Consider the following 72,089-nt stretch of genomic DNA (forward strand, 5'->3'; position numbering starts at 1 on the left):
TCTTTTCTGCTTTATTTATTTTCTTAATTTATTTCTGAGTAGTTTTTTTGTGACCCTCTCTACTCTGATACTCCGAAATGATAATACCATTGCAAGTTTCAACATTTTCAGAGTTCATTTTGTAGTGATTTTTAATTTCACGGTCATTTAGCTCTCTAAACAATTAGGTAAATGACCGAAAAACAATAAATGATGTCAGAACATGTTGGAAATTGATGACGTCGCTTTGAATATTGCATACTGAACACAAAAGAAGTCCGGAGTTCAAATAAGTTTAAAAAACATTGAAGTGCCCGTGTAACAAATGAGTTCTCGTCCGAAACCCTGATACTCCGAAAGAGTTTGTCCAGTTTGTATACGAAGTGCATCCAGTTTTTGCCGTGACCCTCTCTACTCTTTCGCACATGCTAAGCGGGTGAAATGATGATACCATGCCAAGTTTCAACATTTTCAGAATTCATTTTGTAGTGATTTTCAATTTCACGGTCATTTAGCTCTCTAAACAATTAGGTAAATGACCGAAAACAACAAATGATGTCAGAACATGTTGGAAATTAATGACGTCGCTTTGAATGCTGCATACTAAACACAAAAGAAGTCCGGAGTTCAAATAAGTTTAAAAAACACTGAAGTGCCCGTGTAACAGATGAGTTCTCGTCCGAAACCCTGATACTCCGAAAGAGTTTGTCCAGTTTGTACACGAAGTGCATCCAGTTTTTGCCGTGACCCTCTCTACTCTTTCGCACATGCTATGCGGGTGAAATGATGATACCATGCCAAGTTTCAACATTTTCAGAATTCATTTTGTAGTGATTTTCAATTTCACGGTCATTTAGCTCTCTAAACAATTAGGTAAATGACCGAAAAACAACAAATGATGTCAGAACATGTTAGAAATTGATGACGTTGCTTTGAATGCTGCATACTGAATACAAAAGAAGTCCGGAGTTCAAATAAGTTTAAAAAACACTGAAGTGCCCGTGTAACAGATGAGTTCTCGTCCGAAACCCTAATACTCCGAAAGAGTTTGTCCAGTTTGTACACGAAGTGCGTCCAGTTTTTGCCGTGACCCTCTCTACTCTTTCGCACATGCTATGTGGGTGAAATGATGATACCATGCCAAGTTTCAACATTTTCAGAATTCATTTTGTAGTGATTTTCAATTTCACGGTCATTTAGCTCTCTAAACAATTAGGTAAATGACCGAAAAACAACAAATGATGTCAGAACATGTTGAAAATTGATGACGTCGCTTTGAATGCTGCATACTGAACACAAAAGAAGTCTGGAGTTCAAATAAGTTTAAAAAACATTGAAGTGCCCGTGTAACAGATGAGTTCTCATCCGAAACCCTGATACTCCGAAAGAGTTTGTCCAGTTTGTACACGAAGTGCGTCCAGTTTTTGCCGTGACCCTCTCTACTCTTTCGCACATACTATGCGGGTGAAATGATGATACCATGTCAAGTTTCAACATTTTCAGAATTCATTTTGTAGTGATTTTCAATTTCACGGTCATTTAGCTCTCTAAACAATTAGGTAAATGACCGAAAAACAACAAATGATGTCAGAACATGTTGAAAATTGATGACGTCGCTTTGAATGCTGCATACTGAACACAAAGGAAGTCTGGAGTTCAAATAAGTTTAAAAAACATTGAAGTGCCCGTGTAACAGATGAGTTCTCGTCCGAAACCGTGATACTCCGAAAGAGTTTGTCCAGTTTGTACACGAAGTGCGTCCAGTTTTTGCCGTGACCCTCTCTACTCTTTCGCACATGCTATGCGGGTGAAATGATGATACCATGCCAAGTTTCAACATTTTCAGAATTCATTTTGTAGTGATTTTCAATTTCACGGTCATTTAGCTCTCTAAACAATTAGGTAAATGACCTAAAACAACAAATGATGTCAGAACATGTTGGAAATTGATGACGTCGCTTTGAATGCTGCATACTGAACACAAAAGAAGTCCGGAGTTCAAATAAGTTATTAAAAATAAAAAAGAGGTGCAATGCTGGTTAATTTGCTTCAAGCCTTTCAGAATAGTGTAGACTGCACTGCACATAACTAAGTGCAATCTATGCTATTCCGAAAGGGTTGAAGCTAATCAACGTGCAGGTGAGCATTGCGCCTCTTCGTCATTGTCTCTGCACTCACGGCTTATAAACCATTCATACTGCCTCTCTCTTGGCGAGGTGGGACTAAAAATCAGCTTACTAAGAAACTCTAGTATCGGTTCATGGCATGAACCGGTACTAAAGGTCTTCGTGGGGGCCCCAGCCTGACCACAGCCGCACTGGCCACATTAGTACCGGTTCGTGGCATGAACCGGTACTAAAGGTTGCCCATGAACCGGTACTAATGATGCCCGCCCGCCTAGCCGTTGGAACCGGCACTAATGGTCACATTAGTGCCGGCTCAAATTCAAACCGGCACTAATGTGCTTCACATTTGATCCTTTTTCTACTAGTGTATCTAGTACTAAAATACATCTAGATACATATTTATTTATTTATTTTGATGACAAGTATTTCCGGACGGAGGAAGTACTAATAATATATAATAACATGAACTGATAAACCACAGAATTGACAACACTGTTTGTCCCCTTGGAGATACTACTTGAGTATCTTCAAAGAAAACACACATGAAAATAAAAGAAGTCATCTAAAACTACTAATTAACATATCACATCATGCATTTGGCAAGTTCTCGGTAGCAGAGACGGACGCATCATGGATACGGCATGTCGTCCGTAGCATAGGAGGCCCTGGGCTCCTGGATGCTGCCGAGCCTGGCTCTAAGAGGGCGCCAAGGGCACTCCGGTGGAATGCGGATCCCGTTCGCGTCCTTGCCGAGGCCCATGCCGAGCTTGTGTCCCATGGCAGCCATCATCTCGACCGCAACCTTGCCGCGCTCGAGAAACCCTGGGGACAGCCCCGCGCCCGGATCTGTAACCACGATAGACGCTAGACGGGAGCGCGCGGCCATCGCAAGCTCGTACTCCCTGTCCCGTCCGGTGATCCCCTGCCTGTGCAACATGCCGGCGGAGAAGAACCGGGCGTGCTCGGTCAAGCAGGCCTCGTGGCTGGAAGAGACGGGGTCGGAGGACGCGCCGCAGATGGCGCGGTCGCGGGTGTCGGGGGCGCGCCTGCGGCCGCTCTGGTGGTGGTCTCCCTCCATCGCGCATCGGTTTAGGGTTTGCGTTTTAGTTCAATTTGAAGATGGGAGAAGGGATGAAGCCGCAAAGAGATAGGAAATTATTTATTTTTTCCGTATTTACATTTTTTAAACAAAAAAATCCAACAACAACAACAACAATAACAAAGCCTTTAGTCCCAAACAAGTTGGGGTAGGCTAGAGGTGAAACCCATAAGATCTCGCAACCAACTCATGGCTCTGGCACATGGATAGCAAGCTTCCACGCACCCCTGTCCATAGCTAACTCTTTGGTGATACTCCAATCCTTCAGGTCTCTCTTAACAGACTTCTCCCATGTCAAATTCGGTCTACCCCACCCTCTCTTGACATTCTCCGCACGCTTTAGCCGTCCACTATGCACCGGAGCTTATGGAGGCCTGCGCTGAATATGCCCAAACCATCTCAGATGATGTTGGACAAGCTTCTCTTCAATTGGTGCTACCCCAACTCTATCTCGTATATCATCATTCCGGACTCGATCCTTCCTCGTGTGGCCACACATCCATCTCAACATACGCATCTCCACCACACCTAACTGTTGAACATGTCACCTTTTAGTCGGCCAACACTCAGCGCCATACAACATTGCGGGTCGAACCGCCGTCCTGTAGAACTTGCCTTTTAGCTTTTGTGGCACTCTCTTGTCACAGAGAATGCCAGAAGCTTGGCGCCACTTCATCCATCCGGCTTTGATTCGATGGTTCACACCTTCATCAATACCCCCATCCTCCTGCAGCATTGACCCCAAATACTGAAAGGTGTCCTTCTGAGGTACCACCTGGCCATCAAGGCTAACCTCCTCCTCACACCTAGTAGTACTGAAACCGCACATCATGTACTCGGTTTTAGTTCTACTAAGCCTAAACCCTTTCGATTCCAAGGTTTGTCTCCATAACTCTAACTTCCTATTTAACCCCGTCCGACTATCGTCAACTAGCACCACATCATCTGCAAAGAGCATACACCATGGGATATCTCCTTGTATATCCCTTGTGACCTCATCCATCACCAATGCAAAAAAGATAAGGGCTCAAAGCTGACCCCTGATGCAGTCCTATCTTAATCGGGAAGTCATCAGTGTCGACATCACTTGTTCGAACACTTATCACAACATTATCGTACATGTCCTTGATGAGGGTAATGTACTTTGCTGGGACTTTGTGTTTCTCCAAGGCCCACCACATGACATTCCGCGATATCTTATCATAGGCCTTATCCAAGTCAATGAACACCATATGCAAGTCCTTCTTTTGCTCCCTATATCTCTCCATAAGTTGTCGTACCAAGAAAATGGCTTCCATGGTCGACCTCCCAGGTATGAAACCAAACTGATTTTTGGTCATGCTTGTCATTCTTCTTAAGCGGTGCTCAATGACTCTCTCCCATAGCTTCATTGTATGGCTCATCAGCTTAATTCCACGGTAATTAGTACAACTCTGAACATCCCCCTTGTTCTTGAAGATTGGTACTAATATACTCCGTCTCCATTCTTCTGGCATCTTGTTTGCCCGAAAAATAAGGTTGAAAAGCTTGGTTAGCCATACTATCGCTATGTCCCCGAGACCTTTCCACACCTCAATGGGGATACAATCAGGGCCCGTCGCCTTGCCTCCTTTCATCCTTTTTAAAGCCTCCTTGACCTCAGACTTCTGGATTCGCCGCACAAAAACGCATGTTGGTCTCATCAAAGGAGTCGTCCAGTTCAATGGTAGAACTCTCATTCTCCCCATTGAACAGCTTGTCGAAGTACTCCAGCCATCTATGCTTAATCTCCTCGTCCTTCACCAAGAGTTGGCCTGATCCGTCCTTGATGCATTTGACTTGGCCAATATCCCTCGTCTTCCTCTCTCGGATCTTGGCCATCTTATAGATGTCCCTTTCACCTTCCTTCGTGCCTAACCGTTGGTAGAGGTCCTCATATGCCCGACCCCTTGCTTCACCAACAGCTCGCTTTGCGGCCTTCTTTGCCATCTTGTACTTCTCTATGTTGTCTGCACTCCTATCCATGTACAGGCGTTTGAAGCAATCTTTATTCTCTTTAATCACCTTCTGGACATCATCATTCCACCACCAGGTATCCTTATCTTCGCTTTTCCTTCCCCTGGACACTCCAAGCTCCTCCGAGGCCACCTTACGAATGCAAGTCGCCATCTTCGTCCACACATTGTTCGCATCTTCTCCTTCCTCCCAAGGGCCCTCCTTAATGACCCTCTCCTTGAACGCTAGAGCTACCTCCCCCTTGAGCTTCCACCACTTCGTTCTAGCGACTTTGGCACGCTTATCCCGTTGGACACGAATCCGAAAGCGGAAGTCAGCAACCACCAACTTATGCTGGGGTACAACACTCTCTCCAGGTATCACCTTACAGTCTAGGCACGCACGCCTATCTTCTCTTCTCGAGAGGATGAAATCAATCTGGCTAGAGTGTTGGCCACTACTAAAAGTCACCAGATGTGATTCTCTCTTTCTAAATAGGGTGTTAGCTACAATCATGTTGTAGGCTAGAGCGAAGCTTAAGACATCTTCTCCTTCTTGATTCCTGATGCCATAGCCAAAGCCCCCATGCGCCCCTTCAAAACCTGTGTTAGATGTACCCACGTGGCCATTGAGGTCTCCTCCTATGAAGAGCTTCTCACCAATTGGTACACTCCTAACCATGTCTTCCAGGCCTTCCCATAACTCCCTCTTGGTGTTCTCATTGTGGCCTACTTGCGGGGCATACGCGCTGATAGCATTGAGAACCAAGTCCTCAACTACCAGCTTGACCAGGATAATCTGGTCCCCACGTCTCTTGACGTCTACCACTCCATACTTGAGGCTCTTGTTGATCAAGATGCCTACGCCATAGGACGACTCGGTGGAGGGACGTGGCATATGACGATAGCTAGATTCCAACTCCCACTAAGCTATATCAGAAGCAAAATTGTGGTAATGTTGTTACATCAACTCTTGATATCCAGATTTTTAAGAAAAAATTATAGTCTGCAAATTGCATATCATCTATATCTATATCTATATCTATACCAATATAAAAAAACCCAAATGGGCAGATCCAAACCATCTTGACCATCAAATCATGTTATCTAGCGGTTCAAATCGCTCCAATATTGAGCACCAAACACGTTTAACGCTCTAATTACCGACCACTGCCATTGGTTATGAACATGTTTTGACTCAACGCTATCCCTTGAAATCTGCGATGTAATTAATATTCTACCATTCCCGCGAAAAAGTAATTGATATCTTACCAAATACCAACATGCAACAGATATATCTTACCTAATATAACATGCAACTAATATCCTACCTAATATAAACATGCATTGCACATACATTATTACTAGTATCTTTGTAGAGGAAGAAGTAAGATGGTTTACAAGAAAGTTGTTGTCAAAGGAAAACAAAATACACATACTCTACTCCAAATACAAAGCAAACTGCTCACACGACGATGCCACTTCGGTTCCTCTAGCCATGCCCCAAAGATGAAATTCAGCAATGATCTGTATACTAGTCTCTTTCACATCTCTAAGTTGGCTAACATTATGTTGTTTCCACAAACTCCGGCAAGCAAGCATAACAAGAGAATGAAAACAAGCTCTCAACAGCTCATTTCTGTAGGCTGCTCACTTTCAGAGACATGGACTGCCCCTCGGCCCCTTATATTTGGGATCGAATTATACCCAAAAGACACCGTGTCTTTCTATGGCTGACCATCAGGGACAGACACAATACTCGGGATAACATGTTAAGAAAGCAATGGACAAGGATTGTAAAACACAACGGATGCGATCTATGTCCAGCAACCAAAACCATGCATCATATCTTGCTCAGATGCAAACTTGCCCAAGTTGTTTGGACCAAGGCCGGCCTCCTAGATTTGGCAAACTCCACTGAAACTGTTGCAGATTTTCTGGCCTCTGGGGTAGCGAGGGAAGCATATGGCGCGCTCTGGCATGTCTTCTTTGCAGCTGGTGCAGTGGCGCTTTGGCATGCCAGAAATGCACAAGTCTTTCATAATGTTTGTTGGACGGCCGGAAAGGTTCTTACTGAGATCGCTCAGCTACTCATGCTCTGGAGGCTGAGAGCACCAGGAGGAAATGCAAGGTTTTTTTTTTAACTTCTTAGGCTAATGTAATGTTGCAACAGTAGCTACACATAAGTCCTCCAGCCTATGTTTCTCCTTTCCCCTTCTCTTGCTTTCCTTTTCTTCAGGCTTGGCGCTGGCCTGCTGCATACTCCGTGCGGCGCTCACATCGTCTTCATGTAAAATGACTTTGGTCTATTAGGCTACGGCCTGTTTTGAATGCATAAGGTATAACAAGATCTACCTTTTCTTTCAAAAAAACAAGAGAATGTAAACCCTACGTTTGGCTTTTGGCAACTACGTTGCACGGATACTTGGATACGTATCGGAAACGCGATACGGGGATACGCCCGATACGTCAATTTTCTAAAAACATGGATACAGGGATATGTTTATATATAGATATTACATATATTAATTATTTAAAATATGGAAAAAAAGTAAGGAGCTTCTAGGTCAAAGCATGACTCAATATGATTACCCCCTTTCTTTTGGTACACTTGATCCACTTCCATTAATTGGTAGTGAGGTTTCCCTAAGTTTTCTGTTCCAATCAGTGCATCGACTCTCTCTTGCTCACCTTTCAATTGAACTAGAACATTAAGAGACATGTTTTGACATGAACTGACACTCATGTTGGGAATCTTCAAAAGGTGCGCCTTTACTACTGACGAGATTTCACGTCAACCGAGGGATTTCAGGTATACAATACGTATCACGGAAGTATCCTAGGAGTATCAAACATTATTTTCTTTTCTTTAAACCAAAAAATCGAGGGATACTTACGGGATACGTATCGAGACGTATCGGGGCAGTATCCGGCTGGATACGCGCGCTTTCTGAAGTATCCGCGCAATGTAGTTTGGCAATAGGGTCATGGACTTAGTCCAACAAGAATCAAGGTTGTCCATCCGGAGTAGAGATGGCCACCAGAAGCAGCGCCTGCAATTCATGAAGACATTTGATGACATACTCCCTCCGATCGAAAATACTTGTCCTAGAAATGGATATCTAGGACAAGTATTTTCGAACGGAGGGAGTACCTGTCTAGAGAAGATGTACTGCATCAAATATACTCCCTTCGTTCCTAAATATAAGTCTTTTTAGAGATTTCAACAAGACTTATATTTGGGAACAAAGGGAGTAGTCAGTAGTGTCTCATCTTGATCATATATAGGTAACATTCGTTCACCAGCCCCCTCCTCAAATCCAGATCTAACGTCCATATGCGATATTACAGTGGCTAACCATAAAAAAACCTTGCAATTAAGAGGCGCCCAACTTTTCCATGGAGCCTTTGTGCACGAGAATCTAAGAGCTCCTTCTCACAACATTCGATGGGTAGACAATGACGTGTATATTAAGGCCTTGCTCCAATTTCAGATTGCCTCATTGTCGAAGTTATGTTGAAACCGAACTACGACAACCGCTTCCCAAAGGTGCACATATTGCACCAGCCCAGCCATAGACAAACCTCCAGCAATGTCAGTCACCCATCGATTCAAATTCATCGGGTCAAATACCATCAACAGACCTTGCCAAGGTTTAGAGGAATCTATACGCCGCAACCACTCCCAACGGAACCTAAGCGCCACCGCCTGCTTCTGTAAATCAAACACTTCCAATCCACCGAAGCACTTAGGCATGCAAACATTCTGCCAGGTGACTAGGCACTAACCTCCATGGATTTTCTCGGATCCCTCCAAAACGAATGCTCTATGACTTTTATCTACAGCCTCAAGTGCCCACTTGGGGGCATCCAAGACCAACAGGTGATGCATAGGTCGAGCAGAGATGACTAACTTAACCAAGATAAGCCTCCCACCTCAAGCATTTCTGCTATCCCAGAAGCTGCTTGATGACCTTGCCAATAATCAACTGCCATTCATCTTTAGTAAAGCTGGCCAAGTGCCAACTGAAGCCCAAGATTTTTGCAAAGCTAGCAATTCTCCAAGGCGGAGCAGCTTCCACACCGTCCCTTTCCTCGTGTGTATTCCTAATCATAATAGCAAAGGATTTTGCATAGTTTATGTGTAATCCCGAGGCCTCCCGAAGACACTAAATACCTCCCTGACAAAGCATAAGTCTTGGACAAATGGCTTAACGAATAACAATCATCATTAGCATAAATAGACATTATCTGCAGCCGTGAGACTCCCGCGATGAACTGAGGACATCCACCTTTTCAGCATTGATAATGAAGGAGGTTAGCACATCCATGACGATTGCAAACAATAGAGGTGATAATGGATCCTTGGGGAAGCCCTCTCACATGAGAAAACAAATTCTTCGGTCGCACCGTAAGTGGAAAAACGATTCGATTTTTCAGACCAAAAATCCACGCCTCCTTCGTTGTTTTATAGGGGCGCAACGAGTAGAGATGAGAGAACAATGAGTATCAGAGTGGTTGGCCGATCGCTCTTTTAGCGGCGAGACCAGGGTTTGATCCCCAACTTCCACAATTTTTATCTTATTTCTCACGCTATGCGTTCATGGGCCGGCCCATGTGCGGGGCTTCACTCCCCTGTTTATTTTCATTTTACTTTTTTGTCATTCCTTTTCTCATTCTGTTTCTTTCTTTTTTAAAGTAATTCCAGATTTTAATATTCTAAAAGTTGCGAGTTTGATAAAAAATCATAAAATATATGTGAATTCAAAAATGTTTAGAAAATCATAAAAAGTTTTTAGATTCAAAAAATGTTGGTGGTTTTGCAAAACTGTTCGCAAAATTATAAAAATATCACAATTTGTAAAAAATGGTCAGGAAATAAAATCAAGTTCATGATTTTGAAAAAATGATCATGTATTCAAAACATATTCGGGAATCTGAAAAGAAAATTCCATGAAATTTTAGAAAATGTTCACAATAATAATAATATGTTTTTAAATTTTCTTCCCCAATTTTAAAAAAATCATCGATTAAAAAAATTGTTGAGTCAAAAAATGTTAATGAATACGAAACCGGTTCATACATTCAAAAAAATTGTAAACAGAACTAATGTTCATGATTTTTTTGAGAAAATCAAAATTTCAAAAAAATGTTTGTCGATTGGAAAAACTGTTCACTGATTCAAAAGTATTTTATGTCTAGGATTTGATTAGTTATTCAAAAGTCTTTATATGTCTTGGCATTGGGAGTAGTTCGTGGTCAATGAGACAAGTGTGGCATGCACCGGCAAACTCATAGCCTTGGGATTTACCATGTCGAGTGCATTGTGATCACGTGAACATCGCGACCATCATCGGCTAGGGTGAGAAACAAAATGGTAACATGGTGAACCACTATGTTAAAATAGAGTACGCTTATATATCAGGATATTGAGTCATACTTATTTGGTTAGCCATAATTTTTTGTCTCCCATTGCAGCGCACGGGCATATTTGCTAGTTCATCTTGAAGACCCTACATTCTCTCGAGTGATTGCAGTTTGATTTAGACACAAATAAACAAAGTATTCATCTTGAAAACCCTACATTCTCTCGAGTGATTGTAGTTTGATTTAGGCACAAATAAACAAAGAACGGTATCGATGGAGAACTCCAGAGTGTGGCGACCTTGATGAACCAAATATTTAGGCAATATTATACACATCTCAATTTTACATGTCTATGAGCAAAAAACATCTTTTCAATCACCTAGATGCACCTTAAAGCTTTTCGTTGGCATGCTTCTATCTTACCCAGTAATTTGCACGGATGAAAGTGAAAACTCACACTTTGATGATTATGCCACTCTGAACTAAAATAACATCATCGTTCCTGGCATGTCATGTGGATATGAGTTACCAATCGAAGTGAAAACTAAGCTAATCACTGCCACTTTAATAACCGTGCTAATGCAAAATTGATGGTTGCGGACGCTCGCATGCTTCGCGGGGCCGTCCGCCTGCATGCCTAACACCAAGTGACTAGAGAGGAAGATATGACTCAACCCACCATTCCACCTAGTGTGCTTAAACCCCCTCTGTACCATTGCAAGCGAAGCCCTAGGCTCCTCTTTTTTATCGAAAGTGCCCCTCTTATATGGCAAACCCAATTCGTTCTTATTAATGGTGGCAAAGCTCACTTGACCAACAATATAGGGTAGAATGACCTTTCTTGCAACTAACTTCGATGGGCCACCTGACTCTCTCCATATCCTTTCTAGACCCAGGGTCGATGAGTTCCATTTTTATACGGATGTGATTGCTCTACGCAAAAAGGAAAATATGTTAACTATGCCAGTTCATAAAAAATCAGTGGGGAGCAAATGCAAGAGGTGGGGCAAATGAAACATGATAAAGTATTCTAGAAATAAGAAATACTCCCTCCATTCACTATTGTAAGATGTTTTGGATATTTCAATATGGACTAGACACAAAGTGAAATAAGTAAACAAACACACAAAAACATGTCTACATACATCCAATTTAGAAAAAAGTCAGAACATTTTATAATAGTGAACGGAGTACAAGATAAATTCTGAAACTAAAAATTAGATTCAAGTCTTTAGTAGAAATCTTCTCCATAGTATCAATCAATGTGACACCCGAACAAATACACCTGCACAAGTTTGATTAGTTTCAGGACTCATGCTTTTATTAGTATTATTAGTATGGGCATGTGGTATAAACTGTATATTAATAGTATAGTACAGTAATGGAGATAAAAGCACCGAGTTTAGTGAACCCAAATGTTCCTGACCATTCAAGTAGATAACGAGTTTATAAAGCCTCTTCAACTTGATACCATTTGCTACGGTGAATATATTTTTTCTTAAATAAAGGAGCTAGTAAATTTAGTTTTTCTATTATTTGAGATTTCACTTACTTTTATGGCCATGTTTGGATCAATGGGTTAGAGCTAGTTTGGGCTCAACTAGCCCTAAAGTATCCAAACATGAGGGATAGTTTGAGCTAGTTGCATCTAACCCATCCAAAAAAAAACTATCCCACCCAAGAGGTGCTAATAGGAGCTTGTTCTCCTGTGCATTTATTGTCAATCTAACCCTATCGTCCAAACACCTCTTTGGCTAGAATTAGTTCAGGGTTAGTCATGAGCTAGAAACAAACTCTAACCTCTAGCTAAGTTAAAGTATCCAAACAGGGCCTATATACATTAGCATTAGCAATCACATATATAGTTCTGCAAGAATATAGTCTACCCAATAAGTAACTCAGGCTTGATTTCCAGCAGTGACACCTAATCAGTGCCGGCATAAGTTCTTTATCCTTCTGATGATACAACACAGTCTAGCAAGAGAACAGAAAAACTTCAACACGGAGTCTACAACAATTTCTTCACGCCACAAACTATTCCTCGTCCGAACTCTCATACGCTAAACCAAGTAAGCTTACAGCTGCATTCTGCGACTTGGCCTCCGCTGGATCACCTGGTTTTGACAGAGGTTGCACAAAGATGACAGACCCTTGAGACAGTTCATTTTCACCTTCATGCGTAGACATTTTCCTCATAGAATCTTCTTGTTCCTGCTTAGGTCTATCACCCTCTGCTGTTTGTCGAGGGCTGCTGACTTTTGCTCGCTTTGGTTTGATCTCGACAATCTTCTTCAAGAGATCACGTTGCCTGCCCATAACAAGGTATGTGCCAAATCAGAAGGCAAAAGTATCATTGATGGAAACAGAGTCTTTGTCGCGCACGGCTTACCTTATATCACTTTTGGGTCTAGGCTCGACCCGAAGAGCCGCGGGAATAGGAGGTGCAGAATCAGCTAGAACTGCTGCTTGGTAATGCCAGAGTTAAAGAAATCAAACAAACAAACTGACAGAGTTATCGAAATGTGGAACGCTGCAAGCTGCGATAAGATGTGAAACTACCCCTAGGCATGTGAATATTGTGCTGCAACTGCATGACCAATGACAAGAAAATCAAATAATAGATGTGGAAAATAGCATGCATGCATAGCAAGAACGCTTGGGTTATACTAAATATTATCTTGTAAAAGGTGTGGGAGATGCTATAATGTATCATGCAAGAGAGGATATCTTAAAGGCAGCAAATGCCCGCTTCTCTGTACGACGGAGGAGACGCTCTGCATCTTCCTCAGCCTCCATTTGCTCTTTAAGGTAAAGCAAATCATCACTGTCCAATGCTGAACAACATCGAAGTAAACAAGGTTAACAAGGAGCCAGCATGAATTCTTCATTAAAGAAGCATGGAATACCTCCTCGCCCATGAAGGTAGCCTCCCCGCTCACCAGCAACATCCTGCATCTGTTGGCATCAACCGCCCAGTAGAAAGCCAAAATCCCTGTCAGGGCATGTTATCAGAACATCGTAAATCAATGCCTATTGCAGGCATACTGAGTAATGGGATCAATTTTTCAAGAAGAGCGAGTAATCTCATGGCCACAAGCCCACAACTGCCAGCAAGTTAAATGCTGTCCCGAACACAACACTGATAAGAGGAGATAATGTATGCTACCTAAACCTAAGACAGCCTTGATCTTTTTCCTGATCACGTTGAATGATTTCTCACAATCCAAAGTAAATTCCCTGAATTTAAGCTCATTGGTACAAACATATCAAAGGCCTTCTGCACTTATCTATATCTGTACAAGCACAATACCATGTCAAAACTCAAACAGACCTCTTTCTTTCCATGACCCTCATTTCAAAGTATCCAATATTCGAATGTGAGAATCGATAATGTAACTTAGATTTTGATAGCTAAACTAATTTCCTAAAAATAAGATACCTACCAGGACAATGCTACTAAGTAATTATAACTCAATTTATTCACAATTTAATCAGAATTATTTTTGCAAGAGCATTCCGGTTAACCTTTGCTACCATGCGCTGGAAGGTGACATCCTCATCGTCGATCTTGTCCTTCCCCTTCCCATACTTTCTATCTGCATATGCATAACCCCAAAGGTGATGATTTGATTTAAGAAAATGTCCAATAAACCAAAAAGGAGAAGAACCACTTGTCCACACTGGGACTGGAGAATGATGAAATCACTAACCTTTAGGGTCGCTGAGGTTAGTGTACTCACGAACCTCACGTCCAGACATGTGTGAGAGCTCGGCTGGCCCTATTTATATTCAGATCCAACATTAGGTACGATTTTTCGAACCGAGAAGTGTAAAAGTTTGAACAGAGTTTTTTGAAAAAACAATAATTCATATAGGAAAAACAATAAAGAACCCTTCAAAGAGAAATAGTATGACTCAACTGGGTCAACCAATTGGTAGTTTCACTCAAGAAATGAATTGGTAGTTGAGCTCTTACCGTCTCAAACTACCGTCCAAACACAAATGGTGTTAACTTGCCATGGCCGGCAGTTTCTAAATTAGCAATCATGTGACTTTGTTGTCAGAAAGTACTTTTTCTACAAGACAACTTGACATCTCACTACATGGCAATTGAATGTGCTATACTGTACAACATTTGCAATCTGGACACGTGACAGATAATTTCTAACAACTATTTAAGATGGACCCAGTATCCAGTATTGGATCCATCTCCTATGCTCATTCTCTGAGCTCTTACAGTAAAGCACATTCAAATGAGCTATGTTTTTAAAGCGTCCCTAAGGCGACGCCTAGGCGACGCCTAGGCGTCGAAGCGCTCCCCCTCCGCTTTGGAAAATCGACCGCTTTGGGCGCCTAGGCGTCCAAAGCGCCCGCCTAGGCGTCGCCTAGGCGCCAAAGCGCCCCCCCCTCCCTAAGGCGGTAAGGCGTCGCCTTAAAAACATAGCAAATGAGCATAGGAGATGGATCCAATATTCACTCCTGATACAGTGATTTCAGCTCATAAAAAGCAGAATAATTTGGCAGGAGATAATATATGCAAGTGTTTGAGGAATTTGTTGCAGCTGTGGGCGAGCCTGGGACATGTGATCAAGATGCAGTTTCAGGTGTGGCTGACATGACAGATGCAATGCAAGGTGCAAACAGGAGATAGTGCTGCAGCAAAATCAGCATCAAGGTTGATGAAGGAATCCCCAAATTGAAGCAGTCATGCAGAGGCAGACTTGATGTGAGGCTTGGGGTTTGGGGAGGGTACCCTTAACTCAAAATTCATCCGATAAGCAAGTAAATGGGCCAACGATTTGAGTAGTCCTATCCTAAAGAAATACGATGCTTTGCCCTCTCGGTCATCAATTAGAGACAAAAAAGGAGAAATAACTAGCAGCTCAATCAGATCTGAGGCTTGCTCTTCCCTAGCTCTAGCCTCTAGGTCATCAATCTGTTAACTAAGCATGTAATACTACTGCCACCAATGTAGCACAATGATTTTCTTCAGACCTTTTTTGTTTCAAATAACTTGCTTCTACTTGCTGGGTGCCACCCTGCCAACTCCCAATGATGACAAGCAGGGCACTCCAATTTAATAACCAATTGTAATGCGTGAGCTGGAGGAGCCAATGGATATTCAACCCTAGCTGCTAAGGCAAATTGGGTCGGTAGATAATACATGAGATAATGAGAGGACGAAATAACAGAGTCAATACGCAATATATACGCAATAACAGGCTACTCTTAAGTCTTAACCCTAGGTTGGGCAGGGGCAGTGGACGCGCGCGCATCCACACGCGAAGGGAGGGCGACGGCCGACGGAGAAACCGAGGAAGGCGAGGCCTACCTCAATCTGATGCGGTGCGTCGGAGAGAGGTGGGCGTTGCGGCGGCGGAGGAGTCCAACTTGCGGCGGACCGGGCAGAGCGTGTCGCCGTGTCGCTCGGGAGGAAGAGGGACGCCGCTGACCGCTTGGCACGGAGAGAGAGGGAGGAGAGGAAAATAAAAGATGCTCCTAGGAAAATTACTTCCAAACGGATCGAGAGCCCAACAGCCCCTAAGGTTGGAAATCGGCCCGCAACGCTGATCGTTTCCTCTGGACGGCCCATTAGCTCTCGGCCATTCCTACGTTTTTTTCACCGGTTCGCCTCGTTGACTCGTACGGATCGTTTCCTCTAGATAGCGGCGGCGGCGCCCCCTCCCCATCCGGCGTTTCTCTCCCTTCCCCTAAAAACTCCGTCGATCCCTCCGGCGAAGTCCTCTCCCGCTTTCCTACATCCGGTCTCCTCTGACCACCCTTGTGCTGGACATCCTACTCCAAAAAAAAAGGCGGTCAGATGCGCCCCTGCTTCGCATGAAGCAATCCAGTACTCCGAATGCCCCTCTGCCAACGGTGCTGCTGACCACGGCGCTTTGTAACGCCCCATTCCAATTTGGTTGCAGGATTTGAAAAAATAGTCACTCCATCACCAGGTATGTACTTACTACAGAAAATATATAGTCAACTTCTCCATCACCAGCTTCAGCAATGTTTTGGTTTTATTTCTTTCATCCTATGTTCGCTTTCGCTAAAATTGGGCGTTCACTTATTTGCGCCGCTCCAAATGGGCTGTTGCAACTTCCAAGGAATTCAAACTTGGTCCTGTTCTCTCCTCCAGCGCACCAGCTTCTCTAGGAACTCTTTCACCTGAGAACAATTAAAATTATTTAGCATTCAATTTGTTGGATACAGCTAAAAAGATTGCATGCATACTCGTGAGCCTAGATTCATTACCTCACTGGGGTTCTTTAGAGAGTACTCAGCTGCAGTCCTCTTGCGCCACTTGCAGACGCGGATCCCAAATCCACCCTCCTCAGAAAGCACCTGAATGCAACAAAGTAGATTTTTTTTCTTCTTCCAAATGAAGCTTTAAATCCATTAGGTCTCACTGTTCAGATGATGTTCTGAAGTTTTTTACCTTAAAAGCGTCTTCATCGGTCTTATCATCACCAATATAGATTGGTAAGATCCGAGAGCTGTCCCAGCTATGTTTGTTGGTGAGCTGCTGGAGGAGATACTTGACGGCGTCTCCCTTGTCGAATTTCGCCCCTGGACGAACCTCTCGAACCTATAGAAAATGTTATAACATTCAAACCTGATTAAATATTCAAAGAAACTGAATAAATACACAACATTTAGGACTAAGGTAATACAAAACTACAAGTATAGGGATTTTAACTAATACCCGCCAGTCTAGGACTAAGTATAGTAACAAAAAAGCACACAACTGCTCCAATTGGCCACTTAATGATAAACATGACGTGTGGGTCCTGGGAGTCACAGAAAAATGATTTTTTTTTAAATCTGTATAGTTCTTCTAAGATTAAGCCAACTTGACTGATTTTTTTTTAAAAAATTCAAAAATACCTTTAAAAGCCAGTAATTCAGTCCATCTTGTATAATCAACCTGGGAAATTTTTTGCCCATTTTGCCCAACCGTTTAAAGTTTATACAGTTTGGTAAGACTCGACCAAACTTGTTTCAAACATTCAAAGTTTTCAAAATTATCGAAAAAAATTCCAGTAACTCAATACATCTTTAATGATAAATTTGGGAATGTTTCGGCCTATTTTGCTTAGTCGTTTTTAAATCTGTAAAATTTTCATAAGATTGGCCAATTTTGGTTACGCAAAATCCTTAAAAAAATCCAGTAATTCTATGCATCTCCAATGATAAATGTGGCAAATTTGCAGCCCGTTTTGCCTAGCCGTTTTAAAGGCCGGACAGTTCGAGATTCAGCCAAATTTCATTCAAAAAACAAATTGTTCAAAATGGTCTGGAAAATTTCATTTAATTCAATACATATTCAATAATCAATCTGGAAACGTTTTAGCCCTTTGGCAAGCTGTTTTAGAGTTTGGACAATTTTTGCAAGATTCAGCCAAATTTGTTTCAAAATGTCAAAGTTTTCAAATAAATCAGGAAAAATTCCATAAAGTCAATACATATTCAGTGATTAGTCTGGGAAAATTTCAGCCCTTGTTTCCTAGCTGTTCTAATTGTTGGACAATTTTTTGTAAGATTCACCCAATTTGGTTCGAAATTTTGAAGTCCTAAAAAGTCTGGAAAAATTCCAGTGGTTGGAGTTATTTTCTCTCATAATTTTGGGAAATTTAGAGCCCATTTTCCCCATCTGTTTTAAAGTTTAGGCGGTTTTGTAAGATCCGGCCAAGTTTTGTTTAAAAATTCAAGTTTGCAAAGAAATCTGGAAAAAGTTCAACCAGTTGGAGTTATTTCTCTCATCATTCTGGGAAATCTTCAGCACATTTACAAAAGCCATTTATGGCAGAATAAAAATCCAAGTTTGAATATTGTGTGTATGCAAGTCCATCTTAATCAACTATTTTGGTCAAGTGTTGCACTACATTCATGTAGAACACACATGCATAGAGCGAGATTACAAATAGTCAACATAACCTAGGACAAGTTTTTCTAGTTGAATACACCAAATAATTCAACATAACCTAGGACAAGTTTTTTAGCCAAAATACACCAAATAGTTCGGCATAATACGGGACAAGCTCCTCAGGGAAGAGAAGTGGGGGCAGTTGTCGGTACATGTCGTCTTCTCCGACGCTAGCGCGGTAGCCCCTACGGTCTCTAGTGCACGGGAACGTGCCTATGCCTGAGTGGTGGAGGGATCGAGAGGGGATAGACATCGGGGGTTGGGCCGGTTAGGAGGTCGGGGAGAATGTTGGTATCAAGGAGCTCTAATATGCGCTTTGTTTGAGTTGGAGACCAGGTTCGACTCATATCGTGTCGGCTCAAGCCGAGATTTGGAGGCTGAGGCAAAAAAAAACTAGCCAAGCCAAATTTGAATCTATGAATGATGGGGACCCGGCCAACTCTGCTTATCTGGTCTCAACATAGTTGGTCCCAAGCCCGGGTAAAGGAGGAGGGTTGTGATAGGCTTGGTGAGCTAACGTCAAAACTCAACCACTCTTATGGAGATGAAACCCAGAAGAAAACCGTTGGGGCGTAACCCTCTTAGCAACATGACGTATTGGAACTCGGGTGTTGTGTTAAATGGACAAGGATCAGGTCGTCACCCCCTTGGTCGCGCGCTGAATCTTGATGTGGATACGATGAGAGTGAGGATCGGGTCGTCACGTCCTTAGTGGCGCGCTACATCAACGTCCGGATTTAGTGAAAAATGAGCAAGGGTCTTCACATTTGTATCGACGAGTGTGAACGGTAAGGAAGCTAGCCGAGCCTAGTAGGATTCACATAGGTAGCTGGAACGTTGGGTCATTGACGGGTAAGCTACGGGAGTTGGTCAACAAGAGCCTCGAGTATGGAGTGGTAGACGTCAAGAGGCAACAGGACCGGGGTATCCTGGTCAAGCTGGTCATTGTGGACTTGGTTCTCAATGTTATCAACGAATATGCCCCGCAAGTAGGCCACAATGAGAACACCAAGGAGTTCTGGGAAGGCCTGGAGGACATGGTTAGGAGTGTACCTATTGGCGAGAAGCTCTTCATAGGAGGAGACCTCAATGGCCATGTGGGTACATCTAACACAGGTTTTGAAGGGGTGCATGAGGGCTTTGGTTATGATAGCAGGAATGAAGGAGAGGATGTCTTAAGCTTCGGTTTAGCCTATGACATGATTGTTACTAACACCCTCTTTAGAAAGAGAATCCTAGCCAGTGCTTTTTAGTAGTGGTTAGCCAGATTGATTTCGTCCTCTCAAGAAGAGAAGACAGTCGTGCTTGCCCAGATTGTAAAGTGATGCCTGGAGAGTGTTGTCTCTCAACATAAGCTTGTGGTGGCTGATTTCCACTTTCGTATTCATGTCCAGCGAGAATCGTGCCAAAGTCGCTAGAATGAAGTGGTGAAGCTCAAGGAGGAGGTAGCTCAGGCTTTCAAGGAGAGGTTACTAAGGAGGGCCCTTGGGAGGAAGGAGATGATGCAAACAATATGTGGATGAAGATGGCGACTTGTGTTCGGGAGGTGGCTTTAGAGCAGTTTGGGTTACCAAGGGAAGTAGAAATGAAGCTAAAGATACCTAGTAGTGGAACGATGATGTCCAAAAGGCTATTAAGGAGAAGAAAGACTATTTCATACGCCTACACTTGGATAGGAGGTAGACAATATATAGAAGTCCAAGGTAACAAATAAGTCTGCAAAGCGAGCTATGAGTGAAGTAGGGGGTTGGATGTATGAGGACCTCTACTAACGTTTAAACACGAAGGAAGGCGAAAGGGACACCTATAAGTTGGCGAAGATCCGGGAGAAGAAGACGAGGGATGTCAACCAAGTCAAATTCATCAAGATGGGTGCAGATCGGCTTCTGGTGCAGGACAAGGAGATCAAGCATAGATAGCGAGAGTACTTCGACAAGATGTTCAATGGGGAGAATGAGAGCTCTACCATTGAGCTGGATGACTCCTTTGTTAGGACCAATGGGTGTTTTGTGTGATGAATCTAGGAATTTGAGGTCAGGGGCCTGATTGTATCCCCATTGAGGTGTCGAGGGGCCTTGGAGACATAGTGACAGTATGAGTAAATAAGCTTTTCAACCTCATTTTTCGGTCAAACAAGATGCTCGAAACATTATGCGGGGTATATTAGTACCAATGTTCATGAACAATTGGGTGTTCAGAGGTGTACTAATTACCATGGAATTAAGCTGATGAGCCATACAATGAAGCTATGGGAGAGAGTCATTGAGCACCGCTTAAGAAGAATGATAAGCGTGACTAAAAATCAGTTTGGTTTCATGCCTCCAAAGTCGGCCATGGCAGCCATTTTCTTAGTACAACAACTTATTGAGCTATACATGGAGCAAAAGGAGGATTTGCATATGGTGTTCATTGACTTGGAGAAGGTCTATGATAAGATACCTCAAAATGTCATGTGGTAGGGCTTGGAGAAACACGAATTCCCAATAAAGTACATTGCCCTCATCAAGGACATGTACAATAATGTTGTGATTAGTGTACAAACAAGTTATGGAGAAACTGATGACTTTCCAATAAAATAGGGCTGCACCAAGGGTCAGCTTTGAGCCCTTGCCTTTTTTTTCTTTGGTGATGGATGAGGCCACAACGGATTACATGGAGATATCCCATGGTGTATGCTCTTTGCGGATGATGTGGTACTAGTCGGAGGGGGGCTAATACAAAGTCAGAGCTGTGAAGACAGACTTTGGAATCGAAGGTTTTAGGCTTAGTAGAACTAAAACTAAGTACATGAGGTGTGGTTTTCATACTATTAGGCATGGGGAGGAGGTTAACCTTGATGGGCATATGGTATCTCAAAAGGATACCTTTCGATGTTTCGGGTCAATACTGCAGAAGGATGGTGATATCGATGAAGATGTCCGCCATCGAATCAAAGTTGGATGGATGAAGTGGTGCCAAGCTTCTGGCGTCCTCTGTGATAAGAGAGTGCCACAAAAGCTAAAAGGCAGGTTCTATATGACGACGATTCGTCATGCGATGTTGTATGGCGTTGAATGTTGGCTAACCAAAAGGCGACATGTCCAACAGTTAGGTATTGCAAAGATGCACGAGATCTTATGGGTTTCAACTCTAGCCACTCCAACTTGTTTGGGACTAAAAGGCTTTGTTGTTGTACTTTTTTAAGTGGCTGGTGAGAGAAATAGTGTGACTACCATCACTACTTTGTCCTAGACTTGTGGGTATCTTTTTCTTGAAAAAAGAAGACTTGTGGGTATCAGTTAAAATTCCCTAGAGTTGTGGTTTTGTGTTAGATCAGCCCCAAATATTGTGTATTTGTGCGATTTCCTCTAACTCCACTTACCTTTTTACCGTTGGTCACCTTGAGATCAGGAAATTCTTCTGTCACAGTTCTCATCACGATGTTCTTAAGTAAGTCCTTATCCTGCCAAAAAGGGAGGCCAAACGTGAGATGGATTTTCTCAATATAGCGAGGCAACAATGTTAAAACTTGAGTTTCAGTTTTACCTTTTCCCTGCGAACTTCCCGGTAGTGCACAGAAACGCAGAACTTATTGTTTTCCACACTGGCACCTTTGATCTCTCTGACAGCCTCTTTCAGACGCTCTGTGGCCTATTGTGCATGCAGTGTATTAGTATTTTCATAATTCAATCAACTTGAATAACCAATATGCAAACTAATAACTGATTGTAGTATATATACCTCAGCTATTACCGGTAAATACTCGCTGTTAGGTTGGAAGGGATCTGTTCCGTCATTCTGCAGTAGAACATTTACAAAAATTAGGAGCGTTAAAGACAAGCAAAGTATGATTTTTGTAATAAGCATTATAATAAGTATGGGAGTTAATTACATATGCAGTACAACAACTTATAGCGAACTAACAAAATCATACACAGACTAACCCCCCCCCCCCACCCCACCCCCAGAAAAACGGTACAGTAATTTATCTGTCCGACTGACAAATGAAACCCATACATAGATAGAACACCAGGGCCCAGGCCACGCACACATGGCAGTTAACAGCTATAGACAGTACACCATTAGGATTAACGGAAATTGCATCAAAATGTGCTGTTTGTTAAGTTTGTGTACCATTTTTATGGGTTTTTTAGTTTATGTATGGTTCTGTTAGTTCGCTGCAAGTTCTTGTACTACTGGTATAATTAACTCGTATGGCTGAATGTATCTATGAGCAGAGTCTGGGGTAATAGAAGCTTCCCTTATAAAAAAGAACTACATTTCGGTATTGAAAGAGTAGACAGTGACTTACCAGTTGGATGTCCTGCCCATGGCTCCCTGCATAGTGCAGTTCGTCGAGCTGTATGAACCCTTTTGCCTGAACATGATAGCAAAGCATGTCGAGTCAATGTTTAGAGATGTATAGAACCCCAAACTAAATTGTAGATTCATTACTGCCCTAGTACCTTGTCACAGCTCCTTCCGGTGACGATTGAAGTCGAGAAAGTCATCGCAAGTTCTCTAACAGCATTACGCGTCTGGAGATTTCAAATTGGGGATGAAGGTGATTCAGACATCTTAACTAGTAGCATGTAAATATTGGTCAAGCTCATTAGGCTTACCTGCTCGGACATAAAGGCCCTTTCAGGCTTTTTCACAATTGGCGTTAAAGTACCGTCGTAGTCCAAAAACATCACAATTGTCTTTCCTTGGACGTTGGCTGTGATATCATCAAAGAACTTGATTGCAGAAGGGCGTTTAGCCTGCAAAAATAAAACATTAGAAAATTCTTTACATATGTCAGTCAACAAATAATTCAAAATTTTGAGATTGAATATTATGCGATTATTAGAACATATGTCCAACACCATTAAATTGTGTTGTGAGTATTGATACAGAAATAGCAACAGCAGAAACTTATGTTCGAAAATCAGTGGATGGAACAGCATGTTTTATTCAGCGTGTGGAGGAATCCTGGTGTCAGCCGTACTAAAGAGCAAGGCAGTGTAGCAAACTAGCAATACTTACTGAAAAAGGTAAAAAGGTACAATATAAACTGAAACATATAGCAAAAGTCTTTCGAATTTGAAATCATTGATTGAAAGGTGTAATGTCGTGATTTTATTCATGGAAGCTCTAGAGGAGTACAGAAAGCCAAATGGGCCCCCAATTAGAGTGCGTTGGCGCTCAAGACCCAAAGATCCACGTCCCTCTTGCAGCAACCTATAATAGGTTTTGATCTGTCAAGATTGATCGAAAGATTTCACGGGCTTGAATCCCTGACTCTACCTTCCACCCGAGATGAAATAAATCAAATTGTTAAAAAGAGGCCATTGGACAAGGCCCTAGGCTCAAATGCTTTTAATGGGATGTTCATAAAGAAATGTTAAGAGTATTATATTTGAAGATATATTCAGACTATGTGATGATTTCTACTTGGGCAAAGCCAAAATGGAGAATTTCAATGGATCCTTCATACTCTGGCCCCATAAAACAATCTTTGGAGAATGTTCATGACTATAGGCCTATCTCTTTAACCAATTTGTGTATTAAGTTTCTAATGAAGATATTGGCAGATACACTCCAAGGGAAATCTTAAACTGTTCACATACCAATCAATATGACTTCATTAGGGAAAGAACAACCAAGATTGCTTGGCTTGGACTTATATCAAATGCCAAAAATCAGGAAGATTGAATGGAATATTGAAGTTAGATTTTGAGAAGGCATTTGACACAATTGAACATTTTGTGATACTTGCAATTCTGAAACAGAAGGGCTTTTACAAAAGATGTTTGCAATGGGTGGAACTAGTTTTGTCATCAGGGATGCCATCAATACTATTGAATGGAGTTTCAGGGAAGCAATTTGTGTGCAAGCTTGGAGTGAGACAGAGCGACTCTCTATCTCTATTATTTGTTTAGGCGCAGATCTACTGCTAACTATGGTGAATGAGGCTTATAGGAGTGTCAGGCTTTCTCTTCCAATACCTGAACTTGCTAATCAAGATTTTCAGATGATGACATATTGCTTGTTTCGCTGGCATCTAAAGGTCAGCTTTTGCACCTCAAGTCTCTGCTCCAAACATTTGCTTCCTCAACCGGTAACTAACCCAAATCATCAATGATGTCTATTAATGTGCTGGAGGAATTAGCAGGCTCCTTTGGCTGTCGCATTGGCACTACTAGACCCAAAGTGGAGGAATTTTCATGACTCATGATAGAGTAGAGCATCATCTCGCCGCTAGTGCTTCATTTTTGTTCTGTGGGGTGCACTTGCAGTCGATTAACTTAGCATCGTCATCAATCAACATACTAGATCTGCAGTGTGCATCCCTCTAGTAGTGCTTGAAATCATTGGTAGAACTAGATGGCACTGTCTTTGGAATGACTAGAAGAGTGGTCTTGCAGCATGGTCAAGCAACATAATTGGAGAATATTTGAGCATGAGAGACCTACATTTTCTACATGGAGGCGAGGTTTCAAGAATGATGTCCCTTCTTATGCACAGGATTAAAACTAGGAATGAGGATGTGCTCACAATTTTCCCTAGATACCTTCTAGTTTTCTGTTTTTTTACTAGTTAGCCTCCAGTTTTCTGATTCTTAGCCTATAATTACCTAGTTTGTGTTTATTTAGACTATGTTTTTAAAAGCATTGTGAGGGTTTCCCTTACAGTTTCCCCTCCAAAAACACTATCTGAACATAACGATACTATTCGAATATAGCATTTATTCGCGAACAGATTTCCATGTAATCTCTTTATTTGGTAAGTGACATATTCCCATAAATAGAAAACATATTGAATCTTTAAGCAAAGTAAAATACATCAGACAAACAACACATTTTTCCCAATGGGTGTTCAGCTTCAGACATGGTTTTTGTGCAGTTTGGCTCAAAAGTCTTTGTGGTTCATAAACTGGAAGTTATCTTTAAGTTATCGTTTTCTTGCATTTTTTGGTCTATATTTTACAAAATTGAGGCTTTGTTTCTAATGGACTAATGTTTAGCATTATCTTACATGGATAGGGCCTCCAGTTTTCGAATAACTTGGTGCATGCTGTGATGTAACAAGTGCTTTGCCTATTTGCGGCTAAATTGAGGTAAGACTAGAGAATACTTTAATGCATGTGATTTGAGTTCCTACTAGTAATGCGTATTGCACGCCATCCACCTCTTTGGCGACCTCCCTGTGGCAAACCTCCTATGGCGTAATTCCGCAAACATTGTACATTGCGCGTCTTCCTGCCATTCTGCAGACCTACAAAGGAGGGGGCATAAGATATCTCTCACTACCGCCCATTAGCCTCAGTCATGCCATTGTGAAGATCATAGCCAAGGTGCCTGCCATTTGTCTCAGGCTGCTCATGAACAGCCCTGTTTCCAACACCCAATGTGCTTTCATCAAGAAGAGGAGCATCCATGAGAACTTCATGTACGTTAGGAACCTTGCATGTAGGCTCCAAAGGAATAAAACATCTTCCGTCCTTTTCAAGCTCGACATCCACAAAGTCTTTGACTCTGTGTGATGGGAGTACATGTTCGACCTCCTCTAATGGAGGGGCTTCCTGAGTAGATTTCATGACCGGATTAACGCCCTGCTTTGCACCTCGTCCTCGACAGTCCTGAATCGGTTTGTTGGCCCTCCCATCAAGCATCGTCGGGGGCTAAGGCAAGGTGACTTGCTGTCCCCGCTAATTTTTGTCCTCACCATCAACCCCTTGTAGCAGATTCTTGATGTGGCCATTGGGCATGTACTCCTTCACAAGATTCGGGGTCAGGGCACTATCTTTCATACCTCCCTTTATACGAAGGCACGGTTGTGTTTGTCGCCCCAATCAAAGAGGACATTCAAAATCTTGCGACCATTTTGCATTCCTTTGGGGAGGTCACGAGTTTGCCACTATTTACAGAAGAACTACGCCGTTCCTATTTGGTGTGGACACCTCAACCTTGATGATACCCTATAGAGTTTGCCCACCATGAGAACTTCCTCCCCGATAAAGTACCTTGGCCTCCAGCTCTTGGTTTGGCAACTCGAGAGGGTGGATTTTGAGCACCGAGAACAAGATTGTGGTAAAGCTCCCCCCTTCACAGTGGAAGAATATTACTATGGTTGGCCGAACTGTATTTGTTAAACGTCCTTTCCTCGCTAGCTGTGTACTACCCCACCCCTCGTTATCCCTTAAGTGTTCTCAATATTGTCAAGAAGTTAGAAGGGGTGTTTCTTGGTCGGGAATGAACAAAGATGCGAGAGGGAAATCCAAGGGAAACTGTTTGCCGCCCCACCCACCTTGGTGGCCCTGGTGTGCTCCACCTTGAAAATTTTCGCTAGAACGCGTCGGTTTACATCGCCATGGTTTGAGTGGAAGAATTCGAGAACCCATGAGCTGATATGGACCTTTTTATGCCTCAACCACAATCACCATTGGTAATGGTGAGGAGACCTTTTGGGACTCAATATGGCTACATGGAAGAAAACTGAAAGACATCGTGCCCCTCATCTCTGCGGCCTCCAAAAGGAAGAAGAGTGTGAAACAAGCCCTACACAAGCATGCATGGATTATGAAGATTAAAATGAGTAACGAGATATCCATGGCACAGATATTGGAGTTTGTAGACCTTTGGGATCTCCTAAAACAACAACAACAACAAAGCTTTTAGTCCCAAACAAGTTGGGGTAGGCTAGAGGTGAAACCCATAAGATCTCGCAACCAACTCATGGTTCTGGCACATGAATAGCAAGGTTCCACGCACCCCTGTCCATGGCTAGTTCTCTGGTGATACTCCGGTCCTTCAGATCCCTCTTTACGGACTCCTCCCATGTCAAGTTCGATCTACCCTGACCTCTGTTGACATTATCGGCACACTTTAGCCGTCTGCTATGCACTGGCGCTTCTGGAGGCCTGCGCTGAATATACCCAAACCATCTCAGACGATGTTGGACATGCTTCTCTTCAATCGGCGCTACCCCAACTCTATCTCGTATATCATAATTCCGTACTCGGTCCTGCCTTGTGTGGCCACACGTCCATCTTAGCATGCGCATCTCCGCCACACCTAACTGTTTTTTCTCGAATACGCACGAGTGTGCGTACTTTACTATAAAGGAGTGGGGTAAAAGAGACATGTCACCTTTTAGTCGGCCAACACTCAACGCCATATAACATAGCTGGTCGAACCGCCGTCCTATAGAACTTGTCTTTTAGCTTTTGTGGCACTCTCTTGTCACAGAGAATGCCAGAAGCTTGGTGCCACTTCATCCATCCGGCTTTGATTCGATGATTCACATCTTCATCGATATCCCCATCCTTCTGTAGCATAGACCCCAGATATCTAAAGATGTCCTTCTGAGGCACCACCTGCCCATCAAGGCTAACCCCCTCCTCCTCGTGCCTAGTAGTACTGAAACCGCACCTCATGTACTCGGTTTTAGTTCTACTAAGTCTAAACCTTTGGATTCCAAGGTTTGTCTCCATAGCTCTAGCTTCCTGTTGACCCCCGTCCGACTATCATCGACTAGCACCACATCATCCGCAAAGAGCATACATCATGGGATATCTCCTTGTATATACCTTGTGACCTCATCCATCACCAGAGCGAAAAGATAAGGGCTCAAAGCTGACCCCTGGTGCAGTCCTATTTTAATCGGGAAGTCATCAGTGTCGCCATCACTTGTCACAACATTATCATACACGTCCTTGATGAGGGTAATGTGGGACTTTGTGTTTCTCCAAGGCCCATCACATGACATTCCACGGTATCTTATCACAGGCCTTCTCCAAGTCAATGAACACCATATGCAGGTCCTTCTTTTGCTCCCTGTATCTCTCCATGAGTTGTCGTACCAAGAAAATGGCTTCCATGGTCGACCTCCCATGCATGAAACCAAACTGATTTCCGACCACGCTTGTCATACTTCTTAAGCGGTGCTCAATGACCCTCTCCCATAGTTTCATTGTATGGCTCATCATCTTAATTCCACGGTAATTAGTACAACTCTGAACATCCCCTTTGTTCTTGAAGATCGGTACTAATATACTCCGTCTCCATCCTTCTGGCATCTTGTTTGCCCAAAAAATGAGGTTGAAAAGCTTAGTTAGCCATACTATACCTATGTCTCCGAGGTCTCTCCACACCTCAATGGGGATACAATCAGGGCCCATCGCCTTGCCTACTTTCATCCTTTTTAAAGCCTCCTTGACCTATGGATCCTGGATTCGCCGCACAAAACGCCTGCTGGTATCATCAAAGGAGTCGTCTAGTTCAATAGTAGAGATCTCATTCTCCCCATTGAATAGCTTGTTGAAGTACTCCCACCATCTATGTTTAATCTCATCGTCCTTCACTAGGAGCTCGTCTACTCCGTCCTTGATACATTTGACTTGGTCAACATTCCTCGTCTTCCTCTCTTGGATCTTGGCCGTCTGATAGATGTCTCTTTCGCCTTCCTTCGTGTCTAACCGCTGGTAGAGGTCCTCATACGCCCGACCCCTTTGCTTCACTCACAACTCACTTTGCGGCTTTCTTTGAGTTCACCCAAATAGCGATGCCAAGGATGCCATAAGATGGAAGATTTTGGACAGCAGCGGCATTGGCATACAGAGTACAATTCTTGTGAGCTACTCTTAACTTTGATGAACACAACTGTTTGGAAGTCATGGGCTCCCCCAAAGGTCGAATCCTTTGCATGGCTTGCTATCCAAAATAGGGTGTGTACTGCAGACCGACTTGAGAAGTGAGGTTGGCCAAATTGTAGGCTTTGGCCCTTTTGCATAAGGGCACAAGAATTGGCCACTCATCTCTTCTTCAAATGTTGTTTCATATTGAGAGTGTGGACGATGATTAAGGATTGGCTTGGCTTGGAGGCCCTTGACTTGTCTCGATGGGCGTATGTTTGTGAATTGGGTCTTATGGAATGAGAGAAATGCTTGGATCTGTCGAAACAAATCCACGCCACTACTATACATTTTGGTGCTCATCAAGAGTAAAGCCAGGCTTTGGGACATGGCATGTCCTAAACATCTGAGAAACATCATGCTGTGAGAGTAACGCCTTTTCTAGTTCAGATGTGTTCTTTCTTTTGCAGCATCTCTGTAGTTCCCTTCTTAATTAATGGATGAGGCAAATCTTTTGCATCTGTTTTGAAAAATACAAATACCAGCTGGGTTGTTAAGAATTAAGATGAAACCATACCGGCAATCTCCACCAAAGTAGAAGTAGGACCAATAATATTATCAGTGAGCCCGCAACACAACCCACCACAATTCAAACCTGCTTCTTCCCTGCATATATATACTTCACCCATTAGTCAAAGAAAAGTTATATATAACAGAAAAGAATAGTTGGTTATATATATATATGGGGCCAACTCACCGTTTTTTCCTGCGGGGGTGGCTAACCCGCCCTTACCAATGTCAAAGAAGGGGCGTGGCTCCAACCTGTAGCTGCACATCACTGCAGATCTCCACTCGCTCTCATACCCAAGAAGAAGAGGTACATCCGCCAAGTTCTCTAAACAGTCAGTACAGTTGGCAGCTGACATGTTTGGCAAACACTCCGCAAGGCCATATAGGCTGTATGTGCAAGCATCTCCAGTTAACTTTTTTTGCCCCGTGGCAAACCTGTGAGGGGAATCAGCTGCCATCTTCACCAAATATATGATCAATCCATTGACAGCCTTGTTGAATACATTGCTGCACTGGGCAGGCACCTGAGAACCATTGACCTTACTGACACCTTTGTTCCAGGTCGAGTGAGATAGAATGTCCTGGTCGCTGAAAGCTAGGGTACAAAGTTCGTAGAACATGTACACCCTCTTCCTCGATGGGCATACGACCCGTGCATCCTGGAAGGCTTCATTGAGACATGCCTTGCATGTAGATGCATCTGTACCAGGACGACAACGCCCCAGGCCATATACCCTGCCCCCCCAGGATCCGAGAACCTTTTTGTCAAACAGATCTGGGGAGGAGGACACCGCATCGGGCAGCCCTGCAGACAGCTGCTCCAAGCTCTTCTGGTAGCTTCTGGGCACTGTGTAGTTCCCATCACAATCATGTGCCCAGTAACCAGGACTTGCTAGTGAGACTCCAGTGAGAACAACAAAAGCAAGGGCAGCCACTGCTGGTATCTTCATGCCTGCGCAGTAAAGAAAATGTCGGTTAACTTGCAATTTCATTCAGAACGATTCTACATGAACATGTTAAACAAACATTCTGCAAATTGAGTTGGTCCTGCGAACCAAATTAAATTAGGTAGAACATCTAGAAGAACATCTAAAAAATCCAGAACTTTGTTTTTGTGTTTAGGATAACACAAAATGTAGATTATCTTTAGTAAAGCATTGATCTGAATGTGTGAATAGGGGAACCATTCAGTGAAACAGGGCCACATTGTAACTCTACTGAGTTGGTTCTTTTACATTATTACATAGCATGCAGCTTAATAAAATTAATGTTTACATGTTTTTTCTTCCACTGGATTAATAAAAAATATGGTGGTTGGATATGCAGGGACGAGGCTGTGGAGCATGGGGAAGCCGCTGCACTTGACGGAGCGAGGGGAAATGCGGTCGTACAGTATTCAGTATGCTGTATCTGAATGTCGAGGGAGTTACCATGTGGCGCTGTTTTTCTGAATGGTTTTTGGGTGAGCGTGCATGTTATCCCTGTAACACCGGAAGCCCAGGCAGCAAGGCATGTTCTACTGTTCTGAAGGATTCAAGATTTGACAGGGTTATCTTAGCTTCAGACTGTCTTTATTTGGCTAACAAGCTGAACTCTTCCTTGCTGGACAGAACGTCTGCTGGATACATGATGCCGGCGTTGTGTGGGTTGACGAGGCCCTGGAACCGTTCCGTCCTCTCGGTTGTACTGAACAAGTTTTTTTTAAGATGGATAAACAAGTTTGGCAAAACGGTGACTCTTTAGGAAAATATATAATTCTACTGAGTTGAGTTAATTCAGTCAAGTTTTTTTTTTGGTTTTTTTTTGGTAAAAAAGACTGCCTGGTTTGTTGTGGGGCAGGACTCCTAGATTGCTGGACAGGTAGCGTTGTTTCGCTGAAGAAGCAGGTCCCTAATGGAGACAGGATTTTTGGCTTTAGGGCTCCATGAAGCCTGAATTTTAAAAAATAAAAATCAAAAATCGAATTTTAAAGAGTAAAAGAAATCTGAAAATAAATGCACAGGTACTTAGAGATGTATACTACATGTGTGTAAAATTGCATTATAAAATACGTTTTGATGTGAGCTGTACAAAAAATCAAAATCATGTATTTTTATAGTGAAAATACATGATTTTGTTATTTTTCTGTAGCTTGCATAAAAATGTATTTCACAATATAACTTTACACACAAGTAGTATACATTCATAGGTATGTGCGTATTTCTTCAGATTTTTTTGAAACCAAAGTCAGTTTTTTCAAAAAAAAATAAAAAAAGGCTCCATGGAGCTTGGGAGCCAAACACAATTTCTGGTCCCTAATGAAGACCTCTTCGGAGACCTACTAATCGGCCCCTGTAGCGCCAAAACGAGAACTAGCCCTCAGGCGCGCGCTTGTTGTGGTTCGGCCAAGCTACGGGACCTTCCCTGGCTCCCTCGGTTAACCAATTGACAGTTGACTTTTTTAAAAAAATCATAAATTTGACAGAAAAAGTTACTTTGAAAATAGTTCATAAGTTTTTAAAAAACATTGCGAAATTGAAAAAACTTCATAAATTTGAAAAGAAACACAAAAATGAAAAACATTATGAGTTTGGAAAAGTTTTTAATTTAGAAAAGTTCATGCAAAAAAATCACAAGTTAAAAAAATTATGGGTTTGAAAAAAAAACTACAAAAAAACGATGAAACACAAAATCCAGATACCCGGGCCCGAAAACTGCTGATGGGAGAGATGAGTTTTTGGACCGGCCCAGTTGCCCTAGTGAATAAGCACCAAACGGGAACAAGCTCCTCTTTGAAGCTTTAATGCGCGCTAAGGACGTTGCCCGGATGAGCACAGCCACTAACGTATGCTCGGCTCCCGCTCGCTCTACGCCCGCTAGTTTCGTATTTTGATGTTAGCTTCTATTCTGCTACAGTTGGTCTACTGTTTTTGAAAGGAACCGACCGATTGTTCAAATTAAAAAAACTTTCATTATTTTATTAAAGTTTGCAAATTTATTTTTTGGAAATTTTAAAATTATTCGTGCATTTTTAAAGATGTTCATGAAATTTTAAAAATGCCCACAAATTTGGAAAAGGTGTTTAAGGATTTTTATAAAGTTCATGAATTTTTAAAACGATCAGGAATTCAAAAAAGATCCTGAATATGAAAAATTGATCATGAACTCGAAAAAATAAAGGAAATTGAAAAAAAATCCAATAGAAAAACTGGCCAAAGAAACAAAAGTAAAACAGAGAGAAAACTAGGGGAACATTCTAGAAGGTTCCTAGAGCGCCGACTACCAGTAAAACACCATTTGGCACTATAAGCACCAAATAGGATTTCCCGTCCCGAGGCATCCTCTTCGACGCTTAACGTGCCAGTTGGTGAACCGCCTATATAGCCTACTAACGCCCGCGTCGTTCCTGCTTGCTCTGCGCCCGCTCATTTTTTCTCGTATTCTCAAAAATAAATGGTACTTCGTTGCTTGTATTCTGCTACAGTTGGTCTCATGTTCTTCGAAAATCAACACCCAGTTTATAAACTAAAAATGTTCAGAAATTGAATCGAAGTTGCAAATTCGAAAATAGTTCCATAAATTTGGAAATCATTCATGAAAATAGTTTCATAAATTTGAAAATCATTCGTGAATTTTTAAAAAGTTTAGTGAAATATTTTTTTTTTTGCAGATTTTGTTGCCGGATTTGAAAAAAAGTGTTTACAGATTTTAGAAAAGTTTGCGGCTATGAAAATAGTTGTGGACTTAAGATGAAAAACATTTAAAGAAATAATGAGAAAAAAATCATGAATTTATATATAAAGGAAAAACTGGCCAAAAAAACAAAACTAAAAATACAGGGAAACATGCCATTTACCGGTAAAGCATTATTTGGTGCATAAGCGCCAAATATAATTTGCGGACGTCCTTTTTGGCATAATCAGTGACGCTCGGTCGTGCCCATTACTTTGATTTTTTTGCCTGTATTCTACTACATCAAGTTTTTTGTTGTTAGAAAAATGTCAGTATTTTAAACTAAAGATGTCCCCCTTTTTTAAGTTTGTAAATTCAATTTTCAGGAATTTGAAAAAATCTTCCTGAATTTTAAAAAAAAATCATGAAGGAGAGAAATGTTCGCTGATTTGGAAAGAAGTGATTATGGATTCTAAAAGAATTTTGTGGATTTGAAAGAAGTTTTTGGATTCCAAAATGTGGTTTGGAAAATTTTCACAGATTTAAAAATGATTCATACATTTAAAAGTTTTCTTAATTTGAAAGTTTGTGAATACAAATAAAGTTCACATATTATGAAAAAAAGGAAGGAAAATGCACTATCTGGAATTATACTAGAAGGTCAGGAAAACTACCCAGGAAAACCTACGAATATACTAGAAGGCCAAAACCGACTAAACAACCTACAATCTCAGGTCAGCGGCTCATTTGCTGTCCCGAGACCTTTTCCTCGGCGCTTAACGCACCAGTTGCCGAACCAACGGCCAGGTTGTCTCCTACATGGGCCTGGCCCGTTAAAGCTCTCTTGACTCTCGCTTGCTCTCTTGCTTCGTATTTGTTTCGCTCGTATTTTTCTACCACTTGTCTGTTGTTCTTTGGAGAAAAGCTTGCTTTTAAAATTTTAAATGTGCACAAATTATAAAAATCGCAAATTCAAAAATGTTGGTGAATTATAAAAAAGAGAGAAGTGCATATTAGACCCCTCAACTCTAGCCCTAGTCTAATATACACCCCTCAACTCCAATACCGTCTAGTTTACTCCCCCCAACTCTCAAAACCGGCCAGATTTCAACCCTCCCCACCCCGTTGACCGGTTTTGACCTGTTGACTGGGGTGAACAGTAACTAAAAAAACAACGAGTGAACAGTAAGTTCAGAAAAAAGTTGGGAATAAAATTCAACAAACAATTTTGATTTTTTACCGAGTGAATAGTAAATTAAAAAAATTACTATTTTTTTCATAAATATCCGAATTCTTTTTGGATGGTCGATTTTTCAGTGCATGATGTCCGTGCCAATTTTCAGCTTGTTTGGACATTTGAGTGGTATCTCAACAAAAAAAATCGGCCTGAACAATACATGAACAGTTAACTATTTCACAGACGTCACATTTGTCTTTTTTGCTGAGAGCTACTTAGATGTTTGAACATGCTAGAAATTGGAACGAACATCATGCACTCAAACATCGTCCATGCAAAAATAATTAAGATTTTTTTCCGAATTACTGTTCATCCGAACAAAAAAAATAAAAAATTAAAATTATTTTTTGAACTTTTATTTGTATTTTAAACATTTTTTGGAATTTATTGTTCGCCCAGTGAAAAATCTATTTTAATTTTAATTTTATTTTTTTTGAATTACTGTTAACCTAGTCAACAGGTCAAAACTAGTCAACGGGAGGGGAGGGTTGAATTCCGCCTGGTTTTGGGAGTTGAGGATGTAAACTAGACAGTATTGAAGTTTGGGAGGTGGCAGGTATATTAGACTAGGGCTAGAGTTGAGGAGTGTAATATGCACTTCTCTCTATAAAAAATGTTCGTGAATTCAAAAACAGTTGCGAATTTTAAAAAAGGTTTTTAATTAGAAAATGTTCACATGTTTTTTAAAAGTGGTCATGGATTTTTAAAAACGTTCACATATTTGAAAAATGTGACCACGCATTTTTTAAAAGGTTTACATATTTTAAAAAAGTGCAAGGATTTGAAAAATGTTCACAGATTGAAAAAAGAAATGGAAAATAAAAAAAATGGAAATTAAAAAATAAAAAGAAAACTAAACCAAAATAGAAAACTGGCCAAGGAAACAGAAAATAAGAACATAGAGAAAAACAGCTAAAAATAGGAGAACCATCTAGAAGGTTTCCAAAACTGGAAAACAGTCTGCAGTATTAGTCCCACGTGAGCTCCAGCTACCGGTAAAGCACTATTTGACAATATTAAGGCGTGTACAATTGTTTTATTTTAACAATGTCATGTTGCGGTGGAGGAAAAAGAAAGACTTTGCCTTCTTTTAATTAAGAGATGATCTCTTAATGAAAGATCTCTCACCATATTTTTAGAAATATCTAGTCAATAGAGATAAAATGAAGAGACAGCCCATCGTACATCGTTTTGTGTTTGCTATTTCCAGATTATGTGGCAGGATTAAGATAAGACTATCGTACATATTCTTAGGATTTGCCGTCCCTAATCGATGTGCGAAAGCCTTTTCTTTTTTTGAGCTGGAATCATACTAAGCCGAGACACTCATAAAGCTAGGAAAGCAATGGGTTCCAATATGCAACGGAAACATCTGAGCGATGGACCAGATTCATTAAACTTTAAAGCTGGTTAGTACGATGCTGTAGGAGACCTCTGATTTCTTAAGTAAGACATCGATCGCTATCATTTGCCACTTATTAGGCGACATTGTTTTTAGTTTAATCAAAATAATTTGTATTTTCTTACTAATTACATAGTTTTATTTTATGTAATTGTGAAACTCTAGAAGTTGTATGCATTTTTATGGTATGAAAATTTGAAACCACAAAACTATGACTATTCATACACAAATTCTACTATGATAAACTACATAATACGTTGTGGTGTTGCTCACCTCTATACATTTGTGTACCACTTGCACCCTGGCCGGTTCACAACCTTTATGAAATATAGCCCTGTAGATAAATCATGTTAGATGAACCAAAACACTAAATTTGGTACCGTCTGATAAACTTTTATATCCATCATGTAAGAAAAAATCAAAGACAGCTCCTTTTGAACATAGTAACACATTCAAATTAATAATTTATCCTATAAAAGACGATTCCTTTTAACAAGTATGCTAATAAAACCTTTACTTTTGGGAGTTGAGAAGTGTATATGACGTTCTCATTTTTAATATTTTTTATTTCATTATTCTCACCATATCTAGTGCCAACTAATTTAGTCGTACAACTTGTGCTTTTGTGGCCTTAATACAAATGTTAAAAAAAAATATTTTTTAGCAAATGGGGAGGAGGTTGAGCTCACCTGCCCGTACACTTCTCTCTAGTATATGTCCTGGCTCACCAGCTCTGTAGAAAATCTACATGCAAGTACATCAATAAGTCAAACGGACTGCTAAAACATCAAACTCTAAGTTCAACTAAGCAATTTGAGGGAGTGATTTTTCCCATAATATTTTGGTAGTGTCATCGTTTTAATACACTTGAATTGGTGGAATGACCGATAAAACAAAGAAATTGACAAGTAAGCAGATTTGTGAAAATATATAAATATTTGTTGTACTGAAGAAATCATGCTGGTTAGAAAATAGGAATCAAGGGAAAACCAGTACGCCTTCACAAGTTGCTAATAACGCACAGCATGTCCTCAGAAGGTTACAAAAATCATGAAAAAGGAAATCAAGATTCAGTTTGAACCAAGCTTCCAATTCTTAGTAATTGGATTTAACACTTCCTCACTAATGTGCGGGTGTTTCATGGTGTTAGGAAGTGTATTGAGGACAGGGTTTGTCTAATCATTTTTTCGGCGGCCATTGTGTGTTTCTGTAGCTTGTTAGTCGAAATAGTACGAAGAGGGTTCTCAGAAGCAAACACCCATATGTGCATATGGAAATCATATACTCCCTCTGTTCCTAAATATAAATCTTTGTAGAGATTTCACTATGAACTACATATGAAGCAACATGAGTGAATCTACACTCTAAAATGCATCTATATACATCCGTATATGGTTCATAGTGGAATCTCTATAAAGATTTATATTTAGGAACGGAGGGAGTAGCATTCAAGAAAAAAGAGTCAACCTAGCTCACCTGTCCTTGGACTACTAGTCTGCACGGTATACCCCTTCCTCGCTAGCCATTCTCGGAGAATATACAATACCTGCAAAATCATGTTAAATTCGTGAACAAAATATCTGATCTTAATAGAAAGAACCAATGAGCAATAATTTCAAGAGGCTAGTTTTCATGCTTGTTGTTTATGTTATTTCTCAATGCATTTGAATGTGCGAACTCACAATAGAAACAATAGTACAAGCTTCTCTAAGATACAAATATGACTTCTTCTATCAGCAATGGAAAATGTGTTGCGTATTAATGACATTGATCCTAACAGTTAAGAAGAAAATCCATCATGGACTTGAGTCATTCAATTAGTGTATATATTGCTCATAATCATATAGTTGCACTAACATTTCAGGCACTATACTAGGCCACTTTTCGGAACTTCGCCAAAAGAAGAGAAAGATCGAGAGAGTAAAAAAAAAAACAAATTTGCTTTGAGGCCGCAGTTAGCGGAAATAAGATGGCACACTCAAGTAGAGGATCCCTACTTGATTTCTTAGAATTTGTCATAACAATATTCATATAGAACATATAAGTTCACATTTTCTTCACCGAGCTGTTCTATTTATCATGTGGACATTTCATTCCTAGACCAACTCCTCTCATATGCATCCGCTGGTTCACATCTCGATACAACAGGATAAAAACAACAAAAAGAACGACAACAGAATCATACGCATGCAGAAATTCAACCCGCTATTTTTTGTTGTTGTAGACTCCATATTACCGGTTTCAGTAAGTAGAATCACTTACAGCATGCCCATCACAAAGAAAAAGAAAAAACTATATGAAAAATGATGTTGGTGGAAGATAGTTCATTTTGAAAATTCGTATTTTGCACTTAATGTGATGATTTCAGCATGATGTGAGAGATTCATGCATGCATGTGCTCCCTGTGTTGGGGTAGGAATCTCGTTGAAACCACCACATGGAGAGCAATAGTGCATATGTGTCGATTAATTTATTTTGATAATAGTGCCCAAAATATTATATGTGATGGCAATGGCCAATGGGTAGTTTAAAAGATGCTCTTCCACGCAAGAGCACGTACAAAATGGTGACCTAATTCAACTATTTTTTATAGGGGCTTAAGTAAACTCTTATTGGAGGCGATGTAACAGATTTGGACTCAATAAGATTTTGTTCAGTAGATTCTTCCAAAAGTACAATGTAACTTAACACTTGATAAAAGTACAATATCAGAGGTGATTCAACAGCATGCGGTTCTAAGGGCATCATCCCCGGCCCAAGTCCATTTATCGCTCACGACTTCCCATCTTGTAGTTTGGATGAATCAAGGGGATCTCTGAAACCTTTGTTGATAATCAAGCACGAGTGGCAGTGTTGCTACTCCAGTTTAATTGCGGTAAGAGAGTTCTTCTGTGCCCTTCTAGTGCTCAAGAGAAAAATAGGGGGGGGGGGGGGGGGGGGGGTATGGATAGTCAAGTTAGTGCAAGCGTACAAGTGGCAATGTCGTTGCCCTAGTCTAATTGCAGTGTCTTTGTTGAAGTCTTGAAAGAATTTCATGTACAAAAAAAAATTACCATAAAAAGATTTCATCATAATTCTTGGTTTTAGGAGTTGCTTTGTAGTTTCTTGGATCTTTGATCCAAAGCATTGTATCTGTAATGATTGTTGTGTTTGAGTACAGTTATTTGTTCTTTTGCCAAAAGTGAGCAAGACAATATTGAAAGCCAAGGGAGCAAACATGGCTGAATAAGGCATCAAAGATAATCACATCACATAGCATAGTGGGCTCAAATAATGGAGTATTATTACATCTCTTGTTCTTTTGACAAGAATGGGCAAACATCATGGATGGATTCAGCGGGTATATGGCATAAAAGGGCATATTACATTGCAGGTCACCAGAGCATGGGCGAACCAAGCAGCAGGCAAGAAGTGCGACAGCCTAGGGCCCATCTCAAATAAGCTTTGACGACTGTCTCTTCGTAAACATGAGACGAAGGTGATGAGTGGTCACTACCACAAGAAACAAAGTGATCCCCTTCGCCACCACCTGCATACAGTTGGCAGACCTCTAGGAAGAGTTTGATGCCATGCTTACCATGCTCTGAATAGTAACATGAGAAGAGAAGTCCTTCACCTTTTGCCATGGCATAGGGCCGGCTCTTGTGCATGCAGAAGCATATGCATCACCACGACAAGGCTGAATACATTTTGCCATGACATAGGGCCAGCTCATCCATAAGAAGCATATGTATCACCACTGGACCTTGACAGGGCTGAATACCTTTTGCCATGACATAGGGCCAGCTCCTGCATGAGAACCATATGTATCATGAACTCTGAGAAATCTTTGATATTCAAGCCTAATAATATTAAGGGTACACTTAAGAGTTTTCCTGGAGTGGGGGGGGGGGGGGGGGGGGGGCAACGACCCCCTTTGGCCCCCATGAAGCTCCGCAACTGTATGTCTGCACCTTGCAGGTAGTGCAAATGATGATAAACTTCAACCCATCAGCACTTGGTGAACCCACAGCTCTGGGCCATGGCGATAAGTGTGGCGGCACAGGGCCCACCTATGATCTGTGTACATACAGTAGTGCGTATAGCTATATCTTCTCAGTTCAAAGGTTGAATTTTACAGTGAAAGCTTGAATTTTGGCAGTCAAAATATGCCCCTTTGGCCCCCATGAAGCTCCACCACTGTATGTCTGCACCTTGCAGGTAGTGCAAATGATGATAAACTTCAACCCATCAGCACTTGCCGAACCCACAGCTCTGGGCCATGGCGATACACACGGCCCACCCAAAATAGGAGCCTATGATCTGTGTACATACAGTAGTGCGTATAGCTATATCTTCTCAGTTCAAAGGTTGAATTTTACGGTGAAAGCTTGAATTTTGGCAGTCAAAATATGCCCCTTTGGCCCCATGAAGCTCCGCCACTGTATGTCTGCACCTTGCAGGTAGTGCAAATGATGATAAACTTCAACCCATCAGCACTTGCCGAACCCACAGCTCTGGGCCATGGCGATACACACGGCCCACCCAAAATAGGAGCCTATGATCTGTGTACATACAGTAGTGCGTATAGCTATATCTTCTCAGTTCAAAGGTTGAATTTTACGGTGAAAGCTTGAATTTTGGCAGTCAAAATATGCCCCTTTGGCCCCCATGAAGCTCCACCACTGTATGTCTGCACCTTGCAGGTAGTGCAAATGATGATAAACTTCAACCCATCAGCACTTGCCGAACCCACAGCTCTGGGCCATGGCGATACACACGGCCCACCCAAAATAGGAGCCTATTAGTGTGTATAGATATATCGTCTCAGTTCCAAGGTTGAATTTTACGGTGAAAGCTTAAATTTTGGCAGTCAAAATATGCCTCATACATTATTGGGATGGAGGGCTTCAACTAATATAAGATGTTTTAGATCACTAAAGTAGTGACCTAAAAAGTCTTATATTCACAGAGGGAGTATCGATCCGATGAAAAATGATTACCTGTAAATAGTTTTACTTCGGAAGGTGGGTATCCTCCCTGGCCATAAGGTAGCTCCGAAAGTAATTTTCAAAGAACTACATGTCCCCTTTGCAAACTTATAAAGGACTTGTATGCAATTTAGTGTGGTAAACTTTCTGGGGTAGCAGGGAGAGAAATGGAGCTTGAGGTCCAATGTTTGCACCTTGGAGTAAATTACCTACACCTTGCAAGTGGTTGCAGTGATGAGTGATGATAGGTTCTCCCCACCAGCAGGGGTGGGCCCAGTATTAGTGGAAGAGCCATGATAAATATTTGATGGGGTTGGGGTGGAGGTGAGGGACATGCAATCAAAAAACACTGAAGTAGATTAAGAGCCATTTTACTCTTGGAGGCCAGTCGTAGAGACAGCTGCCACTACACCACCTTTAGAAATTTGGGTGGAGAAAAACATCTACCATTCACGATCGCCAGCGTACACGCAATGATTGCGAGCGGCAAATCGTGGTGGAAGCGTCTCTCGCCGCGCCACCGGCACGAGATCACGGACATCGTCCACGACTGGCAGGCCTGGCACGTGGAACGCATAGAGGCCGGTCTGCCTTCGAGCTTGCCGGAGGAGAGCTTGGAGGACCGGACGATGGAGGAGGGGACGGTCTGCCTTCGAGCTTGCTGGAGGAGAGCTTGGAGGACGAGCGGTCGGAGCAGGCAGCGCCACCGCTCTCCGCGTTTCGGATGCTACAGGAGTAGCGGTACAATCTACAGCTCCTCGAGCAGCACCTGCTCGTGGAGAGCCAGATCTTTGACAAGCAGGCGAGCAAGTAGGCCGTCGCCACTATGGCTGGGGACGATCTGGGCTTCGTCGAAGAGCAGCGGGCGCTCTATGAGTCCGTGCGTAGCGCCCGCACCATCTGGCGCGAGCATCGGCCTCGTCGGTTCCCTCCTCCGGAGCAAAAATCAACAACCCACCAGAGACCATGCTCCGCACCCCGACGAACAAGGAAGGGCCCCACCAACCAGCGCTCACACCACCACGACCGGATCCATGCACGGCTTCACCTACGAGCGTGGTGCCAATTCCGCAAGCATTCACCGGCAACCGTTCGCCCGACTTACCAATGACGGCCCACCCCTCCTATCCAGGCCAGAGCAACCGCCTATAACACCGGAGTGCGTCCACCCGCCTCAGCCACGAGATGATTCCTTCACTAAGCCGCCGAAGCACAGTTTTCTCCACTTCGATGGCGAGTGCCCGCACGTCTGGCTCGACCATTGCTTGGCGTACTTGTGAGCTCTACCGCGTGCTGCCGCCAAACTGGGTGGCCACCGGGGCGCTCTATGTGGAGGGCCACGCCGCGCCCTAGCTACGGGCATTTCACCAGCAACATCTAGTGCTGGATTAGGAGATGTTCGGGCATGCACTAGAGGAATTCGGACCAGAGGAATTAGAATCCATGATGCACAACCTCCTGCAGCTCCGACAGACATGCAGTGTGGTTGAGAACAGACAACAATTCAAAGTTTACATGTACAATTTGTTGGCTCTGGATGCCACCTTCAATCCCAGATTCTTTGTCACTCAATTCCCGTTGGGCCTCAAGGATGAAATGCGCGCGGCCATGCACATTCAGGCACCAACAAGCATCACTCATGCAAAAGTTTTTGCATGCATTCAAGAAGAGGAGCTTGAACACCAGCATCCCCGTCTACGACTAGCGCCTGCAGGACGGCCACACCCACTGCCATATACATCACCAACACCAGGTCGGCTTCCTATAACAACACCGGCACCTACTGGCTGTATCCACGCCACGCGCCATCGCCATGCCCAAACCAGCACCAGATGAAATCTTTGTTTTTATTCAATCTCTACAGGATCATCTGGAACACCTGTGCACCGTCTTCGCAATTCTGCGCCAACATCAACTATATGCCAAGGAGTTGAAGTGTTCCTTCGCTCAGCCTCGCAATGAATACCTGGGACACATGATCTCCAAGCAGGGCGTGGCGATAGACACGAGCAAAACAAGTGCAATGCGAGCGTGGCCTACCCCAACAAATGCCACACAATTGCGCGGATTCCTCGGGCTCATGGGGTACTATCAAAAATTCATCCCCCACTACGGAATCATTGCCAAGCTACTTACATAGCTCCTCAGCAAGAAAGGATTTGCTTGGACCGAACAAGCTCAAGCTGCATCTGAGCTACTCAAGGATGCCATGGTGAACATGCCGGTACTCGCCCTCCCGGGTTTCTGGCGTCCCTTCTCCATCGAAGGGGATGCTTGCGACACCAGTGTGGGGCAGTACTGGTGCGGGACGGCCACCCAATTGCTTATCTCAGCAAGACACTGGGAGTGTGAAATCAGCGCCTCTCCATCTACAAGAAGGAATTCCTCACGGTGATCATGGCAATCAACAAATGGTGCACCTACTTCCAGCGAGCTCCATTCGTCATCGTCATGGACCACAAGAGCTTGTGCAGTCTAGGCGAGCAGCAGCTTGACACGAAGCTGCAGCGCAAGGCGATGTCCAAGCTCGTAGGGCTCCAATTTTCCTTCAAGTACCTCCAATTTTCCTTCAAGTACCTACGCGGCGTCGACAATGGCGCGGCGAACACGCTCCCGGGTGTTGGACACCTCCTCTCCCGATGCCTTGTTGATCTGTCAACCCCAATGGCTTTAGGAGGTCGCCAACTCGTACGAGACTGACGCCAATGCGCAAGACCCGCTGCAACGCCTGGCCATCTACAGCACCGACGAGCACGGATACGAGGTATGCCAGGGCGTCATCTACTTCCATGACAAGCTATGGATTGGCGACAGCACGGCCCTCCAAACCAAGCTGATCAACGCCATCCACGCAAGCGCTGTTGGTGGCCACTCTGGCATGACGGCGACATACCAGTGCGTGAAGAACACACTTCGCCTGGCATGGCTTCAAGCAGGTCGTGGAGGATTTCGTTCCCAGTACACAGTGTGCCAGCACGCCAAGCACAAACACACCAAGATGCGCAGGCTGCTCCAACCCCTTCCCGTGCCCACTGAGCCATGGCATGACCTCACGATGGACTTCATTGGGGGACTGCCGGCGTTCGAGGGCTACAAGGTCATCATGGTCGTCATGGACCGGTTCACCAAATACGCACACTTTGTGCCTCTGCGTCACCCCTTCACGGCTTCCTCAATCGCAACACCTTCTTGGACAAAATTATCAAGCTGCACGGTGTTCCACACTCCAGCGTCCCTGATCGCGACCGCATCTACACCAGCAACATATGGTGCGCCTCCTTGACGCCGCCGGCACCAAGGTCAACTATTCAACGGCGTATCACCCATAGACGGATGACCAAAGCGAGCGCATGAACCAGTGTCTCAAGATGTACTTGTGTTGTGCCGTCCACGACACACCCAAGCAATGGCCCAAGTGCTGCCGACAGCGAAGTTTTGGTACAATACAACTTACCATTCTTCGCTGAACATTTCTCCCTTCGAAGCGATGTACGGCAAGTAGCCCAATTCTGGTGGTCTGCCAACACTCGCCACCAACTTGCCGGAGGAAGCGGGCGAGGATCTGGATTGGGCGACACACACTAACAGGCTGCGGGTGCAGCTGGTACGCGCTCAGAACAGAACAGGTGCAAGCACAAAGCAGACAAGAACACGACAAAGTGATCATTCAAGGAAGGGGAACAAGTACTGCTCAAGCTGCAACCTTATGTTCAGTCAACGGTGGCCAACTGCCCTTGTCCCAAGCTCGCCTACAAATTCGTCGGCGCCTACACCATTCTGCAATGCATCGGTGCCATGGCGTACAAGCTCCAGCTGCCAGACGACAGTCGCATCCACCCTGTCTTTCATGTTTCCCAGCTGAAGCCCTTCACGTCGGATTACTCACCGGTCTTCTCTGAGCTACCATGCGCCCCGGACCTCACCGCTGCTCCACACAACCCATCGCCATCCTGGATCTTCAGTTGGTCAAGAAAGGGAGCAGCTCCACTGTGCAGGTGCGCGTGCAATGGTCGTCACTATCTCCAGAGTCTGCAACTTGGGAGGAATACAACATGCTGCGGCACCGCTACCCAACGGCACCTTCCTGGGAAGATGAGGCTCACGCTCAAGGAGGGGCAAATGTCACACCTGATACCAATGTATCGGTGGACAAGTAGGAGGAGCGGAGAGTATGAGTAGGCTGTATTGATGTGGGCTTGAGCCCGTGGACAGTTTGGGCCACCTGTGGCCGCGTGTGTGTGCTTGGACACTGAATCAGGCATGAAATGAGATAAGTCTGGAATCCTCTCATCCCCTTTCGTCTAAGTCACCTACTCTGCTCCTCTCCTCACATCCAATTCCCCTTCCGTGCGATCGATCCCCTCTAGGGTTCATCGGTCCTCACACAGTTCTACACAAATAGTCACTCTCTAATCTGTTCTACAATTACAACAAAAACAAGGAGAACTAAAATAACTAAATAGGCATCAATTGTTGAGATCAGGATACTACTTATAACTAGATGTAATAAGGAACTAAACAAAGTAAGGCTATTGCTTATTAAATGGGGAATTTGGGGGAAGATATTAATTTACCTGCGTGCTGTGTGTGATGTGGCTGGCCTCAATAAAATTCTGTCCGGCAACCCGGCAGGCAGGGTGGTCAGCGAAGGAGTGCTGGAGCATTGGGGAGAGGAGACGCAGGATAGTCGGCCGGCAACAAAACGGCACGGCCGCGCGGGCAGTCGTCGCCGATTGCTTGGGGTGGAGGGAGCAGGGCAGGACCGCCAGGGGGTGGCCCCTGGCTGCGCGATGCAAGAACCGCGAGGGCGAGATGACAACTTACGCCGACGCCAGATCCCTGCGGGCAGGTCGCTACGGTGGCCGGTGGTGCTCCCCCTTCCCGGTGGTACTGCCCCTCCCTGTCCCAGGTCAGCGGCGCGGCTATGTTCTAGTCGAGATGGGGAGAGGCGATCGGGTGCGGGGAGAATCCTAGCGGGGCTGTCGGGGCGAGGAAGGGCGAGGGGAAAGAGATCGAACCCTGGAAACCCTTCACGCCGATTCACACCCTTCTCTCGCACACCCCTTAAGAGCAACTCTAACACACCTCGCATTCCATCCCGTCCCGCAAAATAACCGCTAAAATGCAGGTCGGAACAAAAAAACCTATCTGAATAGACCCAGCATCCCGTCCTGGCTAGCAAAAATTTTGAGAGGCGCGACAAAATCTCAGCGAGACATTAGTGATGGCACTTGCCGTGAAGGAGTACGAAGACGAGAACCGAAAGAGAAGGTGAGGATCGACCGTCGGGCGTCTTTGCATTCCTCGGAATCGCCATCTTGGGAACGAGATGTTGATTCAAGACTACTTCGCGAAGAATCCTACATATCCACCGCACCTCTTCCGGAGAAGGTACCGAATGCACCGATCCCTTTTTGTGAAAATTGTTCAAGCTTGCGAGGCAAATTGCCAGTATTTTACTCAAAGAAGAAATGTTGCGGTCTTAAAGAGATTTAGTGCATATCAGAAAATCTCCGCAGCTATGCGGGTGATTGCATATGGCGTTCCGGCTGACTATGCCAATGAGTACCTTCGCATTGGTGAAGATACTACGATTGAGTCAGTGCATAGATTTGCAAAAGTGATCATCCGTGTCTTTGGTACTGAGTATCTTCGGGCACCCAACAAGGATGACACAAAGAAATTGATGGCATCTAATGAAAGGAGAGGCTGGCCTGGCATGCTAGGTAGCATTGATTGTATGCATTGGACTTGGATAAATTTCCCAAAGGCATGGCAAGAAATGTATTGTGGCAAGTCTCGTGGTGCAACAATTATGCTAGAGCCCGTAGCATCCGAGGATTTATGGATTTGGCATTGCTTCTTTGGTATGCTGGACACTCTCAATGATACCAATGTGTTGCAGCGGTCTCATTTGTTTGCTAGGATTGCTAGTGGTGATGCTCCTGCTTACAACTACACTATCAATTGGCAGATGGTATATACCCTTCTTGATGCACATTTGTCAAGAGTATCAAAGATCCCAAAACTAAAAAATAGTGTGAATTTGCAAGGGTGCAAGAGGCGGCCATAAAAGACATTGAAAGAACATTCAGTGTTTTACAATCTAGGTTTGCCATTGTCCGTGGTCCTGCTCATTTTTGGGATAAGAGAACCTTGAAAAATATCATAACATGCTGTGTTATCCTTCACAATATGATTTTTGAAGATGAGAGAAGAATGAACTTGGAATTCTTCTATGACAATGTGGGTAGTCGTGTCAAACTAGTTAGAGACTCTAACCGCATTAGAGTTTTTATTCAGACATACAAGGAGATTGAAAATACAAAACACACACTTTCAACTTTAAAAGGATCTTATTGAGCACCATTGGCAAAAGGCTGGACAATGACTCATTTGTGTATTCATTTGTACTTGTATTCATCGCAAGTTTTGTATTGCATTAAGTTTGATTTGGTCATTTGAATAATTATTTGTAATGTGGATGATTGTTATATTATGTTGGATTTGAATAATTATTTAGTTTGCTTCCGTTTGTTGTATTATGTTGGATTTCATATTTGCGGACCGACGAGATGCGGGATGCAGCGGTGCAAGAGCAGACACCGCAAAGCCGACCCGTATAAAAGCATATTCTGCGAACATACTTTTATACAGGTTCGTTTGGGGGGTCTGTATCTGCAGCCGTCCTTACCGGCCCACAAAGGCCGTTTTCCGCGAACTGCAAACACGTTTTGCGGGCCGGCGGGATGCGGGGTCTACTAGAGTTGCTCTAAAAAAAGGACCCTTAAGATAACCATAACTTTACGGTTTCACTAGAAAAAAACATTCCAACCAGTCTCCTTATTCGCCCTAAAATCGTAAAAATTTTAAGGGGCGCAGAAAAATCCTCCCTGACCTAAGAAGTCCCAGTTTCACGGCTCGACCCGAGCGTGCCATATATCGGGCAAAAAACGGTTGGTGTGGCGGACATTTCATGCGCGCTTCCTTCTCCCTCCCTTCTCTCTCAGCTGCCACCGTCGTCGCCGCCCCGCTGCCACATATTCCGGCCATGGCGGCGGCAAATTGCTACCGACGCGCCATAGCTCCGGATTCGCCACCTCCCCCATCGACGTGCCCCCAATGAGCAGCCGTCGCGCCGTATCGACCACTCCCGGCGGGAACGCACCGCCACCGAGTCGCCACCCCCCCCCCCTCCCCGATCCGTCGGTGAGTATTTGCTTGCTCCTTGTCCGCCACCACAGAGTCGCCGCCTGATTCATCTATTTGCTCGCGGTTTTGTAGATGGATTTTAGCTCGGCTATGGAATTTTTGCTTGAGGATTCCTCCTCGTCCGACGATCAAGACATAGATACGCTGATCGAAAGGCATCGGTAGCAAATGGTGGTGGCAATTCTCGCCGTGAAGGAACTCGAGGAGAGGAAGAAGAAGAAACTGTGTGGATCAATTGTGGTAGCAATATTTATATTTTAGTGTTATATATATATATATATATATATATATATATATATATATATATATATATATATATATATATAACACCTTTTCTGTACTCCCAAAAGTACATACTCCCACCTCTTAACGGATACTTTTGGGTTGATCCAATCCGGTAGCAAACTAACCGCTTGCATGCAACTAAATTGGTTATGTGACCATGCGTGCATGCAGCCATGCATGGAACTACTTGACTAGAATCATGGGAGCGTGTGTGCAGTACTATTTAATTATTAATCACGAATCAGGATATGATTTACTGGTAGTATAATGCGTGATGTCTACGTTGTTGGATGAAATGAAGTAGTATATCCATGAAGACGCTTATCACACAGAAGTTTGAAAAATCAGTATGGAAGACGTTGTTTTAAGGAGTACATACTGATTTTTTCTTTGAGTACATACTTTAATTTCAAGAAGTACGCCAAGGCTTTTTATGGGTGGTATATACTGTTTTTTCTGGAGAATATACTTTTTATTTGAAGGATTGTGTATTGCGTTTACAGGGTATATACTGCTTAATTTTTATGGACTATATACTGTTTAAGTTTCAAAGAGGAAGTATATACTGTTTTTTTTCCTTCGGAAGCAGCATGAATTGCCTGTAATGAAAATAAGTATATACTTCATCAGAATATATGCTCCAAGGCAACTATATACTACATTTGATAGAAAACAAAGGAGTATATACTACATTTGTTAGAAAACAAGGGAATACATACAACATATTTTAGAAAGCACAAAGTAGCAGTACAATATTTTAGATCAGGTGAGTTGATACAACGTATACAACTTTAGTATTTAGATCAGGAGCATAGTTACGTAGCAAACAAATACTCATAGATTAGTACTTCACTCTGCATCTTCCGTACATGTAGACAAAATAATTAGAAGACAAATGCTTCAAGAAACGCCATCAGTTGAAGATGCATGAAGTAACAAGCAATCAACTCATGAATTATATTTGTAGTAGCATCTCTGATCTGACGGGCACTATGGGAGTTGTGGCCACGTGCTACCATCACGGCAGATGCTGCGACTCTCCTGCCCTTGCTGCTTCATCATGCTTTGAGCCGTGGGGCGTCGACGGCCAACATCGCTTGTGTAGCTCCGTTGTAGAATACGAGTCCATACGGTCCATTATCACACGCAGCTGTTAGAATTAGATGGAAATATTGATAAAATCCGCACATCATCTCTGCTCTCTAGTCTGTTGGCTCTCCTATTGGGGGTTTCATCATGTCAGTTTTCACACGGGAAGAAACTAGAACCTCTACCAAAGACAGAAGAAAATCACGACGTATCTAGATGTGCAAGTAGCCGCCCACAAACATTTTCCTCACTTGATCCTAGCAGTGCGCCGCTGGTCTGCTTCCATGCAGGCCACTGCCGAGGGATCTCCTTCTTCTGGAAGCCGGTGATGTGGCCCGTGCGACCGTGCGAGCGGCCGCCGCCATTAGATGTCGATGCAACTGGTGTAGAAACGGATAAGCTCAGAGGTGGTTGAATTAGCAAATAAAATGACTAGAAAATCGGAGCGCCGACAACCTAGCCTTTTTACTATTATTATTTAAATCAAAATTTAAATGGATATGATGCTAGGAAAATTCAACAAGAGACACATGGCTAGGAGTATGTACTCCTAGGAGTACTAACCCATTTTCCTATATATATATAATTTGCTATATGACATATATGTGGAAAAATGATGAAAACCAAGTGTTTTAAGGGCCGGAAGTAGCAGCACGCCGAACAGACCCCTCAAAGATATTCTCCTATACCGCTTGGGTTTGTGGGGTCTGTTCGGCCATGGCCACTTTCGGCCCTTAAAACACGCTTTTCTCGGCCTTATCTCGGTTATAAGGAGTCGCGGTTTTAAGGGGTCTGGTAGAGATGCTCTTAGCGCATCTATATAGACCCGCAAAAACCGTTTACGGCTCCCAAATTTGTACTGCGGTGCGTCAGACATAACAGATGCCGCAAATGTGTACCGTAAATTTTTAGGTACAAGATATGAGACATCTCTTCCGATGGACATCGTGCGACACTGCAAATTCGTACTCCCTCCATTTTTATTTAGTCTGCATATTAGATTTAAATGAAGTCAAACTTCATAAAGTTTGACCAAGTTTATAGAAAAAATATGAACATTTACAATAACAAATATATATGATATGAAAGTATATTCAATAATGAATCTAATGATATTGATTTGTTATTCTATATGTTAATATTTTTGTCTATAAACTTTGTCAAAGTTTACAAAGTTTGGCTTTGACCAAAGCTAATATGCAGAGTAAATAAAAACGAAGGGAGTACCATAAATCATTTATTTAGGCAATATAAACTTAAATAAAAAATAATGCATATGAAACATAAATGTTTTAACATCATACAATTCAGTAATTACCTCGAATACAACAAATGTTCAAATCTAAATAAAAAATGGTTCGAAATTATTACAATAAAAAAATTCCGGAATTAAAATAAATGTTCAAATCACACATGAAATCAAATAGATCAAACTAATAAAATGGGAGTCAATTGCCCATTCAATTGCTACTCATGATCAATGAGATCACTGCAGAGCTGTTGGTGTTTGTCACGGTCTTCAATATGTCGGTAGGTCTTAAGAAATGCATTGATCTCATCTAGGTTTCTGGTAGGCTTGACACGGCTACCAATGTTGTCATAGAAAAACTCCAAGATTAAATCCCGCTAATCCTTGATGATCATATTGTGTAGAATTCCACATGCAGTCATGATATTTGGAGGGATTTCTTATCTCAGAAGCGAGCAAGACCTCGAACAATGGTGTGACACCCCCGATTTGACCGTACACTAATCATACACGCAAACGTGTACGATCAAGATTAAGGACTCACGGGAAGATATCACAACACAACTCTACAAATAAAATAAGTCTTACAAGCATCATATTACAAGCCAGGGGCCTCGAGGGCTCGAATACAAGAGCTCGATCATAGACGAGTCAGCGGAAGCAACAAAATCTGAGTACAGACATAAGTTAAACAAGTTGCCATAAGATGGCTAGCACAAACTGGGATACAGATCGAAAGAGGCGCATGCCTCCTGCCTGGGATCCTCCTAAACCACTCCTGGTCGTCATCAGCGGGCTGCACGTAGTAGTAGGCACCTCCCGAGTAGTAGTAGTAGTCGTCGTCGGGGGTGGCGTCTGGCTCCTGGGCTCCAACGTCTGGTCACAGCAATCGAGTATAGCAAAGCGGAAAAAGGGGGAGCAAGCAACCGTGAGTACTCATTCAAAGTACTCGCAAGCAAGGAGCTACACTACATATGTATGCATTGGTATCAAATGGAATAAGGCTATCATATGTGGACTGAACTGCAGAAAGCCGGAATAAGAGGGGATAGCTAGTCCTATCGAAGACTACGCTTCTGGTAACCTCCATCTTGCAGCAGTAGAAGAGAGTAGATGGTAAGTTCACCAAGTAGCATCGTGTAGCATAATCCTAACCGATGATCCTCCCCTCGTCGCCCTGTGAGAGAGCGATCACCGGTTGTATCTGGCACTTGGAAGAGTGTGTTTTATTAAGTATCCGGTTCTAGTTGTCATAAGGTCAAGGTACAACTCCGGGTCATCCTTTTACCGAGGGACACGGCTATTCGAATAGATTAACTTCCCTGCAGGGGTGCACCACATAACCCAACACGCTCGATCCCATTTGGCCGGACACACTTTCCTGGGTCATGCCCGGCCTCGGAAGATCAACACGTCGCAGCCCTACCTAGGCACAACAGAGAGGTCAGCACGCCGGTCTAAATCCTATGGCGCAGGGGTCTGGGCCCATCGCCCATTGCACACCTGCACGTTGCGTACGCGGCCGGTGAGCAGACCTAGCAACCTCCATTACAAAGGAAGTTGCGTTACGCGGTCCAACCCGGCGCGCGCCGCTCAGTCGCTGACGTCACGAAGGCTTCGGCTGATACCACGACGTCGAGTGCCCATAACTGTCCCCACGTAGATGGTTAGTGCGTATAGGCCAGTAGCCAGACTCAGATCAAATACCAAGATCTCGTTAAGCGTGTTATTCTGGAATAACCATTGACGTCGACTAGGGCCAGACCCACCTCTCTCCTAGGTGGTCTCAACCTGCCCTGTCGCTCCACCACAAAGTAACCGTAGGGGCCTTCGGGAACTCAGGCCCACCTCTACCGGGATGGAGCCACCTGCCCCTTCAGCCCCCAACATCGAAATCACTCGCGGGTACTCCTACGAGCCAACCCGACTTTAATCACCACAAGTATCATATATTATGTATAGGTATATACCCGTGACCACCTCCCAAGTGATCACGGCCCGATAGTATAGCATGGCAGACAGACAAGAATGTAGGGCCACTGATGGTAAACTAGCATCCTATACTAAGCATTTAGGATTACAGGTAAGGTATCAACAGCTGGAGCAACAATGACATGCTATGCATCAGAATAGGATTAATGGAAAGTAGTAACATGCTACACTACTCTAATGCAAGCAGTATAGAGGAGAGTAGGCGATATCTGGTGATCAAGGGGGGGGCTTGCCTGGTTGCTCTGGCAAGAGAGAGGGTCGTCAACACCGTAGTCGTACTGGGTAGCAGCGACGTCGGTCTCGGTGTCTAGCGAGAGAAGAGGGGGAAGAAACAATAAATATAATGCAAACAAATGCATGACGATGCATGACATGACAAAGCGTGATGCTAGGTGTGCCCTAACGCGGTACGAGGTGGTGCCGGTGAAGGGGGAAACATCCGGAAGTATCCCGGTGTTTCGCGTTTTCGGGCAAAAGAGCTGGAGGGGGAAAGTTGCGTGTTTGCTATGCTAGGGATGCGTGGCGGACGAACGAGCTATGTATCCGGATTCGCCTCGTCGTTCTGAGCAACTTTCATGTAGAAAGTATTTTCATCTGAGCTACGGTTTAATTTATATTAATTTTTAAAGTTTTAAATCATTTTCTAATTTATTAATTATTAATTAAATTAACATTATCCAGAATAGTGCTTGCTGACGTAGCATGACGTCAGCAGTCAACGTTGACCGTTGACCTGGTCAACCTGACAGGTGGGTCCCACCTGTCAGGGACTGTTTAGTTAATTAACAATAGTTAGTTAGGTTAATTAGTTATTAGGTTAATTAACCTTAATTAGTTAATTTAAATAGAATTAATTAAGTTAATTATTTAGTTAATTAATTGATTAAATAATATTTTTATTTTTTAATTTTTTATATATTATTTTTAAAACGTTTTGGGGGTGGGGTGGGACCCCCTAGTCAGTGGCCCATAGGGCCAAATGGGCGCTGGGCGATTCGGGCGCAGGGGCGCTGCGGCGTCAGCCCGTTTGGGCGCCTGCCCGAGCCAAAGGAGGCGCTGGGGCGCCGGGGGCTGCGGCGAGGTGCGCTGGGCTGGGGTCGCAGGAGGTAGCGGCGGAAGCGGCCGGCACGGCGGTTCGCCGGCAGCCAGGGGAGGAGGCAGCGGCGCGTGTGGCTGCAGGGACCGGGGAGCGAGGCCATGCGCTGGGCGCGGCCGGCGAACGGCGGCAGCAGCGCAGGCGGGAGGAGGGGCGCACAGCAGCGAGCAGGGGCCGCGGGACGTGCGGGCGGCGGTTGCGGGGCGCGCCCCGGGCACGTCGAGGAGCGGGCGGGCGTGAGCGGGCGCGGCGAGCACGCCGACAAAGGCGGCGTCGGGCGCGGGGTGCCGTTGCGAGCAGGGGAGGAGGAGGAGCTGCCGGGGCCTCACCACGGGGGGTAGGGTCAATGGCAGCGGGGTCGAGGAGGAGTCGGGGAGGCAACGACGACGGTGGGGCCGATCGATGGTAACGCAGGGGAGGAGCGGCGAACGCCGCTGGGACGGCGAGGCGTCGGCTAGCCGGACGGGCCGGCAGGCGCGAGGGCGATGCCGAGGCGCGGGTTGCGGGAGGCCTTCGTGCGGAGGAAGAGGAGTCGCAGGGGGAGCTGACGAGGGAGGCGCAGGAGGAAGGGAGCCGCGAGGAGGAGGCCGGGGGCAGCGAAGCTCGGCGCCGGTGGCGATCTTTGGGGGAGCAACTGCTCGGGGGCGAGATCGGGCCCTCCCCGATCCAATCTAGCAAGAGAGGGGGAGGGAAACGAGAGAGAGAGAGTGGGGGCGAGTGGGTGGTGGGTGCGGTCGTGGGGGTTAGGTCACGAGGGAGGGGCCATATAGGCCAGGAGAGGTGCGGTTGGGCCGGCCCGATTGGCCCCGAGGCCATCTGGGCCGTGGCCCAACGAGGGGGGGTGTTCTCTTTTATATTTTCTTTTCTGTTTTTATTTGTAGTTTCTTTTATTTTATTATAGTTTTGTAAAATACCTTAGTTTTACCTAATTTAATTTTAATAAACATGCCACTGCCCCAATAGTTTTGGGAAATTAAATAACTTAGTTAATATTTTATTAATTGAAAAAGGCATTTATTTAGTTCTCTAAGCTGTAGTTTTATTTAAGTAAGGGCATTTAAATATTTTATAATAAGTTGATTCCTTTGCCAATAAGCCTTTGCATTTATTTTCACACTTAGAACATTTTAGTTTTAATGATTGAGAACTTTTGGTGTTTGGCTTTAGTTTAAATTTGAATTTGAATTCTGTTTGAATCAACGCGGGTTTAATTAACGGTATTGTGGTGACGTGGCATCATTAGCAGGGAATTACTGTAGCGTAACTATCCGGGCGTCACAATTCTCCTCCACTACAAGAAATCTCGTCCCGATATTTAAGAGGTTTTTTTAAGGGGGGAAATGTCTAGTTACGAAATTCTAACGGATATGCTCGGCCTTGGTTGCTCTTCTCGAAGTAGTCGATCCTCTTCGTTGATGTCTTTGTTTCTCTTCTTCGGGTCATCGTGATCAAGTCGGCATCCTTTCTTCGGGAACTCCATCGTTCTTACGAATAGGTAAGGGGCAGCTTGACAATGATAGAATGCTATAAGGGTTAACCATCGGGGGTTATCCCATGAATGAACACAAGGGTATCTCTCGAGTTGGTCAAATGAAACACATCGAGAGCCAAGCAAGAAGGTATAGTAAGAAGTATCAAGCGGATAGGCAATCGTTCGATGCCCAATTAGAAGGTGAAAGGGTTTCAAGGCACGAGAATAAGTATTGCGTCTGATACCAGATTAAATCACTAGAAAGGTGACCCGTCAATTACATACGTAGCCAGGCTCAAGGAATAACCTCGACAACAGGGTGTACAGGAGGGTCAGGTTTTGATCCTGGGACCTGTGGGTTATGGGCCCACCATGTGGGTTAAAAGTAGGAAGAGCGATGACGTCTTGCACGATCTTGTAAGCAAGGTATGCCAGAGGATAGCCTATCATTTATGTCAGCAACAACATCAGTACCAAGGGCGAGGGACAAAGAGAACCATTTTCCTGCTCGTTGAACGAGGCGGACCTATACGCAAAGTTCTCGTCCATCGGTGGCAACCGAAATGTCATCAACAATAGTAACAGGGTCTTGCTGACATAATTGTACAACGAGGTGTTTACATAAGCAGGAGAATATTACTGCTTAGATCATATAGATCACAAGAAAGGTTAAAACAAACAATGGAGAGAAAATATGATTATCCGATTAAACAGAACAATGGAAAGGAAAATGTGTTTAAACACATATTTCAAGGGTATTCCTTCCCAAGGACAAGCAGAGCACGATATCCATGACAGGATATAATGTAGAAAACTCTTTAGGTAAGGGGAGAGAAATTTCAGGACATTCCCCATATAGCGGTGTTTGGTTCATTGAGCAGGAAACATTTAACATTAGGCTTTAAATGTTCTTGTTGAAAATTGGAGTAACATATATATGCTTCGAGATAGCATTGACATGGTCTTCAGGCAAGGTCAGACTCTGGATACACGAAGGGATTCATCATTAAGCCAAGGAGAGGATGAGGAGGTGGCTGATGGACTCAGCGATAATACAACGAGGTATCCAAAAAGATGGATTTCCACAGTTATGTGAACAAGGAGATAAGATTTGTTGGATCAAATGATATAATGATGTATGCTCAAGGAAAAACATACACAATTAAACATTAGTGGAAAAGGGTGCCCAAAGTAGGGCCTTAGGTAGCATGATCAAATGTTAGAATGGTGATTCAGTGATCAATAGTCTAAGAATGAACGTTCGACCATTAACTTCAAAGTAATAGGGTTGCTAGAAGGGCAGAATCCAATCAGCACCGTTCACCTGTTGGTATCCCGGTTAGATCCAACACGGGGACCAAGAAACAAAGGTGATGGTGATAAGTATTACCTGTATCAAGAATTCTTAGGAGGTGGTGAAATTCTCACAACATTCTTGACATAAAAGATGGTAATACTCCAAGGTATCGAAGAATAATTGCTGGATAGCACGGGTCTCCAGGTATAACACCAAACACGAACAAGTTTGTGTTGGAGGGAAAGCAATAATGTTGTCGGTGATAACACAAATCATCGAGGGACAAGGATGGTTACTTGTCATCATCCATTTGGTTGATATTCTGGAAGGAATCAAAATGTTGTTTGACGACCACGACAAATTTTGTCGAGAGGCTCCACGAAGATGTAATCGATCGGCGATGACATCAAGTCAAAGGAATGATGAAGCGAAAGGTTATTGGAACCATGGGTATGACACAAACTCGAAATCAAGTTTGCTGTTCAGGGAGAAATGATATGACGAGGAAGACCGACGTAAGATTAGCTCACCGTCGAAATTTGTGCTCCGGGAAAAAGGACCAGGTAGCACAGTTAAATTTTAGCACAATAATGATATAGCCGGTCAGGCTAGGAATGACTTGAAGGATTATTAAATTCGTAAGCAACGAAAATTACTTAGAGTTATTGAATCAAAGTGTGGACTTAGTTCAGTTATCGGTGTCCTTGAGTGTTTAATAACTCAGAGCCCATGAAAAATTGTAATCAGTGAGAATGTAGTACTTGATGAAGAACTCATAGGAAGTTATGCAGTTCCAAGATAATCTCGAGATACCAGGGGGTAATACTCGAAGACAGATCAAAGTAGAGGTTGGACTGGGGTATTGCTTTGCAGAAGACAAGTACTTCAACTTGTCCGAGAAATGGGATCCAAGAAGAACATATGGTCAGAACCACGATTGCAAAGGATCAATTCACCGATACCAAAGGATATTATATCAAGGAATTAGTTATTATTACAAGAAGCTACCATGATAGGATCTACATTGTGTCCATGGGCATGAACACAAAGTTCAAGGTCGACTCCCACTTCTCCAATGCATAACCTTTCATTCACTTCTCGCGTTCGATGAAGTAGTAGTGTTGAAATTTTATCTGGCAAAATACCAAAAGAGTATGACTCATGAAAACTTTCGAGTTCACACATATTAAGGAAGGCATAGGTTCAACCCATCGGGGCTTCTTAGAACATATACCATGAACTTCAGGAGTAAATAACACAAACTCAAAAGTAGAGCATGGTTGTCAAAAACAGAGGATACAATTTACCAAAGACATTATGTATCAGGTAAAGAATCGCAAGAATTTAGGTCGTCAAGGACCACTGTTGGATAATAACCCGGCAATGGGTATGGCGGTCCACAATGGGGCTGATGTGAGTATCGGAACTCAATCAGAGGAAGAAGGAATGCCAAGGCATCAGATTATAGAAACAACTGACTAATTCAAAACTTAATGCACATATTTTTTTGATTTCCAAATCAAGGGATCAGAAGCAATCGTTCTGATCGAAAATGAATAAGTTCAATAAACTTAAAAGCACAACCGATCAAGGCATTGATTGGTCGAGAACCAGCTCCTATCCAAATGACGTCTGAGTCGAAAGGATAATCCTAGGATTCGACTGATGATTGTGTACATTCACAACTTATTGAATCAATGGACTCAAGAATGATAGTGACAAGGGATACTAATGAATATTGCTAGACATATGGAACGCAACCATAATGCAAGCAGACAAGTATTTGCACATCAACAGCTGGCAGAGAATTACCGAAAGACCGGATAGTATATCAATGTACCTTGTGGATCATATGATCAACTAGTAATGAACAGTTCCTCGATAAGGGTGAAGAATTGTTCGTAGGGATATTCATGCGGCAAGGAACTGCGGGGTAGTAAGCATAAAGGATGGTTGGAACATTGGAGAGTATTTGAGGGCACCTTGTAATAACAAGGGAAACTGGGGAGGAAGGTATGAACGACAAAAGTATATAGTCATCCATAAAGATTTATCATTGGTAGGGATCGCAACGGCGATGGGCACAAGGGTCTCGGGAAAGCATTCGAGAGTGTCTTCCGAATCTTCTGGTGCAGCAGGCGATCATCTGGCCTGAAAGGCTCTCCAGGAGGAAGTATTTTCGAGAACCTAAAGTTAGATTTTAGCAAATCATTTAACCCGAATAGAAGAGAGATCAGAGTCCCAGAGTATAGACAAGAAGTAAAAGATCCTAATATCACCCAATGGCGACGTGTGCCCGTAAGACACACAGCCATGTTAGTAAAAGTTTTGCAATGTCTAGACTCGACTTCGACCAAGGAGTGTGGAAGGGGGATTCCTACAGGCAGTCGGCTCTGATACCAACTTGTGACGCCCCCGATTTGACCGTACACTAATCATACACGCAAACGTGTACGATCAAGATCAAGGACTCACGGGAAGATATCACAACACAACTCTACAAATAAAATAAGTCATACAAGCATCATATTACAAGCCAGGGGCCTCGAGGGCTCGAATACAAGAGCTCGATCATAGACGAGTCAGCGGAAGCAACAAAATCTGAGTATAGACATAAGTTAAACAAGTTGCCATAAGAAGGCTAGCACAAACTGGGATACAGATCGAAAGAGGTGCAGGCCTCCTGCCTGGGATCCTCCTAAACCACTCCTGGCCGTCGTCAGCGGGCTGCACGTAGTAGTAGGCACCTCCCGAGTAGTAGTAGTCGTCGTCAACGGTGGTGTCTGGCTCCTGGGATTCAACGTCTGGTCGCAGCAATCAAGTATAGCAAAGCAGAAAAAGGGGGAGCAAGCAACTATGAGTACTCATCCAAAGTACTCGCAAGCAAGGAGCTACACTACATATGTATGCATTGGTATCAAATGGAATAAGGCTATCATATGTGGACTGAACTGCAGAAAGCCGGAATAAGAGGGGGATAGCTAGTCCTATCGAAGACTACGCTTCTGGTAACCTCCATCTTGCAGCAGTAGAAGAGAGTAGATGGTAAGTTCACCAAGTAGCATCGTGTAGCATAATCCTAACCGATGATCCTCCCCTCGTCGCCCTGTGAGAGAGCGATCACCGGTTGTATCTGGCACTTGGAAGAGTGTGTTTTATTAAGTATCCGATTCTAGTTGTCATAAGGTCAAGGTACAACTCCGGGTCGTCCTTTTACCGAGGGACACGACTATTCGAATAGATTAACTTCCCTGCAGGGGTGCACCACATAACCCAACACGCTCGATCCCATTTGGCCGGACACACTTTCCTGGGTCATGCCCGGCCTCGGAAGATCAACACGTCGCAACCCTACCTAGGCACAATAGAGAGGTCAGCACGCCAGTCTAAATCCTATGGCGTAGGGGTCTGGGCCCATCGCCCTTTGCACACCTGCATGTTGCGTACGCGGCCGGTGAGCAGACCTAGCCTCCCTTATACAAGAGTGGTGTTCCAGTCCAACCCGGCGCGCGCCGCTCAGTCGCTGACGTCACGAAGGCTTCGGCTGATACCACGACGTCGAGTGCCCATAACTGTCCCCGCGTAGATGGTTAGTGCGTATAGGCCAGTAGCCAGACTCAGATCAAATAACAAGATCTCGTTAAGCGTGTTATTCTGAAATAACCACGGACGCCGACCAGGGCCAGGCCCACCTCTCTCCTAGGTGGTCTCAACCTGCCCTGTCGCTCCACCACAAAGTAACTGTTGGGGGCCTTCGGGAACTCAGGCCCACCTCTATCGGGATGGAGCCACCTGCCCCTTCAGCCCCCAACATCGGAATCACTCGCGGGTACTCCTACGAGCCAACCCGACTTTAATCACCACAAGGATCATATATTATGTATAAGTATATACCCGTGACCACCTCCCAAGTGATCACGGCCCGATAGTATAGCATGGCAGACAGACAAGAATGTAGGGCCACTGATGGTAAACTAGAATCCTATACTAAGCATTTAGGATTGCAGGTAAGGTATCAACAGCTGGAGCAACAATGACAGGCTACGCATCAGAATAGGATTAACGGAAAGCAGTAACATGCCACACTACTCTAATGCAAGCAGTATAGAGGAGAGTAGGTGATATCTGGTGATCAAGGGGGGGGGCTTGCCTGGTTGCTCTGGCAAGAGAGAGGGGTCGTCAACACCGTAGTCGTACTGGGTAGCAGCGGCGTCGGTCTCGGTGTCTAGCGAGAGAAGAGGGGGGAGAAACAATAAATATAATGCAAACAAATGCATGATGATGCATGACATGACAAAGCGTGATGCTAGGTGTGCCCTAACGCGGTACGAGGTGGTACTGGTGAAGGGGGGAAACATCCGGGAAGTATCCCCGGTGTTTTGCGTTTTTGGGCAGAGGAGCCGGAGGGGGAAATTTGCGTGTTTTCTATGCTAGGGATGCGTGGCGGATGAACGGGCTGCGTATCCGGATTCGTCTCGTCGTTCTGAGCAACTTTCATGTAGAAAGTATTTTCATCTGAGCTACGGTTTAATTTATATTAATTTTTGAAGTTTTAAATCATTTTCTAATTTATTAATTATTAATTAAATTAACATTATCCAGAATAGTGCTCGCTGACGTCAGCATGACGTCAGCAGTCAACATTGACCGTTGACCTGGTCAACCTGACAGGTGGGTCCCACCTGTCAGGGACTGTTTAGTTAATTAACAATAGTTAGTTAGGTTAATTAGTTATTAGGTTAATTAACCTTAATTAGTTAATTTAAATAGAATTAATTAAGTTAATTATTTAGTTAATTAATTGATTAAATAATATTTTTTATTTTTTTATATATTATTTTTTAAAAACATTTTGGGGGGGGTGGGACCTCCTAGTCAGTGGCCCATAGGGCCGAATGGGCGCTGGGCGATTCAGGCGCAGGGGCGCTGCGGGCGTCAGCTCGTTTGGGCGCCTGCCCGAGACAAAGGAGACGCTGGGGCGTCGGGGGCTGCGGCGAGGTGCGCTGGGCTGGGGTCGCGGGAGGTAGCGGCGGAAGCGGCCGGCACGGCGGTTCGCCGGCAGCCAGGGGAGGAGGCAGCGGCGCGTGTGGCTGCAGGGACTGGAGAGCGAGGCCATGCGCTGGGCGCGGCCGGCGAACGGCGGCAGCAGCGCAGGCGGGAGGAGGGGCGCACATCAGCGAACAGGGCCGCTGGACGTGCGGGCGGCGGTTGCGGGGCGCGCCCCGGGCGCGTCGAGGAGCGGGCGGGCGTGAGCGAGCGCGACGAGCACGCCGACAGAGGCGGCGTCGGGCGCGGGGTGCCGTTGCGAGCAGGGGAGGAGGAGGAGCTGTCGGGGCCTCACCACAGGGGGCAGGTTCAATGGCAGCAGGGTCGAGGAGGAGTCGGGGAGGCGACGACGACGGTGGGGCGGATCGATGGTGACGCAGGAGAGGAGCGGCGAACGTCGCTAGGACGGCAAAGCGTCGGCTAGCTGGACGGGCCGGCAGGCGCGAGGGCGATGCCGAGGCGCGGGTTGTGGGAGGCCTTCGTGCAGAGGAAGAGGAGTCGTAGGGGGAGCTGACGAGGGAGGCGCAGGAGGAAGGGAGCCGCGAGAAGGAGGCCGGGGGCGGCGAAGCTCTGCGCCGGCGGCGATCTTTGGGGGAGCAACTGCTCGGGGGGAGATCGGGCCCTCCCCGATCCAATCTAGCAAGAGAGGGGGAGGGAAACGAGAGAGAGAGTGGGGAGGAGTGGGTGGTGGGTGCGGTCGTGGGGGGTTAGGTCACGAGGGAGGGGCCATATAGGCCAGGAGAGGTGCAGCTGGGCCGGCCCGATTGGCCCCGAGGCCATCTGGGCCATGGCCCAACGAGGGGGGGTGGGTGTTCTCTTTTATATTTTCTTTTCTATTTTTATTTGTAGTTTCTTTTATTTTATAATAGTTTTGTAAAATACCTTAGTTGTACCTAATTTAATTTTAATAAACATGCCACTGCCCCAATAGTTTTGGGAAATTAAATAACTTAGTTAATATTTTATTAATTAAAAAAGGCATTTATTTAGTTCTCTAAGCTGTAGTTTTATTTAAGTAAGGGCATTTAAATATTTTATAATAAGTTGATTCCTTTGCCAATAAGCCTTTGCATTTATTTTCACACTTAGAACATTTTAGTTTTAATGATTGAGAACTTTTGGTGTTTGGCTTTAGTTTAAATTTGAATTTGAATTCCGTTTGAATCAACGCGGGTTTAATTAATGGTACTGTGGTGACGTGGTATCATTAGCAGGGAATTACTGTAGCATAACTATCCGAGCGTCACAAATGGCAAACTGAGCTTGCAACACACGAAATGCCTTCTCAATATCTTTTCGGCATGTTTCTTGTGCTTGGGCAAAAATAGTTTGTTTATTGCCTACCGGCTTACTAATTGTCTTCACAAATGTTGCCTACAAAGGATAAATACTATCGGCAAGATAATACCCCATTGGTATATCATGTCCATTGTTGCAAGCCAGAGCATTTCCACCAGCTAGCTGCACAAAAAGATGTGACCTATGCAATACATTGGTATCATTGAGAGACCCTCGACAATCCAAAGAAGCAATGCCAAATCCACAAGTCATGTGAAGCCATAACTTCAAGCACAATAATTGGTTTGCATTGATGGCTGGTGTACTGCCCGGCCCAAGCCTTTGGATAGTTCTTCCAGTTTCAATGCATGTGAAAGCACAAGTGCTCCCTGGGTGGTTTTGGTAATTAATGTCAACATATCTCTTGTTGGACTAACACTTTTACCTAGTATGTTTCAGATAAGTTCAACAATGGAGTGGCTGTAACGCCCTCGATGCGGCTATATCTCCCACGTGTCGAAGCACGACTTAGAGGCATAACCGCATTGAAAGCATTGTCGCAAGTGAGGTAATCTTCACACAACCCATGTAATACATAAGGGGAAGAGTTACATAGTTGGCTTACAATTGCCACTTCACACAATTACATGAATAAAGCATTACATCATCCAGATACAATGAAGGTCCGACTACAGAACCAAAATAAAAGAAGAACCCCAAAAGCGACAAGGTCCCCGATCGACCCCAACTGGGCTCCACTACTGATCAACTAGAACGAAACAACACAAAGGACAAGATCTTCATCGAGCTCCTCCTGAGCTTGGTTGCGTCATCCACACGGTAACCTCGGCACCTACAAGCTGGTTTTGGAAGTATCTGTGAGCCACAGGGACTCAGCAATCTCGCACCCTCGCGATCAAGACTATTTAAGCTTATGGGTAAGGTAAAGGTATGAGGTGGAGTTGCAGCAAGCGGCTAGCATATATGGTGGCTAACATACGCAAATGAGAGCGAGAAGAGAAGGCAAAGCACGATCGATACAAGTATGATCAAGAAGTGATCCTAAAACAACATACGTCAAGCATAACTCCAACACCGTGTTCACTTCCCGGACTCCGCCGGAAAGAGACCATCATGGTAACACACGCGGTTGATGTATTTTAATTAAGGTCAACTTCAGGTTTTCTACAACCGGACATTAACAAATTCCCATCTGCCCATAACCGCAGGCACGGCTTTTGAAAGTTCAAATCCCTGCAGGGGTGTCCCAACTTAGCCCATCACAAGCTCTCACGGTCAACGAAGGATATTCCTTCTAGCGGGAAGACCCGATCAGGCTCGGAATCCCGGTTACAAGACATCCTCGATAATGGTAAAACAAGTCCAGCAAGACCACCCGCTGTGCCGACAAATCCCGATAGGAGCTGCACATATCTCGTTCTCAGGGCACACCGGATAAGCTAAGCGTACAGGAGCCGACGTAACCCAAGTTGCCAAGGGATGGCCCTGCACGGTGCTCTAGGTTGGACCAACACTCAGAGGGGCACTGGCCCGGGGGTTTAAAATAAAGATGACCCTTGGGCTGGCCGACCCAAGGGAAAGGAAAAGGCTAGGTGGCAAATGGTAAAACCAATGTTGGCCTTGCTGGAGGAGTTTTATTCAAGGCGAACTGTCAAGGGGTTCCCATTATAACCCAACCACGTAAGGAACGCAAAATCCGGGAACATAACACCGATATGACGGAAACTAGGGCGGCAAGAGTGGAACAAAATACCAGGCATAAGGCCGAGCCTTCCACCCTTTACCAAGTATATATATGCATTATTAAATAAGACATATTGTGATATCCCAACAAAATATCCATGTTCCAAACATGGAACAAGCTCCAATCTTCACCTGCAACTAACAATGCTATAAGAGGGGCTGAGCAAAGCGGTAACATAGCCAAACAACGGTTTGCTAGGACAAGGTGGGTTAGAGGCTTGGTTCAACAATATGGGAGGCATGATAAGCAAGTGGTAGGTATCATAGCATAGGCATAGCAAAAGAGCGAGCATCTAGCAAGCAAAGATAGAAGTGATTTCGAGGGTATAATCATCTTGCCTGAAATCCCGCAAGGAAGAAGAACGAGTCCCTGAAGAAGACAAACAGACGTAGATGAACGGGTCCTCACAAACGCGATGTTATCGGAACTAACCCGAAGAAGCAACACCGGAAAAGAAGCAAACAGCATAGTAAACAACCATCACATAATCATGGCATGATGCACAACCAAGTATGATGCATGTCCGGTTTAATTATGCATGGCATGGCAAAGTGCACAAGCAATCCTACAAATTAAGTGGAGCTCAATATGCATCGGGATGCATAATGACAAACACCACATTCAAGTTATTTAGTTCGATCTCGTTTATGTACCCAACAATATTAAATGTTGATAAACATGGCAAGAGATGAAGCAAAAGTAAACTACACAATCTAAGCAATTTAAATGGGGCCGGAAACATCAAACAACAATTCCGGTAAATCCCCATATGCATTTAGCAATTTAAAGCAAACACCAATTTTAAAGATTTAAATTGTTGTTATCATGATGCGGATGACATGAACAAGTTTATGCAATTTTTATTAAAAGTTTGACAAGAGCATTATGAAGCATTTGTCACCATGGTGGAAAGGAAAGGGGTGCCACAGCAACGATAACGAAAACGATGCCACGGCAACGTTCTGGTTTCGGTAACTCGATTGAGATACCGATGCAAAGGAGAAGTGTGCGGATGCGTGCAAAAGATGGTGGGGCGCTCCCGGATTCCGGGTGTCCCACGAGACAACGGTAACAAGGCAAAAGAGGGGCAACATGCATCGACAATTTGGACACGGTTAGAACATGAGCTTCTCATACAACTTGCATTCATTCTCGGAAGGTCGTCTCGGCGATTATACCTTTCGGAGCGTGCATTATCAGAACGGATCAAGTTCGAAGCGGAGAAGGGGAAGTAGACGTTCTCGGGACCTTCGTAGTGGAAGTAGTCGTTCTCTCATGCTCTAGGGTCGACGGTAGAGGTTCTCGCGCTCTCGGCGACGGTAGTGGTACATGTTTATCGGTAGTCGAATATGACGATCCGGAGAGGGTACTTGGCAACATGCATGTCGTCGGTAGTTGTACACAATCGTTGTCGGACTTGACAGGTTCGAGGTCCCTGGACGTAGTGGTACATGTTCGTTCTTCGGTCATAGGTACTTGACGTTTTTGCTACCCGGGTCTTCGGCGACGGTCGTTGTTCTATGCATCGGGCATCACTGTACTACCCAAGGTACTTGCCGTTCTTAGCGGTTCCGAAGACGGTGGTAGATGAACATGACGCGTCGTCGTGGTACTTGTTGGTCTCGGTCGAGGCGGCAAAACGTAGTCGAACTTGAGGTGGCCTTGACGATCCCAAAAATGTTCCTGCTCGAGAAGGTCTCTGTCTTGGTCTTCACCGGGCGTGGTACTTGGAGAAAAGGATCTCCGAAGGCGGCCTTGCGTCCCTGGATTCGGTGAGCTTGGCAACGACAAAAAAGGCAGCGGGGCAGCGAACGGAAGGTGAAGCACGGGCAGGAGGTGATGCGGTTCGTCCTCCTCGTCCTAGACATGTCGAGGCAGGGGAGGTCTTGGCGCTGGGCGCGGGCACACACACTTCCAGCGGGGTATGCTGGAGGCAGGAGGCGAGGCAAGGCGTCGGAGCAAGGGAAGCAGCAGCAGGAGTAGAGGCGGAGGCAAGCTCGCCGGCAACAGAGCAGCAGCGACCCGAGGTCAACCGCAGGAGGTGGGGCGACGAGCTTGCTCCGGCGATGGTGGGGCACAAGGCGTGGGCATGACCGGACGCTGGTGAACACCGGAGACGGAGGCGCTGTGAACTGCAGCGGCGGGCACGGCGGCAAGGTGGACTCGCCGGCCGACGGGGCGCCATGGCAAGGAGGCAGAGTAGAGGAACATATAGCAGGGGAACGAAGGAGAGGGAGGTGGCTCGGGTGCTGCTCTCCTTCGCTGATGGCGCATCGAAGGAGGAGGGGATCGAGAGGGGCACGATCGATGGAGAGGGAGAGAACTGGATCGGGCAGCGCGTGCGCTCTGCCTCTCACTAGCGGCGCTGGAGGGAGGATGAGAGGGAGAGGAGTGGGATCGAGGGAGATGGTAGCGATCGGCTAGGGTAGCGCTAGGGTTGGCCGGTTGGGCCTTGGGCCACTGGTGCGGGTAGCATAGGGTTGAGAAGGCGGGGCCGGCTGGGCCTAAACAGCAAAATGGGCCAGAGGTGGTTGGGAGGCTCGAATGGCCAGAGGCCTGACTCGGCTCCTCTCTCCTTCTCTCTTCTCTTTACCATGAAGAGAAAACAAAAAAAAGATAGAAGAAAAAAAATAAAGAGATGGTTAGTGAACGAATTTGAGCAAGGGGTTAAATTTCTTGGACTCACACAAAAATGTGTTGATCCAAGAAATTAGGAAAGACCAAGATTGAAAGAATAAATTCAAATTGCTTTGAATTTAATTCAAAAGATTTGAACTAGGATAGGTTTTAGGAGTGCCCAAAAATGTTGGGAATTTAGGTGGAGCTCCGGAAAATGAAGAAAAGATATATGACAAAGTTAGAGACCAAGAGTTGAGAAGGAAAAAGGCATGAGGATTATTTTTGCACATGTGTTATGGTGAATATCAAATTAAAGAAATATTGAATATAGCTCCCTACTATCGGGAGGATAGGTCATAAAGAGAAATCACTCTTCCCTCGATTTAAATGGACCAAAGATCCATGCAATTTATTTAGTTGAGTTGCAAAAGATTTATGAGATGATGGCATGATGACATGATGCAATGCACATGATGCAACGAACCAAACAAATCACATGACGAAACCCGAAAACCCTGGAAGGCATCTGAAGCTCCGGTCTTGGGGCGTTACAGTGGCATGGACTAGAGGATGTGGAACCCCTTCAAGATGCTAAGGACAAAGGATTGGCTCAACCTTCAAGATCAAGACTCTACATTTTCTATTTTAGTGATCCAAGATCACATTGAGTCTATAGGAAAAGACAATACTATCAAGAGGGGATGAGGTGTTGCTTAATGGCTTGCTTGCTCAAAGTGCTTGGTGATATGCTCCAAAACCCTCAACTACCTTCCCACATCCACATATGACCTAAACCAAAAGTCAAACTCGGCCCCACCGATTCTATCTATCCGACGCCACCGAGTTTCAGATGTCATAGCCACTGCCACAAACCCTAGCAAATCGGTTTCATCGATAGGGATCTCGGTCTCACCGAGATGGGATTGTAATCTCTCTGTGTATGTCCATTACCAAAATCGGTCTCACCGAGTTTGAGCAATCGGTACTACCGAGATTACAATGCAAACCCTCTGGTTAGCTTATTACCAAAATCGGTCCCACCGAGTTTGTGTAATCAGTCTCACCGAGTTTGCCTGACCAACTCTCTGGTTAGCTTATTACCAAAATCGGTCCCACCGAGTTTGTGTAATTGGTCACACCGAGATTACGTTATGCCCTAACCCTAACCATATCGGTCCTACCGAGTTGCATCTCAGTCCCACCGAAAATCCTAACGGTCACTAGGTTTGCTGAATCGATCTGACCGAGTTTAACCATTCAGTCCCACCGAGTTTGGCAAATTGTGTGTAACGGTTAGATTTTGTGTGGAGGCTATATATACCCCTCCACCCACTCTTCATTCGTGGAGAGAGCCATCAGAACATACCTACACTTCCAATACACATTTTCTGAGAGAGAACCACCTACACTTGTGTTGAGGTCAAGATATTCCATTCCAACCATATGAATCTTGATCTCTAGCCTTTCCCAAGTTGCTTTCCACTCAAATCTTCTTTCCACCAAATCCAAATCCCGTGAGAGAGAGTTGAGTGTTGGGGAGACTATCATTTGAAGCACAAGAGCAAGGGGTTCATCATCAACACTCCATTTGTTACTTCTTGGAGAGTGGTGTCTCCTAGATTGGCTAGGTGTCACTTGGGAGCCTCCAACAAGATTGTGGAGTTGAACCAAGGAGTTTGTAAGGGCAAGGAGATCGCCTACTTCGTGAAGATCTACCGCTAGTGAGGCAAGTCCTTCGTGGGCGACGGCCGTGATGGAATAGACAAGGTTGCTTCTTCTTGGACCCTTCGTGGGTGGAGCCCTCCATGGACTCGCGCAACCGTTACCCTCCGTGGGTTGAAGTCTCCATCAACGTGGATGTATGATAGCACCACCTATCGGAACAACAACAAAAACATTCGTGTCTCCAATTGCGTTTGAATACTCCAAACCCTTCTCTTTACATTCTTGCAAGTTGCATGCTTTACTTTCCGCTGCTCATATACTCATTGCATGCTTGCTTGATATGTATTGCGTTTGTTAAACTTGTGCTTAAACTCCACTTAAACTTAAGAATATTAAAAACTGCAACTTTTGGCACTTAGTATCTAATCACCCCCCCCTCTAGACACCTCTTCTCGATCCTTTCAATTGGTATCAGAGCTTTGGTCTCCATTGCCTTGGTTTAAACACCATTGGAGGAAGATGGATGTGTCTACTTTGGGGAGTCTTAGACATAGAGTGCCTATTCTTGATGGAGAGTATTTTCATGAGTGGAAAAATGAAATGCTTGAGATTTTCAATGAATATCATTTGAACAAGTACATTACTAGCCCTTGTGCACCTCATGTTGATCCTTTGCACCCTACCCTAGATGAAGATATTGACATGATTCGCAATCTTAGAACTGTTGAGCTCATCATTAGAGGCTTGCCTAGAAACTTGATTAGATGTTTGCCTACTCTCAAGTGTGCGTGCACCATATGGAGATTTCTCGAGGAACGATTTCCAGATTATTCCTTGAAAAATTTAGACGAAATTCTCCATAAGTCTATTGCCTTGAGTAAGATGAACTCTAATGATCCTAGCTTTGGTGATTATCTATTTGAGCTTACCAATCTCATGCGTGCTAAAGGAAATGTTGGAATCATTAGTGATATCATATCTGAAGCTATTAGAATTCATAAAGGTAACCATTGTGATGATCATTTATCTAATGAATTACCCTCTCTAGGAATTGATCAATCACAAGATGATGTTGAACATGGATACCATGATGAAGATGATGATAGTGACTATGATCTTCATGATGCAATGAGGCATTTTGGTCTTATGGCAAATCTTCGCGGCTACATGGCTGGAGGAAAGGAATGGGTCCTTGATAGTGGATGTACTGATCATATGACCGGAGATAATGATATGTTCCGTGAGCTTGCTGAAAACGACGGCCCTCGAAAATATGTCACTTTTGGTGATAATTCAAAGGGTAAGGTGGTTGGCCTTGGTAAGGTGGCCATCTCACATGATAGCTCCATACAAAATGTCATGCTCGTTGAATCCCTTGGATACAATTTACTTTCAGTTTCTAGACTTGCGGATTTCGGTTTCAATGTCTTATTCACTGAAGTAGATTGCCAAGTGTTTTGTAGAGACAATCATAAAATGGTCTTTACCGGTATACGTAGAGGAGATCTTTACATTGTTGATTTCACTAAAAAGGCTCAACCTAGAACTTGATTAATTACCAAATCTTCTAAAGGCTGGTTATGGCATAGAAGACTAGGTCATGTTGGTATGCGAAATCTTGATAAGCTTATTAAAGGTGATCATATCCTTGGAATAAAAGATGTCATATTTGACAAGGATAGACTTTGTAGTGCTTGTCAAGCAGGGAAACAAGTTGGAGGAAGTCACCGCGCGAAGAACATCATGACCACAAGAAGACCACTCGAGCTACTTCACACGAATCTCTTTGGTCCAAAGGCCTACAAGATTCTTGGTGGTAACTCATTTGGTCTAGTCATAGTTGATGATTTTTCAAGATTTACGTGGGTGTTCTTTCTTGATGACAAATTGCAGGTCCAAAAGATCTTCAAAAACTTCGCTAGGAAGGCCCAAAATCAGTTTGATGTGAAGATCAAGAAGGTTCAGAGCGACAACGGAATGGAGTTCAAGAACGCAAATGTGGACACCTTTCTTGACGAAGAAGGGATTTCACACGAGTTCTCGACTACGTACACACCTCAAAAAAATGGAGTTGTTGAAAGGAAGAACCAGACTCTTATCGAGATGGCAATAACGATGCTTGATGAGTACAAAACGCCAAAGCACTTTTGGGCAGAAGCGGTTGAGACAACTTGTCATGCAACAAATCGCTTGTATCTTCACAAGCTACTCAGCAAGACGACATACGAGCTCCTCACCGGTAACAAACCCCAAGTTGGATACTTTCGAGTATTTGGCTCAAAGTGCTACATTCTTGATAAGCATCGTCGTTCTAAATTTGCTCCTAAATCTCATGAAGGTTCCCTACTTGGTTATGGCTCAAACTCTCACACTTACCGTGTCTACAACAATTTCACCCGAAAGGTTGAAGAGACGGTAGATGTGAAGTTTGATGAATCTAACGGCTCGCAAGTAGAGCAATTGCCAATTGATGTAGGAGACAAAGACCCTTCGGAAGCAATTCAAGACTTGTCCATTGGCAAGATTCGTCCAACGGAAGTGAAGGAGAGTACCTCGTCCGTCCAAGTGGAAGCTTCTACCTCACGACAAGGTGAACCAAGAGTTGATATGGAATCATCCACAAGTGGGACACACCAAGATGAAGAAAACGAGGAAGCGCACCAAGATGAACATCAACAACCTCCTTCTCCACCACGACAAGAGAACAACAACGTCAACAATGAAGAAGGCCAAGAAGAAGCACAAGATGAAGAGGATGTTCCACCCCGACCCAAGCAAAAGCTTTCACGAGTTCGAGCAAGAATTGCCAAGGATCATCCCGTCGAGCAAATCTACAATGATATCCAAACCGGGAGAATCACTCGCTCTAAAACTCGTTTAGCTAACTTTTGTGAACATTACTCATTCATCTCTAGCATTGAACCTATGAAGGTTGAAGAAGCATTGGAGGATCCGGACTGGATAAACGCTATGCATGAAGAGCTACACAACTTTGAGAGAAATCAAGTGTGGACATTGGTCGAGAAGCCCGACAACAACCACAACATCATTGGTACCAAATGGGTGTTTCGCAACAAGCAAGATGAAGATGGACAAGTGGTTTGCAACAAAGCACGCCTCGTCG

General features: G+C 44.1%; 2 protein-coding genes across 5 annotated transcripts; both read right to left on the reverse strand.

Annotated features, from left to right (window-relative positions):
• Window positions 1–12,361: 12,361 nt before the first annotated feature.
• On the reverse strand, window positions 12,362–16,021 carry LOC123187935 (uncharacterized). 4 transcript variants are annotated; one of them, XM_044599940.1, is made up of 7 exons: window positions 15,877–16,021; window positions 14,255–14,323; window positions 14,070–14,140; window positions 13,451–13,499; window positions 13,272–13,378; window positions 12,934–13,010; window positions 12,362–12,852 (listed from the first exon to the last, which is right to left on the reverse strand). In XM_044599940.1, exons 2-7 carry the CDS (start codon window positions 14,301–14,303, stop codon window positions 12,579–12,581), a joined length of 627 nt encoding a protein of 208 aa, XP_044455875.1. In that variant the 5' UTR covers window positions 14,304–14,323; window positions 15,877–16,021; the 3' UTR covers window positions 12,362–12,578. The 4 variants fall into 4 exon arrangements, with proteins under 4 accessions (XP_044455875.1, XP_044455874.1, XP_044455877.1 ...); XM_044599939.1 differs by having other exon boundaries at window positions 12,934–13,013; XM_044599942.1 differs by having other exon boundaries at window positions 13,451–13,536.
• Window positions 16,022–16,658: 637 nt separating this feature from the next.
• On the reverse strand, window positions 16,659–45,939 carry LOC123191582 (probable trehalose-phosphate phosphatase 5). The gene is made up of 15 exons (XM_044604259.1): window positions 45,476–45,939; window positions 37,408–37,477; window positions 36,621–36,675; window positions 36,205–36,265; window positions 29,829–30,593; window positions 29,727–29,737; window positions 23,076–23,216; window positions 22,920–22,991; window positions 22,766–22,831; window positions 22,195–22,251; window positions 22,000–22,104; window positions 21,836–21,916; window positions 16,987–17,136; window positions 16,803–16,892; window positions 16,659–16,715 (listed from the first exon to the last, which is right to left on the reverse strand). The coding sequence occupies exons 4-15, from the start codon at window positions 36,212–36,214 to the stop codon at window positions 16,659–16,661; spliced, it is 1,605 nt and encodes a 534-aa protein (XP_044460194.1). The 5' UTR covers window positions 36,215–36,265; window positions 36,621–36,675; window positions 37,408–37,477; window positions 45,476–45,939.
• Between the last annotated feature and the right edge of the window lie 26,150 nt (window positions 45,940–72,089).

The sequence above is a fragment of the Triticum aestivum genome, chromosome 2A, assembly GCF_018294505.1.
Source record: "Triticum aestivum cultivar Chinese Spring chromosome 2A, IWGSC CS RefSeq v2.1, whole genome shotgun sequence".
Lineage (NCBI taxonomy): Eukaryota > Viridiplantae > Streptophyta > Magnoliopsida > Poales > Poaceae > Triticum > Triticum aestivum.

What these genes read in the sequence shown, in the direction of transcription:
- LOC123187935 (XM_044599939.1), bottom strand. Translation starts at nt 14,303, where the DNA reads ATGTCTGGACGTGAGGTTCGTGAGTACACTAACCTCAGCGACCCTAAA. An exon ending in CTACCTTCATGGGCGAGGAG is followed by an intron (nt 13,379 to 13,450) that starts GTATTCCATGCT and finishes GATGTTGTTCAG; the next exon opens with CATTGGACAGTGATGATTTG. An exon ending in GGGCATTTGCTGCCTTTAAG is followed by an intron (nt 13,014 to 13,271) that starts ATATCCTCTCTT and finishes CTCTGGCATTAC; the next exon opens with CAAGCAGCAGTTCTAGCTGA.
- LOC123191582 (XM_044604259.1), bottom strand. An exon ending in GGGAAGTTCGCAGGGAAAAG is followed by an intron (nt 21,917 to 21,999) that starts GTAAAACTGAAA and finishes CCTTTTTGGCAG; the next exon opens with GATAAGGACTTACTTAAGAA. An exon ending in CTCTAAAGAACCCCAGTGAG is followed by an intron (nt 16,716 to 16,802) that starts GTAATGAATCTA and finishes AATTGTTCTCAG; the next exon opens with GTGAAAGAGTTCCTAGAGAA.